Source organism: Sander vitreus, chromosome 5 (genome assembly GCF_031162955.1).
Source record: "Sander vitreus isolate 19-12246 chromosome 5, sanVit1, whole genome shotgun sequence".
NCBI lineage: Eukaryota > Metazoa > Chordata > Actinopteri > Perciformes > Percidae > Sander > Sander vitreus.
Window position 1 is genome coordinate 1,708,883 of NC_135859.1, and position 72,089 is coordinate 1,780,971.

Sequence of the window (72,089 nt, forward strand, 5' to 3'; positions counted from 1 at the left end):
ACTAAATTAATTTACTATTATAGTATAATTGTTCAGGGAAATATGCATGACTGATATTTTTTAAATAAAAATCTCACGTACCCCCTGCAGTGCTCCAAAGTCCCACTAGGGGTACGCGTACCCCCATTTGAGAAACACTGGTTTAGACTGTATGTTACTCTAAAAAGTCAGTGGTTAATAGAGACGCTAGGAGGCAGTAGAGGCTAAATAACAGGTAGGGAACTCGCTCAATTGTTGCAGGAAGTTGGAAGTTGCGCATGAAGACTAGCTGAGCACTATGGCGCCTCTAGATCTGGATAAATACGCAGAGATTGCAAAACAGTGTAAATACCTCCCAGAAAATGACCTCAAGGTAAATGTGACTTCATATACATGTTTTTGATTGACGTTAAGACACGCGAGCCTTTTATGGTATGTTGTAACAGCGTAATTAACTGTTGGCTAACGTTAGCTAGCTCGTAACGTTAGCCTGCTGACTTCATCTGTTGGCCAGGAAGTCAAACCCGTTAAAAGAAATTGTTCAGCTTAGCTAAATACAAGTCCAACTATATCCTATACAATGTTATCAAAGCAGGAATAAGAGTGACCTGCTCGTACGTTTTGCCATGAAATGACCAGATATCCATATAGTGGCCTAATGATGCTGACTGTCATGATGGTGGAATGACAGCGGGTTGTTTATCACCAGTCTGGACTGAAAATGTATCCGTGCATTTAACACTAACTTATCCCAGACAGGCGTTCTGTCATTTATTGAAAGACTGAGACATACTACCTGGTAGACCGCAGGGTCATAGACTTATGACACATTCCATATATTTCAAGGACAGTAACGTTAGTGTCAATTAATAAAGTCGTATTCAATTCCTGATCTCACATTGCACCGTAAAAGAAGTAACTTTAGCTCGGAAAGTTTGGGGAATAATGTACTTCTCCTTTACGCCGATACATCCAATTATTGCTGAAAACTCCTAAATTAAGATGTGAATTCTTGTTAGTCAGCATTGAACCGTTATCTTATTAGGCCAGGATTTAAATACACTTGGGCATTGCGTTTTCTTTGTCCAAGAGACAGCATTTAATAGTAGGCAATATTATAACAAAACAGCCAATATTACAGTAAATATTTACTGTAAGTAGCTGGATTATAATGACATAGTTACACAGGTAGATGCAGGTGGTGCACCCACAGGTCAGCCAGTTTGAAGTTTCTAGGCTGTCAGTGAGAGTCAGTGTAAACCTGCTGACCAGAGTCAGTCAGAGTTATGATGACGTTAAAGAGCTTTTTTTAATCGGTCCAATTGCTGTTGGTTTCCTAAAATTGGAGGGTTATGTATACAAGGGCAATGATTCCTAAACTGAACACCCAATGTGTGTACACCCTCACACTGACTCATTTTTTGAGTAGTCAAATATGAATTCATATGGAGCTCCGTCACTGTTACTAAATGGCTGGTCAGAGTCATTCCGTACCAGTAAACCATCTGAAAAAGCAGTCAATGCCAACAATACTTGTTATTGCATCTTTGAATTTCATTGTCATTGAACAGGTTTACCTGTCATAATAATAATAATAATAATAATAATAATAATAACAGGCTTTTTCCTGCATAGAAGATTTTTTGGCACCTAGTGCGGGCGGTATGACCAAAAATTTGTATCACGGTATTTTTTAAGATTCTGGCAATTTCACGGTATATCACGGTATTTTCTTTCTTTTGCTTGACTGGGCCTTTATATAGGTTTATAATGGCGTATTCTACTGTCAGGAGTACATAGAATGTCACAAACACATTTTAATGTCATCATGTTTACTAAAAGCTTTGATTAGGGTTTGCCTGGCTCCATAACATGATACAATAACGTTATATGAAGGAGAATGCATGAAACATTTACAGAATCTAAACTAGTTTTATTGTGCAAAGTAGTAAAATAAACTTAAATCGAATGAATACACACATTGTTTCCCTTTCAAAACAAAATAGTTGTAAGATAGTTGTATAAACGCTACCTTGGCCACAGGCAAGTTAGGTTGTTGTAGAAAAGTGGGCGACTGAACGTAGCTCAGCTGTCAGCCTGCTTCGGTGTTTAAATAATGTTAGCAGGTTGGCGGACGTATTTCAGTGAGGCAACACATGAAGTGACATGTCTTTAACGTTAGCACGGCAAACAAAATTATTAGTGTTAGAAATTGTTTAAGTCACAAATTGTTGTGTGTTATCCTGTTAAAGATAGTTAGTTGTGGGTTATTAATTGTTGTGTTATAAAGTTCCTGCCATGAGTGAGAAGGGTACGCAGTAACAGGGCTCCTGTTCTCAATTCACCCGCAGTTTACTTTGGCCGTAGCACTCTCTGCGGCAATGCACCAGTATTACGGTATATGAAAAATTCATATCATGCGGGAAATTAATACCGGTATACGGTGTAAACCGGTATACCGCCCAGCACTACGTGCGCCCTCCTGCAAAAGGCCCATTCTGAGCCAGGGAACACTGGATAATAATAATACATTTATTTGATATAGCACCTTTCACTGACAGTCACAAAGTTCTTCACGTGATACAATTGTTAAAATAATACCCAATAATAGAGCTGTTACCTTAAAATAATCGTATTAGTCTTGTGTCACAGGATAACAAAGTAAACAATGTTTCAGAGGCTTTTCCCTGACAAGAAGAAGATTTTGGGGGAAAACGTTACATACATGTCATGAAAGTTGTCACATTTAAAAGCATTGAATACCAGCGCTGAATGATGAATGAACCCTTATGGCTCATTCCTGTTATGTTGTCATCTATACAGAGGTTATGTGACTATGTGTGTGACCTTCTGCTGGAGGAGTCCAACGTTCAGCCTGTTTCCACTCCTGTGACAGTATGTGGTGACATACATGGACAGGTAAAAGCCAGGGATTCAAAGCAGAAACAGCAAACCTTTTGTTTATCAGAATATTGCTGCATAGCCTGCAGTTGATATAGCGTGTCTACATGTCTACAGCTCTACATGTGTTTTTAATATTAATCTGTTGTACACATTAGGGCTGCACAAATACATCGTTTTTATTTTTATTTTTTATGTTCAATTTGTTCAATAAAAGAATGTTGGAATGATTTTCTTTCATTTGCTTTAAATTCCAAAAGCAATGTGTTGTATTTTAGCAGAATACTGAAAGCAGCAGAAATGCAGAACAGAGTAAATAGTATTAGCTGTTTATTTATCCCAAGCAATATTGTTATCGTGATATTAAACAACATTATTGCATATCGCATGTAGCATATTTTCCTCATATCGTGCAGCCCTAGTCTAGATGAAATGTAATGTTGACCCTGTGTTGAACTTCATATGACTAATAAAGTAAAACTGAAAATTAAACTGAACTAATGCCTCCACTAAATTTGTATCTGTTTGTGCCTTAGTTTTATGATCTTTGTGAACTCTTCCGAACTGGCGGCCAGGTTCCGGACACAAATTACATCTTTATGGTTTGTACAGTATTGAAACAGTATACAAACATGTATTTAGTTTAAACTAGAGATGTTCCGATACCAGTATCGGTATCGGCTCCGATACTGCCTAAAATGCTGGTATCGGGAAGTACTGCAGTTTATGCACCGATCAGATACCACGTAATAAAGACCTAAAGAAAATCTACGTTAAAGTAGTTTATTTATGTTCTTTTTCCGTTATAACTGACTGTCAAACTGGAGAATAAAAGAACGTTCTGTGGCGTTCATGTTTCACAAAGAGTTTAACCTGAGCCAGACCGACAACAAAGATAGAAATCATATCTCATCCATACAGGGATAGTAGTATACAGCTGTTAAAACATAATAAAATATATGACACACTGGTATCGGATCAGTACTCGGTATCAGAATCGGTATCGGGAAGCAAAAATGGTATCGGACCATCTCTAGTTTAAACTTGAGAATCATCTGTCTTAATGCATTCTTCTTTGTGTGTGGTGTTAATAAACTCTGTCATCTGCAGGGTGACTTTGTTGACCGAGGATATTACAGTTTGGAGACGTTCACCTACCTGCTGGTGCTGAAAGCCAAATGGCCCGACCGCATCACACTTCTACGTGGAAATCACGAGAGCAGACAGATCACCCAAGTTTATGGCTTTTACGGTGAGGTTTGATTTATGGATGATGTTTTCTGGCCAGCAAACTTCTCACTAATCTCACTTTCTGGACAATAATCCCACCTTTTTTGTTTGAAACAAATGAGGATTTTTATGTTTTACAGATGAGTGCCAGACCAAGTATGGGAATGCAAATGCCTGGCGTTATTGCACCAAAGTGTTCGATATGTTAACAGTTGCGGCTGTAAGTATTGAAGTGGAATTGGGCTTTGTGTTTTTTAGTTGTTATTCCAACAACAAAAAAGATGGATGATAAATGACAGTCCCTCATGCTTTGAAAGCCTTGAATGAGGCTCCTGTTTAGTTATTTCTCAGTAAAGAGCAGCTAAACTACAGACGAGCAGCAGCTTTTGGTTATTGTGATGTTATGATACAGATTATATTTCTTTCCCTGGTCTTAAAAGCTGCATCACATAATGCGATGCCCCTGTCTGAGCTGTGTCAGGTGAAAGAAATGAACAGTCTCTACCTGCTGCTTGGCCATCATTTCCACATTACTGTTTTAACAGAGACTGATATCGTTTTTAGATTAAGTTTTGTATGAAAGCACTCATTTGTGGCACTGTTAGTGTAGATAAATCTGTCATGCATCGCTAAAGGACAGGATGGACATGACTTGGGTTCACTTTTTAAAGGAATAGTTTGTTTACTTTGAAGTGTGGTTGTCTGAGCCACTTCTCCATAGTCAGTGTGTCAGCTACAGTAGACGGCAGTCGGCACACCCCCAGTTTGGAGAAACAGGCAGGAGTACCGACACGGAAGTTAAGCAACGTCCTGCTGTGGATGGGGGCAGCAGCTAAACACATTTTAGACACCTAAAAACATCTATATCAGTTTAAGTTTACTCTATATTTGGAATATTTTGCTGTCAGACAGCCCTTTCCTTTGGCACTACATTTGCTCACCGTAGAACTTCCGTCTTCCCACACAGAAGTGCAACCGTGGCACTCATTGGCCCAATCCCAAAGTCCGGACTCACAGACTCATGGACTTCCGTGCGCGTTCTCGCGAAATTCGTAAGGACTTAGAGTTGTCCCAATGTCGAATTTTAAAGGGCGTGAGGGTTTGAGTACACACTTACCGAGCCCTTTCCGTGAGTCTGCATCGATGCAGACTTCACCAAAGGGAATTACCCACAGTTCAAAGCGAGACCATAGGGAAATCCGGAAATTACAAAGACAACAGCACACCCATGACCACAGACCAGCCTGTTGTCCAGTTTGTAAAACAAGAGTTTGAAAACATTTGGAATCAGGCAGCCGTCTCCTGGGCCTCGGCCGTGTGGAAAGCAACAAACTTAAAATAAAAATTCCCAAACCGGCAAGTGTCAGCAACATCTTTGTTATTAAACGTCGCCAAGGTAACATGTGATCTCATGAAGTGCTGTCCCAATCCCATTTGTACCTATCTGAGCCCATGTGGCCTCACACACTCACTCACTTAGCACCTGAGATCAATTAAGTCTGTGAGTCTCTTTAGTCCTTAGTCCTCAGGGCTCACTTTGGGATTAGGCAAATGTATTACACCACAGATCAGCTGTTTGGATCAGACGTTCAGAGCTTTATGAAAAAGACAAGAAATACAAGAAAATAAAAATGAGTGAATGGCAGCAACGAGGAAATGCTGTTCACTGTAGAGAGAGAGAGAGAGAGAGAGAGAGAGAGAATATTTTATATACACTCAAAATTTTGTGATGATGAATGATTTCATTTCTTTATTTATTAACGCACAATAATCAACATTTCTGGAAATGTGTCAGAGCCAGCTGGCCAATTTTCAACTATATCTACCTGTTATCATCAACCACATATGAAATTGACTTTTTTCACATTATAAGCTAACTTCATTTTCAGCTAAAATATGTAACCACTGATCACAGTTTCTCAAATTATTATTTATTTGTTTGTTGGTAATCTATCAGCTATGGGTTTAACAATAACTCCACAGCGCTGTGGAGGAGGGTCTGGCTAGTCCACACAGCATCCCGGGATGGGAGAAAAAAGTGCTCTGGTTTATTGGCATTTCTTTAAACCAATCACAATCATCTTGGGCGGTGCTAAGCGCCATAAGGAGAAATGCCTTGTTAGCAGAGAACAAGGAAGGAACTTGTTTTGGTGGAACATGTGTACGTTCAAAAGTAGTTTTAGTCGTGCAACAGAAAACTCCGATTGGACAGATAGTCTAGCTAGCTGTCTGGATTTACCCTGCAGAGATCTGAGGAGCAGTTAACCATAGTCCTCACAAATCCACCAGAGGTTAGGAACGCCAACACAAAGAAACACACCAACACACAAAGGTAACGGATATCCGGCCTAAATGAGTGACATCCGTCTGAGTTTCCGTTGGCAATGGAGCAATCCCGGAAGTGGAACGTCGTGGATATAAATTATATATCTGTCCATACCCAACCCATAGTTGCTGTTATGTTACAGCCATTGTCAGGTTACCATGTCTTCTGTCTTACAAACAGTAGCACAACAGTGATCTGAACCGATCTCCTACATTAGGCTTGTGTGGTCTGTAATCACTGGCCAACTGTCAGACTCATTAATATTATATGTATGATGCCCTAACTCTTCTATTTTGTGTTTGGTTTTTGAACAGCTGATGGACGAGCAGATCCTGTGTGTCCACGGAGGCCTCTCCCCAGACATAAAAACTCTAGATCAGATTCGAACCATTGAGCGGAACCAGGAGATCCCCCACAAAGGAGCGTTCTGTGACCTGGTGTGGTCAGACCCTGAAGACGTGGACACTTGGGCCATCAGCCCCAGAGGAGCTGGCTGGCTCTTTGGTGCAAAGGTCACAAATGAGGTAGGTTGCTTTTCCTTTTACAGAGTTACATGAGTACTAGTGATGGCCAAGGGGGTAAGCGAGCATCCGGAAAGCATACCTCCTACAGTATATGCAAATAAACACTTTCACACTTAAATGAAACCGTTTTCCTTCATCATTGTTATTGTGACTTTTAGAGGCTCTTTTATATTTATTTGTTTACCTGTTTTGCACTTTTGCTGAGGTTTTCCGCTGAAAGGACTTCATCCAATTCCATTGGAAAAAGACAATAAAGACTATTGTATTTTATTGTAATTTTAGTGAAATGTAAGAATTTTTTCCTAGACTCCATACATAACAGAAAGTGTCGAGCCTTGGTCTTACAGTCATAGAGGACTTCTCCCATCTGGTAGCAAACATGGCGGCAGATAAAGTGGTGTTGGCAGTCCAGTGTAATAATAGCTACTGCTAAATGAGTAATAATTGCTGTATTTTGTTGTTAATTTTAAATTCATTAATACAATTCCTCTTAATTAATATGACAAATCCAATTAATGTGACATGAACACAGCATTTGTTTACTGGTGTATCTCTGGGTATTAAAGTTCTCAAAATACAGACAATTGTCGCTCACTGCTCTATGGGGTCACCAAAGAAAAGAGGCGATGTGTATTGGGGCTGCACAATATATCGCTTTTATATCGTTATCGCAATCTCACCTGGCGCAATAAACACATCGTGAAAGGCTGCGACATATCGCAAAAGACACTCAGAGTTTTTTTGTGTTAGTTGAAAGAAAATAGCAGAAAACTGCACTTTATAATGTAACTGTCATTCTTTTCTGGTGCTGACTTTGATATTCAACTCAATGTTCAATTTGTTCAATAAAAGAATGTTGGAAATGATTTCCTTTCATTTGTTTTACATTCAGCAGCAGAACTAAGAACACTTTAATATCTGTTTATTTATCGCAAGTAATATAGTTATAGCCATATTCAACAAAATTATCGCATATGTCATATTTTCCTCATATCGTGCAGCCCTAATTTGTATTCACATTGGTTGTGATTTTCAGTTTTTTTTACATATTTTTCTCTTTCTGCCCGTCTTTTGTCTCTCTGTGTCTTCCAAAAAAACTGCAGTTTGTCCACATCAACAACCTGAAGCTGATCTGCAGGGCACATCAACTTGTCCACGAAGGCTACAAGTTCATGTTTGACGAGAAGCTGGTCACAGTGTGGTCGGCTCCTAACTACTGCTATCGCTGCGGCAACATCGCCTCCATTATGGTCTTCAAAGACGCTAACACAAGAGAGCCAAAGCTCTTCCGAGCAGTGCCTGACTCTGAAAGAGTCATTCCACCACGAACAACAACACCCTATTTCCTGTAAGCACATAAAAAAACAAAACAGCACAGCCATTTGTTCAGTGCACACATGCCGGCTGGGACAGTGGCATCAGCACTTGTGAACCCATATACATTTTGTATTGTACATTTTGAGTATTTACAGTGCATTTCTTAGTGCCAACTGTCAATTGTTATTCCCACTCTGGCATTTAATGCCATTATTCTGCAGCTTAAATCACACTGAGATAATGCAGAAGCAGAAGTTGGCCCTAGCAGAATTGATGTGCTGTTGAAATGTTATAGAGGAAGGATTAAAGTGACAAAAGTCAACTGACCCTTGTAAGATGTTCATATTTATAAATCTTGATTTTACTTTACCATAGAAATTCATTCTGCTGAGCAAATTGCAGGTGCAGTGTTATATACAATGCTTGATTTCATTTTGTTATGGTAATGCATTAGAGCTGGATGTTAGATAATAAAGCACTGCACACAAACACATCTATTCTGACACATTTCAATGGAGTTATAGATTTATTGTTATCATGTGATCTTATAAATAAACATGTAAACCTTTGTTGAGTTGATGTGTAAAAAATGTACTATATCCATTTGTTAGAGATTTCTGTATTAAGCCTGTGGTACCTTTTAAAGTGCTCATATTCAGCTTTTTGGCTTGTTCCCTTTCCTTTATTGTGTTATATATATTTTTTGTGCACGTTATAGGTTTACAAAGTGAAAAAGCCCAAAGTCCAGCCCAAAGGGACTTACCATCTCCAACAGAAAACACTGTTCACAAACTGCTCCAAACAGCTCTGTTGTAGTCCAGCCTTTACTTCAGAGACAAACGTGGTCACTTTGGAACACACGTTATAATGCTCGCCTAGCTGCTAGCATGGCACACCCTCATACTCTGCTTCTGACTGGCTAGTAGTCCTTACCTAGGTACTGTCAGGGCACGCCCTCATACTCTGCTTCTGACTGGCTAGTAGTCCTTACCTAGGTACTGTCAGGGCACGCCCTCATACTCTGCTTCTGACTGGCTAGTAGTCCTTACCTAGCTACTGTCAGGGCACGCCCTCATACTCTGCTTCTGACTGGCTAGTAGTCCTTACCTAGGTACTGTCAGGGCACACCCTCATACTCTGCTTCTGACTGGCTAGTAGTCCTTACCTAGCTACTGTCAGGGCCCTCATACTCTGCTTCTGACTGGCTAGTAGTCCTTACCTAGCTACTGTCAGGGCACGCCCTCATACTCTGCTTCTGACTGGCTAGTAGTCCTTACCTAGGTACTGTCAGGGCACGCCCTCATACTCTGCTTCTGACTGGCTAGTAGTCCTTACCTAGCTACTGTCAGGGCACGCCCTCATACTCTGCTTCTGACTGGCTAGTAGTCCTTACCTAGGTACTGTCAGGGCACGCCCTCATACTCTGCTTCTGACTGGCTAGTAGTCCTTACCTAGGTACTGTCCATGTAACCATGTAAACCTATTCTGATATAACCTCTAATACAATTATGAACCTAAAATGAGCATAATATGAGAACTTTAAAGATTATCTGATTGCCACATTTGGAATCAGTTATTGTAATTATCCCTTTGCTGTGTCTTACCATACAGTTTTTAAATAAAGAAATCCAGAAATTGTAAAAAGTTAAACATCATTACCTGGGTTACGGGACACAACACCATGCTTCATCATAATCAATAACTTAAATCATTGGGTAGTAAATAACATAATGTTTAAACAGCAGCCTGTTCATGGCAAATAAACAACTGTATTTTATGGTATTGCAGATGGTATGGTATTCAGATCATGTCACTGTACTCTGAGTAGGTTATATTTCAATTCTGCTAAAGGTGATGATTTGACTGTCAGGATACTTATTGTTTAGAAGGAAATTAATATCAGCATTTAACATGTACAATTAGACACAGACTAAAATAGAGTACAGCTAACTTGTCTCATTTTAAAGTGGTTTTAAATGCCCTAGGAGGCAGAGGTCTCTCTGGGGCTTCTAAGGGTATGTTTGGGTTCATTTTGCTGTTAGGTCACATTAGAGTGGCACTTAGCCACGGGGGTATTTTGGCTGACCAGAAGGTTGTTTATGTGATATATCAATCAATAATAGAGACAATAAGACAATAAACTGTACATATAAAAAAAGCAATTACTCAATTAACACAGTTAACAATACAACACAATTGTACAACATAATGATTTCTGTAGTCCAAAACAGGTGTAGGCTGAAGCTGCAGCTTATTATGCTTTTTACAATACAGTACATCACATATGACATCAAGAGCTAACATCGAGATAAATGGAAACTATTAATACAAAAACGGTTACACCTTTCAGTTCACTGGAAAGAGTTTTGCATAAACTAAATAAAATGGAGTCTGCCATACTGTCCAGAGTTACTTATTATCAGGTTTATAAGGACACTATAAATACAATTACTTTGGGCATGGATAGGCAGCGATTTCATTTGTCCAAGCCATTGCAGCATGGATAATTTCTCAGGGAAATTTATAATTGTTGTTTAACATATACTAATAAACAGAAACCAATATAATCAGCTAAAAAAAAAAGATGTAGCCAATGGTCTATCTGCATGTCTGAAACTGCTATTACTGTCTGTGTCTGTAGGCGGCGCACGTTGCCAGCCACATTCCCATACCTTTTAGTTCTGCTAGCCAATGAACAGAGGCGCTGCCGTGACGTCTCCAGTCATCTGTGTTGGGTGATTACGTGTAGCCAAAGATCCTGGTGTAGCTCACCAACTAGCAGCAGCTAGCTTGTCAGACAGAGGAGACAGTACCAACGAGTACATATCTATTGACACAACAGTAGCTATTCTCTGAGTGTAACGTATACAGGGAAAAGACGAACGTACAGTCATTGAACATTTGAAAACGCCACGGACTGATACGTTATCGAAGTTAATATGGTAAGAGACTTCAATGAACGAGTAAGCTAACGACAGCTAACATCGCCCGGTGATGCTAACGTCAACACTCATTGTTATGGCCAGAAGAGCTAGCTGGCTACCTAGCTTTCTGTCAAAACGTAGTCTGACAGTGTTCTGTACATTTCCTAATGTGATTAACACTGATGAGACACAACAGACTGAGCTTTTACTTTGCAGCAATATGTGACCTAACGTTAACTTATCCACACATTGGCTAGAAGATTGAGTTAACTTTAGTTAGGATACACTATCTCACACGGAAATGGATTTAGTTACAAACTCAAAATCTGGTTTTACTTTCCAATGCAATCATTTTTGATGAACTGCATACTTACTCCAGAATTAGATTTCCTAAGCCCTGTGAAAGGCATATGTAACTCAAGAGGTTTGGTGCAGTTTGTATTATAAATGAAGCACTCAGAAGCTTGTCATCTAGTAACACAAATATCTGCAAAATATTGGACAACTGTTAGAAACTTTTTGATTTCCCAATCCACAGTATATCACACATCAGTTTGACAAACACTGACTGTTTTTACAGTGAAGTGAAATTGATCCTTCAGTAAAATACTAGGTTATTTGCTAGATGTGGCCTTTAGAGTAGACATACAACCACAACCAAAATGTTCTACCATTTGTCTGTCATTAATATGCCAAAAAAGAACAAACAATATTTGATGATAATAATGGAAGCCAAAAAGATCTTGATCTTGTTGTTAGGCTCATTTCAACAATGTGACATGTGACTGTTGCAGACAAGTAGCCACTGTTGTCAGTCTTGGCATTTGGATAACTGTCTTTTTTTTCTTTTTCTAGCTGTAGCAGAATGGAATTACCAGTACAAGCTTGTTTTGAGTGGTACTGCATAAGGACGCGGCACTGTTTCGGCCATCAAAATAAGGAGCCATAAACTCCATGCATCTTGTGAAGTCCCTCTCTAGAAACTGTAAATTGCACTCAAAACGAGACACTTAAAGGGCAAACATGTTTGCCAAGTTGAAAAAGAAGATTGCAGAGGAAGCGGCCACAGCACCTCGGAGTGGTGTTCGTATACCGCGCACCATCAGCAAGGAATCCATCACCTCCGTGGGGGCAGACTCTGGGGATGACTTTGTAAGTACTTTGTGAAATTATCACCAGTCACTAGCCTACTGCTTCAAAATGTGTGCATGTTGTTTTTCAGATGGTTTGCTTTATCTTTGGTGCATAACCAACCATTGTTTAGATGTTTTATTGCATTGGTTTTGTTTTAACCTAACACATGTTACACCTTTGTGGTCCAACCCACAGTTGGAAATAGGGACAGCTTTTAGGGATTAATAAAACAGGAAAACCTTATCACTAAAATCTATATTTGTAGGTCAGTTTATTTGAAAGTAGTTGAGTAATTAACTGTCAAATGTCGAAGGGGAACACCACCTAAATTGAGAATTCCAATTTATATCCATGGCCTAGGAAAGTTCAATCAATATTATATGTGAATATGTGCAATTCCCTCTGAAAGCCAGAAACCAGGGAAGTAAGTCTCAAACTTGTTATGTCAACAGGTATAATGTGTGGAGCTGCTCTAAAGACAATACATGGGAGACTGATTTAGTTTTCTTTATTCTCTTTGAGAATGACGGTTGATTGTAATTGTTGATTTTGTTTAGATGTGCCAAATTGTAATTGGTTGGACTATATATTTTTATTATAATTTCAAGTTGCTGGCACTTGACCCTGTACACGTTCATAACAACAACAAACGACAAGGGGATACAGTTAGAAAATATGTTTTATGATAATAAAGAGGCGTTGTTTACTTCATAGACTGTGTATTTGTGTTATTACATTATCTGGGTCACATAACAGTGATATAACCAAAAGATTTATCCTGAACTTCATTCAAAACTTTAATTTGTTTAAATAAGTAATACATAAATACATATTTTTAAATTTGACTGAAAGAGACAATTATATTGTTAATTGCAATTATTTCTGAGACAATTAATTGTGCACCTAAATTTGGAATTGTTCCAGCTCTAGTTCTGACTGACTAAAGGGGAGTTCCAGATATTTAACACCTGGTGGGTTGTCTCACCTGAGGGTCATTGAGTCACATGGGAGTCGTTGGCACATCCAGTCAAGGTGGTGTCTTCAAGAATTACTAGCAAGTCCAGTTGCCTTTGTTTATCACAGAAAACTACCATGACCTGGATGACTAAGAACCTTCACAGACTTGTTCTTCAGAGAGTTGTTCTTAGACAGTCTCTAGTCTAGTCCACGACGTTCCACTTCCAGAATTGCTCAGGTGCCGCTGGAAATTCAGCCGGATGGCCCTCTTTTAGGCCGCATGTCCCTAACCTTCCTCTTTCTCTGTGTTGGCGTTCTAACCTCTGGTGGATTTGTGAGGACTATGGTTAACTGCTCCTCAGATCTCTGCAGGGTAAATCCAGACAGCTAGCTAGACTATCTGTCCAATCTGAGTTTTCTGTTGCACGACTAAAACTACTTTTGAACGTACACATGTTCCACCAAAACAAGCTCCTTCCTGAGACTATTTAGCAGCGGCCCGGGGCCCCTGTCCAGCGCCTAGCACCACCCAAGACTGTGATTGTGATTGGTTTAAACAAACGCCAATAAACCTGAGCATGTTTTTCTCCCATCCCGGGATGCTGTGTGGACTAGCCAGACCCTCCTCCGCAGTGCCGTGGAGGAAGGTCCAGACATGCGAGACTGTCTTAGACCATTGGAATAGTATGAATTTTGAAAATGGGCCTAATTGCCCTTTAATCTACAAATAAGTAAGTAGTGGTTAGACTTGTTCCTGACTCGAGAAGAATCTAAACGGCTTTGTTTGCTGGAGGAGTTTCTTGGCTATCGTAAAGACAAATCAAACTGTAATTATTAATCTTTCAGCAGAATATCTTTGTGTCGCACCACTTATCGAGTGTAGTGTTAAACTTGTAGAATAATCAGCTGTCTGCTTTTTCCTGCTCCAAACTATTGTTATTACTGTATTTCAGCCTTTAAAAATCTGCTACAGGTCGACCTCTAGTCCAGCTGCATCAGTAATCCCCTCTGTGGCTCGCCAATATGCAACATTACTGCCAAATATATAGATGTCGTCAGTATCACATCTTTCCTCTTGATGATGTTCACAGGACAATATATAGCTGTATGATGAGAGCAATTCTTTTAGTACTTGTGTAAAGTCATAAAAGTCACAGTATTTATTGAACAGGTCAGGGAATGGGGAAAGTAGTCCATTTTATTTGTAAACTTTGTTCACATATTGATTGCATTCCACTTGTTTTTTTTAGCCTTGATAGAAAATAGATTTCAAAACAATACTGATCCATGATGGATTGTTTTGTCATATAATTTTTTCCACATTATATGTTTTACACTCTGAATTAAGTGTGGAAAGCCACAGAATAATCCAGGAATTTAACGTTAGTGCAATGATAGGAACTCTGGCTGGCTTTAGAATAATAGTCACCAGTCAGGCAGTCTAGGTAACAGGTCTTGGGTGTGACTGACATTGTATTGTGTTGCCAGCATGGAGGCAGCATACTGTGTTACTCGCTCTTATGACCAACCAGTCCAACATGAAGCTCTGTTGATTACTTCTCAATTTACAACAGAACACCATCACAGCTGACTCTATCCGTGTTTTATTCCTGAGTTTTTCTTCTTTTTTGTATTTTTCGGTTTTAAGTGGGTTATGCAGTGCACATAGTGATATTATTAGGGGTTTTGTCGATCTTTTCCCATATGGTTTTTAAGTCCTAGCTCGTAAAGGAAATCTATATCTGGGCTAAAACTCCCGACGCTGTAGCGCCGTCTCAGTTGCACTTGGCTGAATTATTTAATGAAGTCGCTGAGTAGCAATACTGCCAGCTAACATGTGACACAGGCCACATTTCTTTGCTTTGGGTACACGTAATAAAGCCCTAAAGAAAATCTACGCTAAAGTAGTTTATTTATGTTCTTTTTCCGTTATAACTGACTGTCAAACTGCAGAATAAAAGAACGTTCTGGGGCGTTCATTGTTTGTGTTTGTTTATGTTTCACAAAGAGTTTAACCTGAACCAGACCGACAACAAAGATAGAAATAATATCACATCCATACAGGGATAGTAGTATACAGCTGTTAAAACATAATAAAATATATGACACACTGGTATTGGATCAGTACTCGGTATCGGGAAGCAAAAAATGGTTTCGGACCATCTCTAGTTGAAATGAATCACTGCATCGTGATGCAGACCTAGACGACAGACCATAATCGATTATAGACTACTGATATTAGGAATAAACCAATTATCGGTCCTGGTTTTTTTTAGGGGTTTCTGGCAGTTTGTAGATGATCTGCATCAGCGTTTTATTTGCCTGATAACTGATAAAGTTAATGAATTGAAGTGTTGTACTTTGGCTCGGCTACAGCTCTGTGTCTGTCCCTCTGCTTCAGTTTACTCACCACTGAGTCTGACTTAATGTCCCCCCCACAACACTATCTGACTCTCTGTTACTGTGTGTTATGTTGAAAGTTTCTCATTTATTAATTATTACTTAAACATTTTCATTTTCACTGTATCAGTTCCAAATATTGTTTTTATTAGATACTAATAATTGGTGTCAGCCTTGAAAAACCATTATTATTAACTGATGATGCTTGGTGATTTTCCGACTGCTGCTTTTTTCGTTTCTGCCTTTAGTCTGTTGTCTGCTGCGTTCAGACTCTCCTACATTCAGAAAGTCTTTTTTTAAAAGCAGATACAATAAAAGGGGACTTCAGATATATCTGACTGCTTAGAATTTGTCGATGGAAAACCACGTGTTGCAATATATCATAATATTGAGGAGGTGATGCATCGTGATATTGACTCGATTGGAATCGCTGACAGGATCAAATTGAATTGAATCGTGAGGCCAGTGAAGATTCACACCCCTAAAATGAACACGTACATGCGTGCGTGCGCTCACACATTTCAGGCGTTAGTCACACATAAATCATACATTAGAAACTTGCGATGACTAATGAAAAAGCGCTGCCTACACTCTTTTTCTGTGTGCCGAAATAAGGATGTCTTCTAACGTGCACCAGGACCTGTGCAGGAGAGAAACACGTTTGAGTTTGTTCAGCTCCCAGTACGTTTGTAGCTGCTAACTGAATCTGACTGTGTTTCTGGTACAATGAATACTCAGTGGTCTGTGTGCTGAGTTTAGTAACACATGACTGGTGGCACTTGCTGCATCAATTTCATGTATTTTCATTATTCTTGCAGCTGACTAGCCAAATACCAATGACATCATACAGAGATATTTGAACGAATGAATGAATGCTTTATTTCGAACATTTTAAAATAATAAAAAAAACTTAAAAATATTCAATTTTAATTTAACATGTCCGAAAAGGAATAGGAAGGACAAAAGCTTATTTAATCCTACCCCCTTCTCCACTACTATATAATAATCACCATGAATAGCCTCATGTACATCGTAAAGTATTTATATCATATGTAACACGTTCTTTAAGTACAGGGTTTCTGTTTCCGGTCTTAAAAGGCTAAAAATTTCTAAATCAAAATTTTAGGCCTTAAAAAGTCTTAAATTCGCTCAAGTATTGTGTTTTAGGTCTTAAATAATTTTTCGATAGTTCAAATATAATTTCGCTGTATTATGACTACAAATGAGACCAACATGTAACTTATATTGCGTGCCTCGATCACAGAGGGCTTGTATCATGTGGCTGTGCCGACAGTGTTGTTGTCATTACTTAGAATTCCTCATGGGGGAGACAGAAACTACGCTGTATATCTTTAAACACATTTCGAGAGGATTTTAATTGCTATTTTTATCCTCAAGTCTTATCAATTTGGGGCTGGCTAAAAATGTCTTTGGGGTGCGCCAAAAATTGAGTGTGATAATAATAGAATGACCTGATGATTTCTGACTGTGAAACAGCAACTTCAGATATATATTTGCTTTAAATACCCCACTACGAACAGGATGACTATGAAGTGCTACCTAATGGTGTGTGTGTGTGTGTGTGTGTGTGTGTGTGTCTTCAGGCATCTGATGGCAGCAGCTCCAGGGACGACTTGCCCGCACAGCTTCTCCGGAGGAATGATCAGATCCGGAAGCTGGAGGCTAAGCTATCAGGTAGGACATGTCAGCCTAAGTTTAAGCAGCTGGAGCGATTCAGCCTGTAGCTCTCAGGAGAGATCAGCACCCAGGATCAGAGACATTTCAATTTAAAAAGTGCAACTTGTACCTGTAAGCGATAGATCCTAACTATAAGAAGATAGAATATCAGAATTATATCAAATGGCCAATTATGTATGAGTGAAGCTGAAGCATTAACTAAAACTGTCATTGCAGTGTTAATAAATATTTGACAGAGTATTATTTTACCTGCAAATTATGTAATAAATGATCACTTAACAGTCTACTGCCTTTTAAGGCAACTTTGACGGCAAATTATGTCCCAATTTAAAATAAACCAGCAATTTTACTTTGTATGCTTCTCTTTTTTTCTCTGCAAACCACAGTTACACCCACAATAAATACAGGCACTAAAGTTTATAATATATACCAGACAGATTGACAAGCACAGGACCAGCCTTCTAAATGAACAGAAGAATCCTCTAGACAAACATTGCACAGTCAAAATGTTGAATAAAACACTGGTCGTTTTCCTCCTTTACTCAGTATATTTTAGCTCATCTTTCCTTTGGGTGGCTTTTGTGACTTGGCACCCTTTAGAAAAGGTTAAAGGTCGCACATTCTCATGCAGCCTTTTAACCACTATGGTTTTCTCAGATAAGAAAATCATTAATAGTTTTACCTTCCATTATTTCTCAATCATGTTTTCCTTTTTGCTTTCTCCCTCTCCTTTTTATTCACTTCCTCTCCTGCCTCTCTTCACCTTCATCTGCTGGTTCCTTCTTGTGTGTGTGTGTGTGTGTGTGTGTGTGTGTGTGTGTGTGTGTGTGTGTGTGTGTGTGTGTGTGTGTGTGTGTGTGTGTGTGTGTGCTTTTGATTCCCATAACCCTACTTCCCAACACTAGACTACGCTGAGCAGCTACGAATTATGCAGAAGACCAAGGACAAGCTTGAAATTGCATTAGAAAAGCATCAGGATTGTACGTACCTCTATTCTCCTCCCAATTAGCTTCCTTTCTCTCATCTGTCTGTCCGCTGTAATAACCATCACCTGGCGTGTCATCACTTCCTCCCATGAAGATGATTTTTTTTTATTTATTGCAGAAGCTAATTTCATTGATAGGGTTGGGCATCGTTTGGATTTGAACAATTCTGATTCCCATTCCGATTCTTCCTTTCGATTCCGGTTCTTGTCGATTCCGATTCTTTGAGGGGTGGAGTTGAAATGGTTGCAACACAACAAGCGCCTGGCCGCTACGGAAACCACAACTTGTGCATGTTTAATTTGGAACCGATGATCAGATTGGAAACCAAATCTTCCAAACGATTCCAATAAAGAAACGATTCCACTGGAATCACAATTCCAGTGGGTTCTCGATGCCCAATCCTCATCATAGGCGTTAGAAGTTAGAGTGCTGAATGCTTTTTCCTTTTAATCTAATCCAAATCCACCCTTGAATCTTTTACACTGGTATTTTTTGAGAACTGTGATTTCAGAGCTATGAATGTCTGCTACTTTGTTGGTGTACTCACTTTCTCTCAATTTGCCCCACACGCCTACTTGAGTTAATGGTTTCCTAGATTTCCTACAATGCGTGGTAACTGCTCCTGAAGACGTGATTTGCCTGTTGCTTTCAGTTGGACGTATGCGTAAAAGAAACACAGACTGTATGATATAAATATAGCTTCACTAGCTACACCTGCTACGGTTATGAACATTAAAACAATGATTGCAGGCTGCAGCCACATCTATTATTTAATTATCAACGTGTCTTATAGGTGTGTTGCACTCTGTTGGGCTCACTGCCAGTGGACAAGCTGGTACATCTGCCTTGTGCCTAATCCATTTTATGATGGATTTGTCCATGTGTTTTTGATTGTTTTTGTGACAGTAGTTGGACTGTCTGTCCAACACTTTTTCGAGATCATGGTGTGGATATTTGTGTTCCTGAGAATGAATTCTAATGTTTTTGGTGACCATTCCCCTTGGCTGAAATTTGGATTTGTGAAATACAAAAGTACAGGAAATATCACAACCCAACCCCCTAATGTCCACTGGGAGCGGCCGTGTCCCGTTCCGACTCTGTTCTGCTTCTCACTCGCAGGTCTTCTGTCCGTGTTACTCACTTTACACCCTAGGTTTATTTTTGCCAGCTCACTCTTAAGAGTCAAATTCACTTGCAAAGGAATGTATATAAACGCCTATATTAGGGCTGAAAAATATATAGTTTTTATATTACATTGCGATATCAACTGGCGCAATAAACGCACCTTGAAAGGCGAGACATATCGCGAAAGACACTCCGAGATTTTTTGTGTTAGTTAAAGGCAAGGCAGCATTATTTGTATAGCACATTTTCAAAGTGCTTTACATAAAAACGATTAAATTCAAGAATAAAAGTTACAGTGCAGTATAAGAAATTAAACATTAAAGAGCAGTTGAAAACAGTTAAAAAATATAAAAGCAGATAAAATACAAGATCTTAGGCTGCTATTATGGGACAATGTATAAGCTGTTGCTCTATACACGTAATCCACCCGCAATCCTTGCCGTTCCCAGAACGGGCCGGTCCCACCGGTCTTACTAGTGAAAAGAAAATATCAGCAGAACACGGCGCTTTAAAATGTAACTGTCATTCTTTTTTAGTGCTGCCTTTGATATTCAATTCAATGTGTAAGTAAGTTGAAGAAGAGAAGCACCGATTACAACTTTCTAGGCCGATTCCGATTTTCTTTGAGTTAGGCCAGCCGATTCCGATTTCATTTTTTCTAACCTCTTTACAGCACACACACATATTTATTTTCTATCTTTTCTTTAATAGAACATTTAACACAGAACATAGAACATTTTTTGAACAGATAATGGATCACTATCAAATAGAACTATATAAATGACTCCTGGTGTGGGAAATTCACACACATCTAAAGAGCAAAGTTAGAACCATTTCCTTCTTTTCACATTAAATATCCAACTAAAAAAAAATGTGATTTTGGTTTTTGGGGTCGTCCCTCCACGCCCTACTCTTTCCTTGCAGGTGTTGCATATTGCAAACTTGTTATCTTCTGCACACACGCTGAAGAATCTCCAAACAGCTGACATGTTGCAGGTTAATTCACGAGGTTCCTACATGTGGGAGAATAGCGCGGACACGCGCTTATCACCGCAAGCGGTTACGCGCGACACACGGCGGAAAAGTTGAGAGAAAGGAAAAAGAGACTGTGCTATCGCGTCCGTGTCCGTGTCCGTGTGCGCGTGCGTCCTTGAGAACTGTAACTCGTATAACTTATGTTGTCAGTTAATTGTAGCATTGACCAGCATGAAATCGGCATATGTCAGACTGACCTGCCGGTCTATCTGTGCATCTCTAATTTTAGCAGAACACTGAAAGCAGCAGAAAGGCAGAACTGAGTGCACTTTAATATCTGTTTATCACAAGTAATATTCAACAACGTTATCGCGTATTGCATATTTTCCTCATATCGTGCAGTCCAGGCTCATATTGATCGCCAATTGACATAAATTTCATGTCAGTTTATCTATCATCACTTTTTTCAATATGCAATGCTGACAAATCAACGCTAAACTTTATTGAGATGCAGATGCTAAAGAACAAACTACTTGAAGAGGCTCTGTTTCTGAGGCTCTTCCAGCACACATTGGAACTACGGCGTGGTAGCACAACAGGAGAGCGACACGGCTGCATCCACTGGACATGTGGGGTTACTGCCATGACATTTCCAGAGCACATTCATGCTCCCCACAGAACCATTTCTATTTTGGGCACTAAACAAGTCTCTAGTGCCACGATCAGGCTAAGATGTTAACGTTTCTCTCAAAATATCTCAGAACTTGTTAGGCATGAACCTTTTGATTTTGATCAACCCACAGCTTTTCCCCTAGCGCCCCTCTCAGAGCTAATTAGAAAGGTTTAGTTCATGGTAAAGAACTACTGAGTATTGAGGTCTATTCTCAAGTATTACATATTACAGCTTTAAGAATAGTAAAACCTTCAGTTTGTTGCTGGTTCTGTCTGGTACTCACGTATTGTGAGTTGTAATGAATAGTGCAGCTTCAACAAAACTTTTTTTAGGGTGGATATTTTTTCTCAGTTCACACACCGATATTGCAGGGTTAGCTTTCATAAACAGTTTTTTAGTTTTTGTCAGTTGCCATGCATCGCTTGTCTTTGCCTGTCTTTGCTTTTGGGATGAAAACACTTCTTAATCTGACTCTAACTTTTCACAGCTACTAATGGTGCCACTGCCTGTGCTATTTAACATTTCTGTTCTCTTTGGTTGCATACAAACCTCTGTGTATGGTTTCCATCTTTCCTTTTCTTTTTCTCACTTTCGCTGTATAGTATCCATAAAGAAACTTCAAGACCAGAACGAGTCTCACCAGGCCGGCAGAGCCAAAATGGCAGAGGGGATGGCTTTAGCACTGGAAAAGAAGGATCAGGTAAATGTTGTCTCACTCTTTGTACAGTCCTGATTTGTGGCTTGTCTACTTATATCTTCCTAATTCTTTCTTCCAAAATGTAAAATGTAATTTACCCTTGCAGGTTCAATAAAGTAAAAGTCTTCTTCTTCTATCCTTTACCTGCAGGAATGGATGGAGAAGATGGCTGATATGGAAAAGGTAAGTCTTTAGATCTATCTTTGGTGACTTTGAAATTAAAGATATTATTGTCGTCGATATTAAAGTATCATATTGGGTGCTTTCACACTTAACCTGTTTGATGTGGTTCAGTTTAACTTGCAGTTGATGCATTTGCCCGTTTGGTTTGCTTGGGCTGGTAGGAAAGTTGTCTATTGAAGTCCTGGTGCAGACTAGTCAATATCAACAACGTTTCACTTCCGGGATTGCTCCGGTGCCGCAGGAAATTCCGCCAGATGTCCCTCTTTTCGGACGGATGTCTGTCACCTTCCGCTTTCTTTTGGAGCTTACCCACTGCTAGTACCAGCTCTACTCGGCTCGACTTGCAGCGGTGCCCCGTCCTCCATTTTCCATGGCAGATTTAGTACCGTCTCATGCGTGAGGCAAGCGTGGCTGGTGGTCATAGTGACGCCGCAGGAAACTGCCGTGACCTAACGCGACACACAGAGCAATAGTGGTAGTGTGCACATCCCCACCGGCGAGGTGCAGGCCAAAAAGGGGCTGGATACAACTGAAAATAATGAGATGCCCGCAGGGTCGAAACGTTGCTGCACAATAAACGTATGGGAGTATTAGCAGAGTGTGGGCATCTCATTCTTTTCAGTTCAACGCGACACACACACAGAACGTGGAAGGTGTGTTGTTTTTGATTCTCATCATGTTGCCACAGCCAGAAGACACATTTAGTTTCTAAAGAAGCTGGAGGCAGCAAAAAAAACACCGCTGGTTAAACTACAGTCAGGTCCATAAATATTGGGACATCGACACAATTCTAATCTTTTTGGCTCTATACGCCACCACAATGGAGTTGAAATGAAACGAACAAGATGTGCTTTAACTGCAGACTTTCAGCTTTAATTTGAGGGTATTTACATCTAAATCAGGTGAACGGTGTAGGAATTACAACAGTTTGTAAATGTGCCTCCCACTTTTTAAGGGACCAAAAGTAATGGGACAGATTAACAATCATAAATCAAACTTTCACTTTTTAATACTTGGTTGCAAATCCTTTGCAATCAATTCCAGCCTGAAGTCTGGAACGCATAGACATCACCAGACGCTGGGTTTCATCCCTGGTGATGCTCTGCCAGGCCTCTACTGCAACTGTCTTCAGTTCCTGCTTGTTCTTGGGGCATTTTCCCTTCCGTTTTGTCTTCAGCAAGTGAAATGCATGCTCAATCTGATTCAGGTCAGGTGATTGACTTGGCCATTGCATAACATTCCACTTCTTTCCCTTAAAAAACTCTTTGGTTGCTTTCGCAGTATGCTTCGGGTCATTGTCCATCTGCACTGTGAAGCGCCGTCCAATGAGTTCTGAAGCATTTGGCTGAATATGAGCAGATAATATTGCCCGAAACACTTCAGAATTCATCCTGCTGCTTTTGTCAGCAGTCACATCATCAATAAATACAAGAGAACCAGTTCCATTGGCAGCCATACATGCCCACGCCATGACACTACCACCACCATACTTCACTGATGAGGTGGTATGCTTTGGATCATGAACAGTTCCTTTCCTTCTCCATACTCTTCTCTTCCCATCACTCTTGTACAAGTTGATCTTTGTCTCATCTGTCCATAGGATGTTGTTCCAGAAATGTGAAGGCTTTTTTAGATGATGTTTGGCAAACTCTAATCTGGCCTTCCTGTTTTTGAGGCTCACCAATGGTTTACATCTTGTAGTGAACCCTCTGTATTCACTCTGGTGAAGTCTTCTCTTGATTGTTGACTTTGACACACATACACCTACCTCCTGGAGAGTGTTCTTGATCTGGCCAACTGTTGTGAAGGGTGTTTTTCTTCACCAGGAAAGTATTCTTCGGTCATCCACCACAGTTGTTTTCCGTGGTCTTCCGGGTCTTTTGTGTTGCTGAGCTCACCGCTGCGTTCTTTCTTTTTAAGAATGTTTTCTTAAATTTGTTTTCTTGATTTGGCCACACCTAATGTTTTTGCTATCTCTCTGATGGGTTTGTTTAGATTTTTCAGCCTAATGATGGCTTGCTTCACTGATAGTGACAACTCTTTGGATCTCATATTGAGAGTTGACAGCAACAGATTCCAAATGCAAATAGCACACTTGAAATGAACTCTGGACCTTTTATCTGCTCCTTGTAAATGGGATAATGAGGGAATAACACACACCTGGCCATGGAACAGCTGAGCAGCCAATTGTCCCATTACTTTTGGTCCCTTAAAAAGTGGGAGGCACATATACAAACTGTTGTAATTCCTACACCGTTCACCTGATTTGGATGTAAATACCCTCAAATTAAAGCTGAAAGTCTGCAGTTAAAGCACATCTTGTTCGTTTCATTTCAACTCCATTGTGGTGGTGTATAGAGCCAAAAAGATTAGAATTGTGTCGATGTCCCAATATTTATGGACCTGACTGTATTTAAAAATGGTGGGTTTGTTCAGGACACCCCCGTCTGTCGCTAGCAACGATGACGCAGTGATTAGTGATGATTATCTCTGACCAATCAGTAGTCTGCAGGTCATGTCACCTTTTGGTATCGCCTCAGCTCGCTTGGAACCTCGACGGAGGTGATACTAAAAGAAGTACCTGTTAGCACGTACCAGGGACTTTTTTCATAATGGAAAACCAAAAAAGGAGAGTAGAGTCGAGTCGAGCAGGTACCATGTAATGGAAAAACGCCATTAGTGTATTAGTGCCACTGGAAATTCTGCCAGATGTCCCTCATTTTGGGCCAGATGTCCGTCATCTTCCTCCTTCTTTGTGTTGGCGTTCTAACCTCTGGTGGATTTGTGAGGACTATGGTTAACTGCTCCTCAGATCTCTGCAGGGTAAATCCAGACAGCTAGCTAGACTATCTGTTCAATCTGAGTTTTCTGTTGCACGACTAAAACTACTTTTGAACGTACACATGTTCCACCAAAACAAGTTCCTTCAGAAGTACCATCATTGTGTCTGGCGCTTAGCACCGCCCAAGACGATTGTGATTGGTTTAACAGCGCTGTGGAGGAAGGTCTAGCAATGCGAGAGTAAGTGCAGACTAAACAACCGGACTGAGACCCCCTGAAGAGGAGTCAAACTTGTGTGGTGCGGTATGGTTTATAAGCAAAGCAGATCAACCACAGGATTTTAGGGTAGTAGATATGCGATTTTAGCATGAATTCAAAAGCTATCTGCTGATTATTAAATGTTTGGAAAGTAATCTCCTGATCTGGGTAAGCTGTATATATTGCCTATATTTCTGCAAGATCCCTTGACAATCATGGTATCATTTATGTGCATCACTATATGATTGTAGGGATGTTCCCTGATATATCAGAAAGTGAAAAGGAGTTAAACCATGAGTGTATTGTGCTTGTGTCCTACTCCGTCTATTTAAAAGTACGCAAAACATTGTATTACTTTATTTTATTTATTTTTTGGTTGGAACCAAACAAACTGAACTTCAGGTGTAAAAGCACACTTAAATTAGACGGCTCATGTCCTGAAAAAGGACAATTCCCGAGTGTGTGTGTGTGTATATGTCCTTGGGTTTCGTAAAGGCGCTATATAAATAAAAGTTGTTATTATTATTATTATTATTATTATTATTATTATTATTATTATAACTGTTGTGTTTGTTTAGGACAAAGCTGTCCTGTCAGCCCGGATAGAGGAGATGATGGAGCAAAGCTTAGCACTCTTCCAGAAAAGGGATGACCTGGATGAACTGGAGGGCTTTCAGCAGCAGGAGCTCGCTAAAGTTAAACACATGGTGCGTACATGTGGAGTTGGATGCTTGGATTTGCAGCATTACTTAAAAACAGGGATGCAGTTTGCTACCATCTATTCGTCATTTTTCCCCCGATTAAAGACACTTAAAGAACTATGCTTTAGAGTAGGTGCAATATGCAAACCTCAGTGCAGGATAGGAGAGTCTGAAGTGCGTGTTTGTTGAGGTGTGATTAGATTTGACCTGGGTTCATAGCAGGGTCTTTCTTTGCATTGTATGCTCTTTGATTGTGTTTTATTTATATGTTTATGTCTATCAGTTGCTGAAGAAGGAGGAGCAGCTGAGCCAGCGGGATCAGGAGCTCCAGCAAAAGGAGGCTGAAGTTCAGTCAGCAAAGCAAGGGCTGTCTGAGGCTCGAAGGAAACTCCAGGCTCTGGAACAGCAGCATGACGAGAGCTGCAGACTCAACTCGGAGTTCGAAATAGAGCGGTAAGAAGGACTGCAACGGGCAGAAGTACAGTATTTTTTTACGAAAGCCCCGAAAAGCAAGGTGACATTTTTTTTTCTTTTTCGGGCATCATTTGTAGCAAATTGCTACGAAAGTTGTCTGATATGTAGTCTAACTGTTAATCTTACTAAGCATTTTTTTGTAAATTCAGCAGCTTGCCCAGGCCACCAGGGATCTTTTTTTCTCTCTTCCAGTCAACACATGGCTACTTAATATTCATGTGAATGACATCATCGGACTACATGCAATATGTGTCTACACTGCGATATATATCTACACTGTTTAACCCAAGTTGGCGCTATACACAGTTCCATTATATTTTACAGTAGACATTTGTTGTTAACTAAGAATGTAAAACCTTTTGTTCATGCTGCATTTGGCCAAACTTTCAATTCCCTTTCTATAGCGCATTAAGGGCTTCAGCACGGCTGTCTCGCCCTCAAAACAGCTTAATAAAGAAGTAAAAGTTTAGTCAGATAGTTTCGCCTACGTAGGAGATACTATTCATGGCCAAAACCTTAACTTTTTATTCACCTTCAGGGCTTCCATAGATTTTTATGCTCTTTTCAAAATGTTTATTTTGGTCTGTTGGTCAAGCTACTGAATCCGCTGTGCAATGAGACTTAGCTGCTTTGCTACAATTAAAAAATCAGTCAAAAATACAAACCGTATCCCCGGCAGTTACATAGGGGATTTGCCTTTTGTTAACTTTAAAGTTAACTAATGTAAATTAACGAAAGTTCAATTCACACCTTACTCTAGAAATTCTCAGTTTACATTTGTGTCCAGAGAGGAACTGCTGCTGCTCAGAGAGGAGGCAGACAAGAAGATCAGTGAGCTGGAGGGAGGATGCCAGGAGCTGCAGTCAGTCATCAAGCAGGTCTCTGAAGACTTCCAGAAGGTCAGTCCTGAACACAAGCGCCACAAGCTACACTCTACTACTTCTTTACTGAAGATATCAACACTATTCATTCATAAATAATTTTTCTCCAGCTGTGAGTTTGTAAAATGTTTGTTTTCCAGTCACAGAGTACGGTGTCGACTTTAGAAAGGTCCCTCCAAGAATTACAGACTGAGCATGATGCCCTGAAGTTGCAACAACAAAAGGTCAGAACTTAATGATATTGGGACTCTCCATTAGGGTTGGCTACCGAAACTAATGGCGACGCAGATTTCGGTTCCTTATTTTGGTTACACTTAAATGCCTGCGCTGCACTCTTGTGCTCCAGAATGGACATTACAGGAAAGAGAAGCATCACTGTGTGTGACTCTAGTTAACACTATACTTGCCAGCAGGTCATTTTAGCCTACCGTTAGGCTAGTCTCACATTGTCAGAGCTTCCTCCACAGCGCTGCGGAGGAAGTCTTGGGCGGTGCTAAGCGCTGGACGGAGCCACGGTGCCTCTGCAAAATAGCCTCGGAAAGGAACTTGTTTTGGTGGAACATGTGTACGTTCAAAAGTAGTTTTAGTCGTGCAACAGAAAACTCCGATTGGACAGATAGTCTAGCTAGCTGTCTGGATTTACCCTGCAGAGATCTGAGGAGCAGTTAACCATAGTCCTCACAAATCCACCAGAGGTTAGAACGCCAACACAAAGAAAGAGGAAGGGGACGGTGATCTGGCCGAAATTGAGGGACAGCCAGCGTACTGGAACAATCCCATAAATGAAATGTCGTCGATATAGACTACCGTTAGGCTAACGTGTGGCAGTATTTCACTCGAAAGGATTCCAACACCAAGACATACAACTGTCAGCATCTATAGACACAGAGTTAACTATCTGCACTTTGAGCCTCCATGGCCACTGCTGCTGTGGGAGAAACAACACCAATGGGTGTGTTCAACTGAAACTCATAAGCTTATTGTTTATTCAATGTTATTGTAAAGTACCCCTCTGCCATGTAGTGGTTCTTCTTTTTGTCGTTTAACAGTAATTGACATAAGTTATTGTTATAAATTATTATTAAATGATTATCTTTTAGAATAACAATATTAACAATGCAGGTTGTACAATTAAGTTGAGATAAAGTTAGCTGGAGTCCTGTTTCATGTCTTCCATCGCCATCGTCAGGCTGCTGTAACGGAGGAGGACAAGGAGCGCTTGTTAGTGGACCTTCAGAAGAAAGTGACGTCTCTGGAGAGACGGCTGCATGGGAACCTGAGCCAGGACGAGCATCTCCAGGAGCTTCTCCAGGAGGTGAGGAACATCCAGAGCAGGGCTTAGTTTAGGCCTCTCTTGGCTGGAACCAGGGTTCAAAATGAACTTATTCGTCCAGCAGCCAAATGGCTAGTGAATGGTCAAATTTCAATTTCTAATTGTGACCAATCATCCATTTATCAACAGTTATCATTTAATGAAATGAAATGGATTAAATGCAGGATATAGTAAAACGCCCTATCTGTCATTTTTGACCATATAAATTACAGGTATGTTTACGTAATGATGTAGAATTAGCATAATGTATGTAATGTTGGGAAAACTGATAGTATAGAAATTATTGGACCATTTTACTGCTGTGTTTACAAACAGTAGTGATCTAATCAAACATTTAACATCATCAGAAAAACATTCATAACTTAAAGATTTAGTTGTCTGTTGTTGGTCTTTTTATTAAAATAATTGTCAATCTCTTTATAGAAGCTTCCAATACATTTTGTTGAAAATGTCATGCATTAACACGCTGAGGTCTAAGGACATGTTTACATTTCTTTTTAAAGTCTTTTGTTTACAAAAGTAGCTTAATATATTAATAAAATAGTAAATAAATGTCTAAAATGACATTTTTTAATCGCTTTTTGAGTGGGAGTGTTGTCAAACATCGCTTGGACTCACTGGTGCGTCTTTTGTCCTCAGAGGGTTAAAACTAATAGATATTGGGGGTGGGAGGAAAAAGGACAAAGCATAGAATTGCGACATTTTCAGTGGCAATACTGTATCAATACACAGACACCAAGTATGGATCTTTTATTATATAAAGTACACATGAGAATTTGACTTTTTTTGACAATCCCATTTGGAGCAACAAAATGGAAGTGAGAGCAGGGTATTTCCTGGCTCAGAATGGGCCTTTGGGGGGGGGGGGACTACACACAGCAGTAAGCATGATCATTCTGCGTACTTTGATAAACAAAAATGTATATAATGCTTCAGTAAATAAAACCCCAATTAACAAAACCGGTTAAAAAAAACCAAACTAATATGAATATTTAAGTAAATCCTCAGGAGAGTCTGACACAGCCTGACTCTGGAGATAAAACGGAGATCAGTGCTCATGTTCAAGTCTACGTTCTGCTTCAGCGGGTGTTTGGTAAATTGCTCTAAAACACATTTAGAAAGGATTTGAATTGCTATTTTTATTCTCAATTCTTATCATTTTGGTGCTGTTGATTTTCCTTTGAGGCTGGTTTGAAGCATCTTTGGGGGGGAGTGCCAAAAATTCCTCTTTTGCAGGAAAAACCCTGGAGATGAACAAACAGGAACATTTATCGTTTTAGATGTTTTCCTTTGGGGACATCATTTGAAGTTGGAAAAAAGGCAATAAATTGCAATATGTTTAAAATCCCAATAATATCCCACGCCTAATAGATGTCGAGCTTACCTTAACTGTATTTCATTATGATTATTAGGAAATGATGTAACCTCCTACTCATCATTCCAGTTGTTGCCTTTTCAGAAGTCCAGCCTGGAGCAAAGTCTGGAAGAGACCAGAGCCGAGCTGCTGCTGGTTCGGACCAACCATGCTGATACTGTCAGCTCTCTGGAGACGCAGGTAAACCACTGCACCTGTTCACTAACCCAGACCTACTGTATGGTACAGCCTCTGAATCTATTAACTAACATTTGGCATCAAATCTGCAAAGCCATTGTTATATATATTTTTTGTTGATTAGGTTGAATTATAACTCCTGTAAAATGTTCTCATTTTGCTAAATTAGCAAACTTAGGTCACCAAATAACAGTTTATACTGTTTCAGCTTCGAAAGAGTGCACCTTTATTTATTCCCGTTTCCACTAAAATTACATGAAATTTGGTCATTTTAATTAGGGCTGCACGATATTAGGAAAATATGCGATATGCGATAAAGTTGAATATTGCTTTAACAATATTACTTGCAATAAATAAGCAGATATTAAAGCGTACTCCATTTAGCTGCTTTCAGTTTTCTGCTAAAATACAACAAACTGCTTGTTGAATATAAAGCAAATAAAAGGAAATCATTTCCAGCATTCTTTTATTGAACAAATTGAACATTGAATTGAATATAAAAGTCACCACTGAAAATATGGCAGTTACATTATAAAGTGCAGTTTTCTGCTGATATTTTCTTTCAACTAACAAACAATCTGTGAGTGTCTTTTGCGATATGTCGCAGCCTTTCGCGATGTGTTTATTGCGCCAGGTGATATGGCGAAGATGATAAAAACACGATACATTGTGCAACCCTAATTTCAATTTCAATCCAAAGGAAATGTTGACTATGGCAATGCTTCTACGGGAAAATAACGTGGCTTTCCCAACTCATACTGAGGACAGTCTTAGCGGAGGTTATAAATCAGTGTGACAGAATGTCCCTTCAGCTGTTTGTGTCCTGTCTGAACTAGGTATCCAGAATGAGCTGCAGCATTACTGAGCTGCAGACCCTTCTCCGACACAAAGACGACTCCTCCAGAGCCTACAGAGAGAGAACAGACACACAAGTAAGCAATCAGACCCATTACTGCAACAAAAGCAAATCATGGAATTATTAAATGACCCTAATCAGCTTCTTCTTCCTCTTAAATCATTGTTCATTAACAAAATCACTTGGCTATGACGACCAAGGGAGCGTACAGTAAAGACTGTCTGAGGACAGCTGACAACAGTGAAACAAATTTGCAATGGCCAGGGCATTCTGGCTGGGCTGACTTATGTGTGTAAGAATTCATACTAATACATCTGGTTCCTCACCTTTTTAATAGGAAAAAGATTTCTGTTGAGTGGCAGATGAGGCTGTGGAAGTCTAGTCACAATCAATCATTGTACTACTTTCTGTCTCAGATAGCTAATTTGGAGCAGAAAGTCCAGGAGAGTAGTGAGAGACTGAAGAGTGCAGAGCATCAGATCACAGAGAAACAGCAGCACATGGATAAACAGGTGAGTGCCACAACAGTCAAGAAAGAGCACAAAATGACTATTTCCCCCCCCCGACAGGAATAGGCCTGGTATTTCCAAAAGTGGCTATTAGAGTCAAATTATTTTTATTTATATATATTAATTTTATTTTATCAGTTTATTTGTCAGGGACGATACACATAGGCGTTGTTACATCTAAAGTGCAACCAATGCAATGTATGAGGGACTTATCTTATCTCAGCTGCAGGCTAGTTTACAGTCCTTGTCCCTGGTTAGGCTTTTAGAAATGACACACGTGGTAAAACACTATAAAATAGACATACAAACTAACAGTTGAAGCAGACAAACAGGCAGCCACAGATGCATGAAAACTAACAGTAAAGCAAACATGGACCAGCAGCCACATACAGTACATGCATAAAGACCAACGATACAGAAAACTGAGCCTGCAACCTAGATGGTTAAAAGCTGACAATTAAAGCAAACAGTCACATAAATACATAACAACTTACAGTAAAACAAACACAGACAGGCAGACTTATGTAACTAAGGATAAGAAGTAAAGACATTTACTGAAATAACAACTAAGAATAAACAAAAGAGGAGCGTAAATGATGCTGTGCTGTATCAAACGTGTGACTTAGTGTTTGCAAATTTGCCTCTGTTTAAGCCATAGTTTTACCTAAGTATAGTTATCACTGAACCTTTACACTTATAGTTGCAGGATGCTCTCTTTAACTCTTTCTCATCTGATTCTCAGCAAACTGGGAAAGTGAACAAGTAAAGCTTGCCTCACCAAATATAGAATATAAGTGGAACTATGGATGCAAAGTTTAAGCACTTTCCTCTGTCAATTATAAGCCAGTAATCAATAAATGGTTAATAAATATTAAATATAAAATGCATATTTGTATTTACAAATTGACAAGTCAATTATTTGTATTAAAAATGTAATTCACGTCATTACTCAACAAATGGCCAAACTAAATATTAAATATTTATTTAAATATCAACTGGCGCAATAAACATGGCATATCGCAAAAGAGATTTTTTGAGTTAGTATAGTATACACAGTATACTTAGTATAGTTAGTATAGAAAATATCAGCAGAAAACTGCACTTTAAATCTCATTCTTTTTTTAGTGGTGCATTTTATATTCAAATCAATGTTCAATTTGTTCAATAAAAAAATGTTAGAAATTATTTCCTTTCATTTGTTTTAAATTCAACAAATAGTTTGTTGTATTTTAGCAGAATACTGAAAGCAGCAGAACTGAGTACACTTTAATATTTATCGGAAGTTATATCGTTATCATTGTCATGATTATCATGATATTCCACATCGTTATCGCACATTGCATATTTTCCTCATATCGTGCAGCCCTAGTTAACATCAAGTTAAAATAGTTTTTAGTATGCATATGTTAAATGTGTGTGTGTGTGTGTGTGTGTGTGTGTGTGTGTGTGTGTGTGTGTGTGTTTTGTTCAGCTAGGAGAGTGGAGTGCAGAGAAGGCCTTTCTGGATCAGCAGGTCTGTTTGTTACAGCAGCAGAGTGAGGAGAAGACCAGCCGCCTGGAGGAAAGCATCACCTCTTTACAAACAGAAAGACAGGTGTTGCATGACAGAATGGTAAGTTCTGCTTCTCAATTTCAACTATTTTCATTTTTCAAAAAATGAATCGATCAATTTATTTGTCACGTAAAATCATATAAAAATGCAATTCCATTGAAATACAATCCTGTCAGTTCCTACAATTTATGCATTTTTATTATTTATTTGTATTGTAATCTGTGCAGTAGTACAGGGTTTCCCCCCCAGTGTATGGTAAGCCTGGTGGCTCACCGGGCCTAAATTGTCCCCCACCAGGCCTAACACTGGGAATAATTTTTGAATGTATTTTTAAGACGTTTTTTTAAACTACAGTTACGTTGGGACAGCTCGGTTGGAAACTTAGACGTAGTCATATTTTCAAATCTCCATTTAGCGTTTAGCACTGACTTAATGTAGAGCCCTATGGAATCTGTGTTTAGCTTTTTTTTTTATTCTCGTTTTCACGATTCCATCCGTGATTCAGTTATTACGGAAGCTATTGGGCTCTACATTAATGCTGCTATCAGTCTGTGACTGGCCCCAGCCGGGCCCTTGTCAAAAAAAAGACACTTGGCACCTAGCTAAACAACTTTCCTGGGGGAACCCCTGAGTCATGCTGTTACTCTAGGAGACGTGGGTTAATGAGTGGTCAGTGGTCAGTTTTCCCTTCGATGTTCCTGTGTGCTAGGCTGATCTGGACAAGCAGAGGGACGAAGCAAACGCCACTCTGAGCCAGCGGACAGAGGAGCTGGAACAGTGCAGAGTAAGATCAACTACAATACACTAGTTTTTTTGAATGCACAAATTCCCATTTGATTGACTTTTAAATGCAGATAATTCATATTCTCTGCTGATATTCAGTGATCTCTGCAGGGTAAATCCAGACAGCTAGCTAGACTATCTGTCAAATCTGAGTTTTCTGTTGCACGACTAAAACTACTTTTGAACGTACACATGTTCCACCAAAACAAGTTCCTTCCGAGCCTATTTAGCAGCGGCACTGCAGCTTTTTTTATATGTAGTACTGAAAATTCACCAAAATTGTCTGATCCACTAGAAATATAGAGATCTAAGGACTCAGAAAAAAAGGTAATTTTCATAAAAGAGTGTATCTGTAGTCTTGGTCCTAAATGGTAACTTTGTTTTTTTTTCCAATCTGGACCCTATTTTCCTATATTTTTGTGTCTAAGTGACTTATGGGAACAACAATCTTTAAATCTAAAAGTGCTGTTTTTGCCACTGACAGGCTCAGATTATTATTCGAAGTGTCTGACAACATTATGGAAAGGATCCCTACAGAGGTCGACGTTTTTGTTAAAGAATAAGATCCTTTTTGTTTGTTTGCCCCGAAATCGCTATCTCCAAACTCACCAGGCTCCATGTAAATAAAGAGTAATTTATCATCGTAAAATGTATTTTATTCAAAGTCGACAGAAACAGAATAAAATCCAAAACTGTCTTGGTTCATCTTTCCACTGTTAACAATCACCACTCTGGTTTGGTTGATTTACATGTGAAAATATCTCTGTATCTCTATGTCTATCTCTGTAGGGATCCTTACCATAAGGTTGTCAGACACTTAGAATAATAATCTGAGCCTGTCAGTGGTAAAAACAGAACTTGTAGTGAACGGAAATTGACAGTGCACATTTGCCCTATACTGTATGATGACATTGCAGCCCGTTCTGCGGCTGCAGGTTACAGCGTCTTCGTTTAATACTTGGCCAATTTCAAAAATGTTTATTCACATTAGTCACTAATGGCACTTACCCACTGCTAGTACCAGCTCTACTCGACTGAACTCGACCGCGGTGCCCCGTCCTCCTTTTTCCATTGCAGATTTAGTACTGCCTCATGCGTGAGGCGAGTATGGCTGGTCGTCATAGTGACGCCGCAGGAAACTGCCGTGACCTAACGCGACACACACACAGACCATGGAAGGTGTATTGTTTTTGACTCTCGGCATGTGGCTGTTTGCCAGAAAACACATTTTGTTTCAAAAGAAGCTGGAGGCAGCAAAAACAACAGCACTGGCTCAACTATTTAAAAATGGTGGGTTTGTTCAGGACACCCCCGTCAGTCGCTAGCAATGATGGCGCAGTGATTAGTGATGATTCTCTCCGACCAATCAGTAGTCTGCAGGTCACGTCACCTTTTGGTATCGCCTCAGCTCGCTTGGAACCTCAACTGAGGTGATACTAAAAGAAGCAGCTACCTGTTAGCAGGTATCAGGGACTTTTTATCATAATGGAAAACAAAAAAGGCGAGTCGAGGCGAGTCGAGCAGGTACCATGTAATGGAAAAACGCCATTAGACCCCACTGCGTGGGAAAATATGGTCCAGGTTGACACAAACCGAAATGACCCTTTTGAATGTGTTACCTCAGGCGGAGCTGAACAGTCAGCAGACAGTGAGCACAGAAATTGCCAAAGCTCTCGAAGAAACCAGACGACAGAAGGAGGAGCTGCAAACACAGGTCTGTAGGCAAACATACTGTACATCATGCAATATTCATAATAATCCATAGGCAATAGCTAACATGTGGTTCCCCTCAATCATGTAGCAGTCTCTCTCTCTGGACAAGTTGAAAGAACAGAAGTGTTGTTATTCAGTGGACTGTACCTTTGGATTTGATCACCCACAGATTATAACACAATGTTAAAGAAATTCAGAGCCGGTTGTCATTCTATGTGTGAGTGTAAAAGCCTGCACCTTGTAATGAAAAGTGTTTGCCTTTGCTTGTTGTCAGGTTGGAGAGCTGACCCCATCTCTACAGACCTCACAGCAGGAACTGTCCGCTGTCACTGAGAAGCTAGCACTGAGAGAGGAAGACATAAGAAGACTCGAGAATGGTACATAAACACAAATACACTTAAAAATATTAACACCTAAAGTTCCTGTGCTTCCATTTTGTAATCACGATTATTTCTTTTTTTGTGTAACAGTAGTTGCTCATTTCTTAAAATGGCAGAACACGATTAGACTAAATACCATCTTACCATTTTATTACAAATCAGATGTGGTCCATCTATGTGGTTCACCATCACAAGGAGGGATTTGATTGTGAATTGAAACAATAAAACAGAAAGTGTGACTTTCCCGGAGAGAGATTTAACATTACATGATGGTCTCAATGTTTTTCCATTCTGAAAATTAAATATTGGTGAAGCTATGAATACTGTACTGCGGGTTGCCTGTGACTTTAAAATAAAACAATTTGGCACAAATACAATCGTACATTTTGGCAGTTAATGCATATAACATAAAATTAGGGTGTGAGTCTTTCTACAAATGTTTTTTGTTGAAGCACAGTTCCTATAATAAGTCTAATAATAATAATAATAAACTGTGTATCCAAAAGACACCCAGAACCTTAGGGACAAAACTGTCCCATTGAAACACATTAAAACCAGCATGAAATCATGAATTCTATTATATCAGACTGTCAGGCTTCAAAACTGAAGTTTAACTAGTTTCCACCAGATGGAGGCAAATACATTCTGTTCTCCTGGTTTCGATTCATTGCTGCTGTATTATGGAACTCTGCAGCAAATGTATGCCACTAAAAGTGTGTGTGTGTGTGTGCGTGTGTGTGCGTGCGTGCTGCAGAGGTGCAGTGTCGGCAGGCATCACTGGTCCAGCTACAGCAGGATGTAGAGCAGCAGCGAGCCCAGCTAGAGCAGATGGAGATGGACAAAGACTCCCAGCTGATCAGCCTGAGGGAGGAGCTGCTCAGCCAGACACAGCAGCTAGATAGCTGCCAGGCGCGGGTTAGCACCTACACAAAAAGTCAGAAATACATATGTACATACATGCATGTATGTATACTGTTGTATGGTATGCAGTATTAATGCAGTAAGCACAGTTCGTAAGTTGTTTGGGATTTTAAGTCCAACCAAAAGTTTCTCCTGTCATTGTTTTGTTCAACACTACCCAGAAGTCAATCTGTCATCTCTGGCTCATTGCCCGTCACACAGTAAAAAACACAGTAAGACCTTATTTGGAGCCTAAGACTTAAGTTTAAGTTTAAAAATAAGTTTCATATCTTATATTGTTTTTTATTTGTCTTGTGTGCTGTACTGACGATGTGTTGCACATATTCAGTGCTCTAATTTATTTGTATACATTAATTTATTCTCTTTGTATGTGCCACCATCACTTTGCTTTTATCTTGTCTATGTTCAAATTTTCTCATATCTTATAACCTATTTTCTGCTACAGCTTCTCCAAAGAGGTAACTGCCACTAATCCCATATGAATTAATGGTCAGTGTGGTTTGGTATGTTTTGTCAGATCTCATACCTGGAGGTTGAGGTAGAAACCTTGACAGAACAGCTTCACAGCCGTGAAGTGTGTGAGGAGGATCATAACGGTAGTGTGACGGTGGATGATCTGGATCACATTCAGAAGGTCAACAGAGAGCTAGAGCAGCAGCTCACCGACAAGAACAGGGTCAGGTCCCTTCATACTCCCACTCTGTTGGTCCTCTAGCTTTTAATAAAATATATCAATATCAGCTCCAAGCAGACACATTCTGCAGAAACATCTATCGCCACACATAAAACACATTGACATTTATTTTGCAGAGCATCAAGCAGCTGCAGCAGAGACTGGCAGAGCTGAAGAGGACGCTGCAGAAGGAACTGGTGAGACACAGTGAATCTCATCATGGGTTTCTGTTTTCCTTTGTTCTCTCAATATGTCTGCAAACTAGGGCTGGGTACAATTCAAAGATATTCGATAGTGGTATCGATACCAATACCCTGACTTTGATACCGGTTCCTAAACAATTCTTTTTTCGATACCAATTTTATAAAACAAATAGAAATTACAACATTAAAATCTTTTTATGTATTTTCCAGCTCCTACTACATGAGCCCCGTCTCTGCGTAACGTAGAGTTTTTCCTGTGTGTCTCTACGACGTGTAACGTTAGACAGCCAATCACAGACACTATTAGATCTTGGTAGAAGCATGCTGCATGCTGATTGGCTCACTGACGCTGATGAGATTTACTCCTTAGGTATTGAAATGGGGTATTGAATGACAAGGCATTTTTCGATACTCAATACTTAAGAGGCAATTCGGTCAGTGCCTAAAAAGTATCGAAATTCGGTACCCAGCCCTACTGCAAACTGAACATTTCTTGATAAGGGAGCTAGTCCAGCCTGTTCTTTATGTAACCCTGTCTTTCTGGCAGCGAGCCCCAGCAAAGTCTCTGCGATGTGTAAAGGCCCGGACACACAGAGCCGATAATCGGCCGTTGGACAGTCTGGCGAGGTCAGTGACTCGAGTCTGTTCGGTGTGTTCCGTTCCGACATCTGATTGGTAGAGTGCTAACCCGGAAACGGGGAGCGGAATGAGCGTGACTAGAGTCTCTCAAACTCTGACGAAAATCTTTTAAACTGACCTTTGTCGATCTGAAATGAAGATGCATGGCCTATTTCTCACTTAAAATGTTTTCAGAAACACTTTCCGGTGAACTATTTTAGTACAATATCAGACTGTATTCTGAACAAGCTGCCATGACAGTCTGTCTTTGAATTTCTGTAGAAACCAGACCCACGTGACACGTTTGTCCAATCAGCTGCCGGTTTTCATTTTTGGGTGACAATACAGATTAGCGCCGTCTGCTGTTATGGAGACGTATTACGTCTCGTCGCTTGGGGACGCTGATCAGTCCAACTGCCTTTTCTGCCGACGTTTGACCGTCGGCTCTGTGTGTCTGGGCCTTTAGGTGAAGTGCACCAGGGCAGGTAGAACAGACAGGGAACAGGATTCCAAGTGGTGGTTGAGGCAGAGCAAACAGTCCTCATTTAAGGGCTTGAGAAACACAAGACAGAATCTCAATCCGTTTCCAAGGCGCTTATTGACTCATTTACAGAAATGGTTCAGATCTTCAAAAATCCCACTTCAAACAGATGTAATGATATAAGGCTATAACACAGACGGTAATCTTAATGATTTAACTTAGTGTTTTTAGGTATACAGTGCTTGGGAACTCTCCTTACCTTGTGGAACAGAAAACAGAATCTAACCTTCAGTGTCGGCCGAGAGTCAAAAAGGCTCCGCACTACGGCAAGCCAAAGGAACAGGAGCACTTAAAATAACACAAGAACGCCATCTGCTGTTACAACTAATGTTTTATTTCACCTTTATTTTTACAGGCAAGTCATTAAGAACAGGTTCTTATTTACAATGGCGGCCTGACAAGTAGCAATGTCCTTGAGTGGTCCTGCCAGAACCCAGACATTATTGGTCTTTGGAAGGTATTGAGTGTAGATCGATGAGGTGAAAAATAAATGTAAATGATTTTAGCATAAGGCTGTAACATAACAAAACATGAACGACCACAAATTTGCAATAGCTGCGACCATATACACACATGCAGCTACGTGTTCATACTCTCGCACGCACACGCGCGCGCACACACACACACACACACACACACACACACACACACACACATCAAATCCTAAAAATATTATCATCTAAAGTTCCCGTGCTTCTATGTTGTAATCGTGAGTTACATCCTTAAAGTATTTCTTCTTTGTGTAACAGTAGTTCATTTCTTAAAATGGCGGACCACGATTAGACTAAATATCAGCATACCATTTTATTACAAATCAGACACACACACACACACACACACACACACACACACACACACAAAACTGTTTGCCCACAGACAGAGCTAGCTATAGAGCTGTTGTTAGAGCAGCGAAGTGATGGAGTCTAAATACTTTTTGAGTGTCTTCTTCTTTCTGCTCTGTAGAAGTTAAAGCCTGAGCCAGAAGCTGAAGGGAAAGAGAAATTTCCAGAAAACCGAGCAGAAAAACAAGAGAGAGTTTGTCCAGACCCGCTGCCAGCATCGACGCAGAGCCCCCCGACCTCCAACACCACAGTGACCAACACCTCAGACCTCAACGACTCGCGAGAAATCAACTTTGAGTATCTCAAACACGTCGTACTCAAATTTATGTCATCCAGAGAGGCTGAGGTAAGTCCTCAGTGCATATTATTTAAGTCCCTTCCATTCAACGCCTAAGTCGGCTAAAATAGGTAAATAAAGCTTTGTGTGCAGCTCTGTAGGTCTGCCTGGTATGTATAACTAAATGACTGACCCTGGTTCCGTTACAAACCCAGTCTGTATCCGTGTGTCTTGCTCTTTCAGGCATTCCAGCTAATACGAGCTGTTTCTGTGCTGCTGAACTTCACTCGTGAGGAAGAAGACATGTTGAAACAAACTCTTGAGTACAAGGTTGGTTTTTAGTCATCCGCTTTAAACACTTTCATTTCAAACAGACCACTTCTCTGGGAAGTGAAAAAAACAAACAAAAAAACAGACCACTTCTCTCAGACATCTGGAATGTGCCAATTAAAAGTCCACTAATGGGTGCCTGGGTAGCTCACCTGGTAGAGCGGGCGCCCATATATAGTGGTTTACTCCTCAATGCAGCGGCCGCGGGTTTGACTCCGACCTGCGGCCCTTTGCTGCATGTCATTTTCCCCTTTTCATGTCTGAATTTGTCCTAAAAAATAAAGGCCTAAAATGCCCAAAAATAATCTTAAACAAAAGAAAAAAGTCCACTAATGCTTTGTTTCTTGAATATTTATGTTGATATAATCTGCACCAAAGTTAATGTGATCAGGGAGGACAAGTCTCAAACATTTACACATTGAGGGGTCAAGTAGAAACCCTAAAAAAAATAGAAGAAAGAATCGATTGGTCAGAACATAATTTCACACTATTGCTCACAATGTCCTGAAGTGGTTTAAGAGAACATTCACCAGTTTGGTTGTATTTAGAATTTTAGAACTCTTTGTTACAAATGGCTCAGGCCTGTTGTACGAGTCATGTACACTTGTCACTTGTTTAACTTGTGACAATATCAGTGTGATGTGTATCATGCTTGCCAATTAACTAAGTTCTGACAACAGATTTTTTTTTTGGACTTTACAGGCATATTTTGACAATGACAATTTATACAATTTGGCTTATTCACTTCAACAGCTACCTCAAGGTATTGCAGGTTGCTGTCCAGGACATCCTCTGTTATAACACCTCACAGTGTAACATCACTTATAATAGAATATTTCTTTTTTTTATTATGGGCCGAGCAGCAAAGCTGCGTGGACCCTATTGTATTTGTCTGAATTCTTCTTCTTCTTCCTAAGAAATCCATGTTCCCATGCACGAAAACTCACCAAACTTTGCACAAAAGTCCAGTTCTATGCTAAACGTAATCAGTGTGATTTGTGTGTTAATTGTCCTGATGGTGGTGCTACAACAGCCATCTAAAATTCTAAACTTTAAAAATTCATAACAAATCAGCTGTACATGCTACAACGTCGCAACTTATGCCAAACTGTAGCCCCAATAGAGCAGAAACTGCTCTGCTGTCACCTTGTCGCAATTTTGAAGTCCATCACTCTACTTTTTGGAAAAACTGTAAAACGTCTTAAACCTATCTCCTCCCACTAACTTCATCTTTAGACTGTCCTCCACAAATGTACGAATCCAATTTTTGATTTATAAAAGATTGAGCCCACAGTGCATTAAAACGTTTAATTGCATTAACGTTTTAATTCAGAAGTGTAAACAAACAATTTCTTGCAAACTAAATCGTTGATGTTCATGGAAAAAAATGCATAACATTCAAAGATCATTGTAGATTTGGAGTGCAAAATGTCAGTATTTTATCTCAAAAAGTAAAGTTTTTTTTAAATGTTTGAATTGTGTCCCCATCTACGCATTGCAGTCAATGCAAAATAGAGCATCTTAAACATCAGTTTGGCATTCATTGATCTTTTTGAAAATAAATTACAGGCATCTCTATGTTGTCTTAACCAAGTACACAAATTCTCAGAATTTCTAATAAGAAAATGACAGCAGCTTTAAATTCTGCATTTGCTGTTGTTTTGTGTTCTAGATGTCCTGGTTTGGATCCAAGCCTTCTCCAAAGGGTGCCATCCGGCCTTCAGTCTCAGGCAATCCGACTCACTGGAGCTGATGAGCTGCAGAAAGAGCTATAGCGATGGAGAGAAAGGAACCAAAGGACCGCCTCCAGGAGGAAAAAGTCCGTACGCTGTGGCTTCCATCACTGAGCAGGACTCAGCTTTAAACTTTGAACAGCCTCCCACAGTTGTTCTCTGCTCTGTGGGGACGGACAGGGCTGCACAGTATGTTCATAATCAGTTGTTGATTTTTTTAAATGACATTATTTCCTTGTCAGTGGTTGAAGCAGAGGGACTTTTGACCATTATAGAGGGTAAACTATCACACATAATTAATACTGTTTTAAGTGTCTCAAGTCTCCTTTTCTTAACTGACAAATGACACAGATCTGATGTTTTCTATTCAGTGGAAACAGCAAAAAGTGACTAAGCATGTCAGAAAATGAGACCCAGCATCAGAAAGAAATACCAGACTGACTTAACTGTTATCTTAGGGGCTGCCTTAATTCTGCCCAGATTCAAACAACACACACACACATCTACATGTGACTTCACTGAACAAATGGTGCAGCATTGATTGCTGAAGGAGTCTGTCACTTGGTTAATCTTTAGCTTTCAATCACAGGGAGGGCTTCTTCATTAAAATGTCATTAAATGGTCAGTACAGAGAGTTTATTTAATAGTACCTATAATAGTTATTATGGAACCCACGCAACTTCTAGGCAAGACCCGCCCTTCTGTAGCATTCACACACTACTATTGGCCAGGCATCCGTGCTTACGCAAGGTAACGTAACCCGATTTGTTCAGGTCCACTTGAATGCCTAACCCCAACCAATCAAGCTGCTTCATAGGGCGGGACTTACCTAGAAGTTACGTGGGATCCTTAATAACATGCCAAATGGACATAAATAGTTCACATTTGTGTCAAAGGATCTAAATTTGTCTAAATGTGGAGTTTGAGGCCCCTATCTAAATTGTCATAAAAATGTCATCAACCATTTTCTTTACTGGAATTGTTTTCTTTATTATCTGTAGAATATTCATGATAGCATTAAAATGAATGTGTGTCTACTAGGGCTGCATGATATGAGGAAATTATGCAATATGCGCTAATGTTGAATATTGCCATAACGATATTACTTGTGATAAATTAACAGATATTTAAGTGTACTGCTTTCAGTCTTCTGCTAAAATACAAACAAATTGCTTTTGGAATTTAAAACTCATTCATACTCCCTCACATAAAAATCATTTCCAACATTCTTTTATTGAACAAAGTGAACCTTGAATTGAATATGAAAGGCACAACTAAAAAAAGAATGACTGTTACATTTTAAAGTGCAGTTTTCTACTGAAAGTGTCTTTCGCGACACGTCGCAGCCTTTTGCGATGTGTTCATTGCGCCAGTTGAAATCGCGATGGCGATAAAAAAATAAAAAAAACCTATATATTGTGCAGCCCTAGTGTCTTCTAAGTTCTGATGGCCAAGGATTGCAGTTAGTATAAGACCACTTCACAAAGCTCCTCGCACAATCAAGGGAATCCAGGCTAGGATTTCTGTCCAGTAGCAACCCTTTAAGAAAAGACAACGCTGACATTTTACTATTTGTGATTGATGATTGATCATGATTTACTGTGTTGAATTTTTAAATGATCAAAATTAGGTTGACCATGCATCTTTAAATGAAACTTCCTTGCACTCATTTCTCTTTAAAATGACACTTTCTTCATATTTCTATACATTATGTCACTGAAATCACCTTTACAAGATATGGTCTAACTGGTACTGATTTTAGAGGCTGATATCAGTAATACAGTATAGTATATACAGAGTTTTAAAAATCAGCTAATATGTTGGCCAATATATATATATTTTACATATGTAAGGACAATATGGTTTATAAAGAATTGGGCTCAATGAACATTTTACAGTAAAAATAAACATGTCATTGCTCTCTGATAGAAAAAGTGCAGTTTGTAATGGTGGCCTGCTAGCCAACATGCATGGTGAATTCAGCCGCACTGTAGTTCAACAGCTCATTTAAATGGGTATCAAACCTAACTGCTTGGCGATTGGACTGTTATTACTATGACGTGAGGCTCCCAGCAGACCTTGCTCTCAGATCCTCTCAGTTCACCTGGATTGGCAGACCCTAATCTAACCCTGGCCCTAACCTAAACCACCAATAAGCTAAAACATTTGACTAAAGAGTTTGTTGTGGGATCATACTGTATTTACGTAGCTTGGAAGGTATGGCTTAGAGGCTCAAGTCAGGGTAAAATAAAGTCTCTTTTTCTCAAATGCTGCTACTGGGGAAACAAAAAATGGCTGATGCAAGCTGTAGGCACAGACTGTCCTTTAACACCAATATGAATGATTTACACAATAGTCCATTTGGATAATATACCGATGTGATAAAATAAGTGAATGCTCTGTAAATGATGACTGGAGGACATGCTCTACCTTTACCTGCCTTTGGTAATGTAAATGAAAGTACATTCCACATATTTATATATAGAAATATGTACATACTGTATGCATTGAGAACTTTATAAATCAGTGGATGTAAGTGGTTTGATGTGACCAGTTTGCAGTATTTATCAGCATCATCATATACCACAACCCATATGTGTTTCTGCCTCCTTCCCATCACTATCCTTCCGCAGTGTGATGTCAGTCACAACATGATGATTTGTGGGAAGCCCAGGGAATCGTGCATCAATGCATTGTTGACTCCCCAAAAGCTGCCTGGTCGCTCTTTTACAATTCTCTTCATTTCTAAAAGCCACAGGACTCTGCATTTGTATTTATTCCAGTAATATGCATACAGTATGAATCAGAAATCCATTGGGGTGCTGTCTGCATAAGATTATCAGCCACAGGAAATAAAACTGTATTTTAGGTTGGATTGTTGTTTTTCTGGCATTTCAAGTTGCATCTGCTATCTATATTTTGGGATGCAGAAGAACATCTTTGAATGCAGAACTGTCATCATCTTGTTATTAATGACAGGTAGCAGACTGATGCAGTCCCCCAGACACTGCTGGGTGAGGTAATGGACGGTCTCCATGAGAATCAAAAGAAACAAAGAAAGCACTTTTGGACCTGATTCTGCTGTAACATTAAACCATGAAACACGACTGTACAATCACTACAGCTTTTCTGTCTTTTGCTTTTTATGATATAACAATTGCTGACATTACAAAGGTTTTCTTTTCCCACATGTATTAATAATAAATCTGATATGATAAAAAAATCACACCTTCTGGCTCCAAATCTTGCATATTTGGTGGGACTGTTTCTCTGTTGACATTGGGTGAGAGGCGGCGTACACCCATGACAGGTGGTGCCAGTAAATCACAGGGCTGACACACAACCATTCACACCTATGGGAAATGTGTAGTTTTAAAAAAATAAATATTTTATTGTTAAAGTTTATTTTGAACATGTTCAAAATAAACAAATAAGAACGTACATTTCAGTGCATGCAACAAAAACAAAAATGCTCAGCAAACATACAGTATCTTTCAAAACTATTGTAAATGATTCAATTAAGGATTCCCATGTTCAAAAAGGAGTAGGAAGAAGTTAGTCCTACTCCCTTTTCTACATTTCTACTTTAGTTATATACAAACAATTGAATTAACATTTTTCACACACACACACAATTAGAAAATCATGAAAAAGTTGATTTATGTCAGTAATTCCATTCAAAAAGTGAAATTTGTATATTATATTCATTCATCACACACAGAGTGATATATTTCAAATGTTAATTTCTTTTAATTGTGATGATTATAACTGACTACTAATGAAAATCCCAAATTCAGTATCTCCGAAAATTAGAATATTACTTAAGACCAATACAAAAAAGGATTTTTAGAAATGTTGGCCAACTAAATAAATGTTCTTCCTTAAAATACAGGGGGCATAAGTCAGTACACCCCTATGTTCAATACCCTTCACCATACCTAGAGATTGGCATGGGGTACTTTCCATAAAATCATCTCTTAATGCAAATCAAACCAGCTATTAGGCTAACTGAAATAAAACCATGCCAATCTCTAGGTATGGTGAAGGGTATGTGGTGATGTGGGGGGGGCTATTTTAATTCCAAAGGCCAAGGGAACTTTATCAGGATCATAGTATCCTGGATCCATGAAATAACTGGCCTTTCAAAATAAAAGTCTGCCTGCCTCTATGGGAATTTAACATAGGGGTGTACTGACTTATGCCCCCTGTATTTTAAGGAAGAACATTTATTTATTTACGATACATTATTCATTCACAAACAAAATCTGTGTCCTTAAAGATTGGATTTTTCCTAATTTTTTTAATTAAGGCATTAAGATCAATTTCCTAAAGATAATTTTTTTATTCCTCTTTTTAGTCAACTTTAGCATGGGTGTCCTAATGTTTTCACATGACTGTATATATATATATATATATATATATATATAAAAAACACCAATGTAACTGAACTGCATGTTCTCAGACTGTGGGAGCAATCCGGATCACCCAGAGAAAACCCCCACAGCCACAGGGAGAACATGCACAATCCACACAGAGGGCCCCAGACCGCAGACAAGTTTGACCCCAGAACCTTCTTGCTGTGAAGCGACAGTGCTAACCACTGCACCACCATGCAAATGCTGATATTAAAAAAATTGTTTAAAAAAATGTTTTCCTCAAAAAGTCAGTAGTTAACTTTTATTTTTAAAAAAAATAAATAAAGATGCCTCTGTACCCTGATTAAAAGCCAACAGTGCTGAATCCAAAAAGTAGATGGTATCTGTTTCACAAAGACTCACAACACTGTAGAATGCTCCCTTTTTTTTAGTTTAGTGGTTTACACATTTACAAATACAGATTAATATACACATAATCAATAAAAGATGTGATGGAGAGATGCCAAAAACTCAGCGGGGCTTAATCTGGCACTCTCCAATGCATCCTCCTTTAATCCATTTAGCATGAGTACAAGTGTGCCTGTGTTTTACAAACTGTTTATTTACCACATGCAGGTGGACTAATCCAAAAATAAAGGAGTGTGAGTACTTTCTGAATGCACTGTAGGCTATATCCTGTTTTCTTTTCATTTACTATAAGGAAGGACTTCCATTCCTCAGGACCAGGACCAGGACCAGGTCCAGGTCCAGGTTCAGGTTTTCTCTCTGGTGATCGTGGCGTTGTTTGTGCTGTGCCACCCTCCACCCGTCACCGGCGCTGTTGGGATCATTGCAAAGTGAACTTTAAAGTGACGAAGAAGAAGAAATTCTCCGGAAGCTACTTTTTCTGAGCACGCGGTACGTCCGGCCTTTCCAACAGGGCAGCGAGAAGGAAGATGGTGAGCAGCGCGTTACTCGTCAAATAACTGTGATTTTAATGTATTTATCGGGACTAAACCTCATTAAATGTGTAATATGCGTTTACATAAGCGTATCAGGTATTTGTTCGTGCAAGTGTTGACAAGTAGGCTGCTACTGGAAGGAAATAAAATGTTATATTACGGAACGCTGGTATTGACCGACGATGCTAAGCTGACTTGCTAGCTTTAAGCTAACGATAATGGCAACATGTCTGCCTATTGATAGCCTGCTAGCTAAAACTGCTGCTAATGTTAACGAATCACGGGCAGCAATGTGTGTACATGTGGGTACATGGTTTGAATTGGCTATATTGGAGAAAACGGACGAGTAATGTAGAGTGACGGTACAATTAGCAGTAAGTTGTCATGTTGTTGGTTGCGTTCACGTTAGCTCGGCTGACTCGTGTCGGGAAGAGGAGATCTCAGGTGGCGTGAGACCAATGTGGTGCGGTCTCTTAACGTTATACATGTTTTCTTCTGTCATGGTCCAGGCCAAGATCAAGGCACGAGATCTTCGGGGCAAAAAGAAGGAAGAGCTGCTTAAACAGCTGGACGACCTAAAAAATGAGCTGTCCCAGCTCCGTGTGGCTAAAGTTACCGGCGGCGCCGCTTCCAAACTCTCCAAGATGTAAGTAACGGAACGTTAGTGTATGAAATGGTTTAACACTCAGGCACATATCCCTACTAGAACCGGGTTGGCCCAGACTTCACAGGAGCGTCTCTGGCTACACGGTCGTGGTACACATAGGTGCCGTCTTTGATGTCTATACAGAGCACTGTAGTCTGGTGATAATAATAATGTACTTTATTAATTCCGCAAGGGAAATTACAATGTTTTCACTGTTATATTACACGCACACACACACACACACACCCTGCACATTGACTGTGGCTTCCCTCGGTTTGTGCCAGACTTGGATTCACGTATTTGGTGGGGCGGTTTAGGCGGCCTCCCTCAAGAATATGTTATGGTTTTTAATTAATCAAAATGTGCAATTTTACATCGTTTTGGACCATTACTACCATATCTGTGCCAAACATGTTGAAAAAGCTAACGTTAGAGCATATAAATGACACTAAAAGCTTAAAGACAAAACTTGCTAAAGAAGTCCACTAGGGACAAACTATCATATCTGAGAAGTCATTTATTTTTTATGCTCACATTGATTTTAGAGCTGCAAAGATCAACAGATCAGTTGTCAACTATTGAATTAATTGCCAACTATTGAGATGGATTAATGGGTTTGAGGTATTTCTACAAGTAAAAATTCTGACCTTTTGCGCCAGTGGGGAGTTAGACATGTGCAGACTAACCACTCAATATACAACCGTTGTCTTGGGCACTATTTTCTTTCATGGTAATTTTAACATAATTTGGTGTACATATCTGCTTAGACAAAGTTTCCATCAAATCCAAATGTGCGCTTTGGTTCTCTGGTCTAGGATGATACTTGTTGAGCTGATGTTTTGCTGATGCATTTACAACTGCTTACCAAAAGACTGAGACTTGAGATGACCTGAGTGTTCTTCATAAAATAATACTGATGAGACATTATTTTGATTTGGCTGTTCACTGGGGTTGCTAATGAAACGTGAAGCACTGTTCTGTAGAACCGCTGTCTTGAGTTCTATTTTCTCTTTTGTGGCGATTTAACATGAATTGTGTAAGCTGTATTTGCTAAGACTAATTGACCGTTGAATCAAATCCTGCTGTGCTAAAACAGTGCCTGACTTTGGTGTTTGTTCGTTGCAGTCGTGTTGTCCGCAAATCGATCGCCAGAGTCCTGACTGTCATCAACCAGACGCAGAAGGAGAACCTGAGGAAGTTCTACAAGGTGAGACCAACCAGCTAACTTGGACTGTAGTAACGCAGTGCCTCACTGACCACACATGAAGACATGTCTGAATGGGATTTAACCTCTTCCACGTTGGTTCTCTGGTCTAGGATGATACTTGTTGAGCTGATGTTTTGCTGATGCATTTACAACTGCTTACCAAAAGACTGAGACTTGAGATGACCTGTTCCTCATAATCAATACTGTTTACATCATGGGTGTACATCTCATCCATCAGTTGGGTGGTATAATAAACAAAATTTACCGTGAGCAAATTTTGAAGGGGACACAAATAATACAGCCAAAATTGTACTTGTATATGATGTGTATAGGCTGGCCGGGCTATTTTATTCACTTTAAACATCGGATGAATTATTCTTTTCTCTATTACAGAGGATGCTGAACTGAGCCCTCTAGCAAGCCAGCTAACTAGCTGGCCGGCCGGCCACTAAATTAGTAAAATGTAACCACTTAATGTTTCATTCACACACTTGTCACAGCATAGAAAAGCAGAGTGCTCTCGTCAGACAAGTGACAACTTTGTCACATTTTCTGTAACCAGTATAGCATGGTGGGTGGAGCTAGCTAACTACCCAAGCTATTAAATGAACTAAATAACATTACAGTCGCTTACATAACGGAAATGATTATACCCTCAGATGGGGTAGGTCCTGACACCCGGCTTTTTCTGCCTATGGTGTACATGGACATTTTTGATTTGGCTCTTCACTGGTTGCTAAATAAACTGTTGCACAATCTTGTCACTGCAGGAAAAAAGGTCCAATTTATGGTTAGGATTTTTAGATCTTGACCAACATTTTTCCTGTCCTTCAAGTTTGAAATGAAATGTTCCGCTCCACTGTAAGTGTATTTCATCTCTTTCAGGGTAAGAAGTACAAGCCCCTGGATCTGAGACCCAAGAAGACCAGAGCTCTGCGCCGCCGGCTCAACAAGCATGAGGAGAGTCTGCGCACCAAGAAACAGCAGAGGAAAGACCTCCTCTACTCGATCCGCAAATTTGCAGTCAAAGCTTAGAGGCTTTTTCTATTGACAAAATAAAATCTGTGTAAAAGACAATTTATTTTGTATTTTTCCACAAACATCACACTTAAACCAATCATTCCAATACATTGACTCAAATATAATCAATAACAATGCATAATGGTTTCTCCAGATGTCGACAATGACCTCACGGGTACAGTACAATATTTAGCCTCTTTACTGTTGAAGTGTAATATTTTTCTTCAACCTGGACCCTATTTCCTGATGCATCTAATACTGATGTGAACAAAAATGAGATTGGAGGTAGTAGAAACAAAGTAGCTGCTGAGGTGTTAGGATTGTATATTTTTCCTGCTGATACTGGCAGCAGAAGGCTCATGAACCAATGAGAGCATGTGATGTATACCTTCAGGTAGTATCTGTGTGTTGTGGTTGAAGCTCGGAGGCATTCTCTCCACTGAAAAAGATTCAACTCTTGAGACGCAGTGACCTCTGGTGGCCTGCAACACATAAAGCAGCCCTTGGATGGGCCAAAGCACTAAAACCTGTTCAATGGTTGTAGTCTGCAATTAAAGATCAAGCCCAGGCGTTATTAAATGTCATTTTGTTCTGAGGTGCTACATTACATGTACATATTGTGCAATATGTTGCAGTTAGAGAGTTGATGCATTGTCCAAAAATACATGTACAATATTTTCACTGACACAAAACCTTAATGTCCACTGTAGGCTTATGTTTAAAGGTCCCATGGCATGAAAGTTTCACTATATGAGGTTTTTTTTAACATTAATATGAGTTCCCCCAGCCTGCCTATGGCCCCCCAGTGGCTAGAAATGGTGATAGGTGTAAACCGAGCCCTGGGTATCCTGCTCTGCCTTTGAGAAAATGAAAGCTCAGATGGGCCAAGGCCACACCCCCACCCTCCACTTTGCCCCCCCTCTCTCCTCCACAATAGCATTTAAAGCTACAGACACAGAAATGGCACATCCTAAGGAAAGCTCATTGTGGGACTGGCTCTAGTGGCTGTAATTCTGCACCAAGGCTGAATTTCGGGAAAGAGACTTCAGATACAGTATTAGGGGACCACTAAGGTCTATATAAAAGAGACTTCAGATACAGTATTAGGGGACCACTAAGGTCTATATAAAAGAGACTTCAGATACAGTATTAGGGGACCACTAAGGCCTATATAAAAGAGACTTCAGATACAGTATTAGGGGACCACTAAGGTCTATATAAAGAGACTTCAGATACAGTATTAGGGGACCACTAAGACCTATATAAAAGAGACTTAAGATACAGTATTAGGGGACCACTAAGGCCTATATAAAAGAGACTTCAGATACAGTATTAGGGGGCCACTAAGGCCTATATAAAAGAGACTTCAGATACAGTATTAGGGTACCACTAAGGCCTATATAAAGAGACTTCAGATACAGTATTAGGGGACCACTAAGGTCTATATAAAAGAGACTTCAGATACAGTATTAGGGGACCACTAAGGCCTATATAAAAGAAACTTCAGATACAGTATTAGGGGACCACTAAGGTCTATATAAAAGAGACTTCAGATACAGTATTAGAGGGACCACTAAGGTCTATATAAAAGAGACTTCAGATACAGTATTAGGGGACCACTAAGGCCTATATAAAAGAGACTTCAGATACAGTATTAGAGACCACTAAGGTCTATATAAAAGAGACTTCAGATACAGTATTAGGGGACCACTAAGGTCTATATAAAAGAGACTTCAGATACAGTATTAGGGGACCACTAAGGTCTATATAAAAGAGACTTCAGATACAGTATTAGGGACCACTAAGGCCTATATAAAAGAGACTTCAGATACAGTATTAGGGGACCACTAAGGTCTATATAAAATCATCCAAAGAGCACCATGTCATGGGACCTTTAAACTTCATGTAATAGTTTCACAATGTATTGAAATCGTGAACTTCACAGAAAACATCTGTATGCATAAACGGACTGTTTAATATTGAGTACTCTTCGTAACCAGTAACTGACCAGTTTGTGTGGCTGTCACTAGTTATTTAAAACTAATTTAGTCTGTTTAACCAGGCAGTACACTTCCAAAATATGCAGTACAACCATATACTGCCTCAGCATCATTTTCTGCAACACAGATTGAGTACAGCACAGTTTGAAGCAGCTCACAGAATATTATACAATATAAACAGTGCACCTTTACATTTGCATTTACACAAACTCACTTCTGCGTTGTAGCGGTGTCGCTCTTCCTCTGAGAAAGAGGACGGTCTCATTCTTCGGACCAGAATGAAGTGGGTTTCCATTTTGAAGAGAAGTCAAGTTTGGAATGAGAGAAAAACAGTAAACGGGTTTGTTGAACGTAGTGAAGGAATAAGTCTTATTAGAGGGGTTGTATAGCTGAGCAGTCAGATACCAAATGAGAGAGATTCTGCAGCTGAACCTGAAGCTCACAGAGAACAGAATGATGTCACAGAACTATGACATCAACATCATCATAATAGTGAAGGTTCTGTCACAGAATCCAATATGCAAATTAGAGAACCAAAAACCTAAATGAGTGTAGAATTATATTTTATTAAACACCATGTTTTTTTTAAAATAAGCATCTAATTTAGGAGTTTAAAGCTGTCACATCTTTATTGCCACACATATGTCCACTGATTGCAGACAAATCTTTAAAATTCTCCTTAGAAATTAATGTTGGAATATATTACATTATATATATATATATATGATTACAGCTTAATGTTAATGCATGAATAATAATAATCCAATAATTAAATAATATAACCACGGCAGGGATCATTCTGCATAATATGTACTTTTACTTTTGATACTTTAAATACATTTGTTGCTGAACTCTGAACTTTAACTTAACTAAAAAAGGTTGAGTTCTCACACACTGTCAACTAGCTACAATAAATGTGTAGGTATCATTATAACATAAGACTAGATTTGCATTAAAGAGAATTCTCATAGTAAAGGATCAGTTCAACCAAATACATTGTCACACTTTCAATACCTTGTCATGCAGATACGTTTGGTTTTATTTGTCCAGGTTTTAAGATAACTGAATACTTGGAATTGTTTTGTTTGTTTCTAAAAATCACCATGTGCCTTCAAATTGTCTTCCTCATGCTCTTGGTTTGTTTAAAAATGTTTTCCTCATCTCTTTCCCCTCATCCAAACTCCACTAAGAAGTCGGGCTGCTTTAAAGTCAACAACTGCAACTGCATCATGTAGGATGGGAGCGGGGAGATAAACCTGAACGCTATGGGAGATGCCGAGGGTCTCCTGGGACCTTTTAAGCCTGTGTCAGCAGAGAACATGTCAGTCAGCCGCCGGACTATAGATCTTCTACCTGTCAGGAATTTAATGCGGCACCTCTTCAATGAGGCTTTAATTTGGTCCTTAAACCGTTTTTTTCTGTCAGCCAGCAGCACGCTGGCCTCGCTGTAATTGACTATATATATATATATATATATATATATATGCAACGATCACGGTAACTCACAGTTCGGATCAGATCACCGCTTTGAGTCACAGATCGGATCAATTCTCGGATCAGTACAAAAAAGTGGGGAATTTAAATGATTTTTGAAACTTTTAACAATAATACCTTCTTTAACTAGTAAGTTGCTTTTAAATGACAAAAACAGATGAGAAAAGGGTATTTTACAGTAACTTACACAATGCTTAACAGTTTAAAGTAAACACAACAGCAGTGACCACAGTGATCTTTGGTGTTTTTTGCCCCCAACGTCTCCTCCCAGGCAGCGCGGCAATGGTTATGTTTAGGGTTAAAGGCCTTTTTATAGTTGTGTGTCGAATCGAAGGCGGAGGGTCAGGCGTAGACGCAGAGGGGTCTGCGTCTACGCCTGACCCTACGCCGTAGCCTGACCTGCACCTCTCAAAAAATGTAACTACACGTCGCGGCGACGCACATTGCTCGGCCGTGGCTTGGTAGCGTTGCATTTCTCCCGACTCATTTCCTGGTTCTCCTTCTCCAGAAACAACATGAAATTAAGGAGAGGGTTAACTTTTCCTGCTCCAGATTTCCCACCTTGGTCAGAAAACACACTTTGACTCTAGAGTCGGTACTCGCTCCGGAGCTAATCGTCGTCACTCTCTCATTTCTCCCTCTACCACACACACACACACACACACACACACACACACACACACACACACACACACACACACACTTGCCGGCTTGACGCACCTAGCAGCGCACAAGTATAAACATCAGGCCACGTACGTAGGCTACGGAGAAAGCTCTGCGTGGAGCCTCCGCACAACCATAAAACAAGCTTTAAGGTTAGGGTTAGCTGCCTGGAAGGCGCCGTTGGAGGCAAAAAACACCATTGAGCGACCACAGTGCTAGTTTGAGTCTTTTAGCTCACAGCTTTAGCTGCAGACTGTTGTACGTCCCGCTGTTGGAATCCTCTACAGTGAAATACAGTCACACTTTTAAACCGTTTAGCTAGATGTCAGCTTTTTAACCGTGTTTAATCGGACAATGGCGTTTGGCCGGCATCTGTTGGCAGAACGCGGTGTTGCCTGCCCTAAAGTCCAAGTCACCGCCACGGGAAACATAGAAGGGTGCGTTTCGAACTGTTGGATGTGGGTGAGCCCTTGTGGGACCATTGTGTGTTTGGATGTGGATTTTAAAACGCCCACCTTTGAAGGCAGGTTTCAACATCACACAGACTTGAAATGACATAAAATGGCCGTCCCTTGTAGCCGTGATAAATTAGCCTGAAGCTAATGCTTAACGTTACCTGTTCAGGAGGAAATTAGCCACCTCGGCATCCTTTTGGGCTCTAAGCTGTCTCCATCTTTGAAATACATCTCCAATATTTACCCGGCATCTCTGGTCACGCAACTGTTAGAAACATGCCAGTGTTCAGCCCTAGTGTAGGCTACAGGGCACTTTAAAATATTTTTTGTAAAATGTAATCACACACAGGTGCATCTGTAAACAGAATGGAATTGAGAGGAATACATTTGGACTAAATGTCCTCTCATCACCTCTTTTTTCCAAGTAGGCTACTACAGATCACGGAAAAATCTGCAACGGACAGAAAAGTCCAGAGTGGATTTAACATGAAAGCCTTACCCAAAAGAAAGTGAATGCCCTTGCGGAGTAGAAATAACATGCATTAATATGTCAGCATGAGATTAGCCTGGAAGGAGATACCAATGTAGGAGCAACTTCAATGTTATTAGGCAAATAGCCAAACATGTCGACAGTGAGAAGCAGGGGCAGTTCAGCTGGGGGGCCGGTCTTTGACTTCTATAGATGACAGTCACATAGATAGTAACCCATGTATACACTGTACTTATAATGACACGTTGGCTTTCACTCTTTTCTGCTTGAGGGAATTATGTCAAAGTGAAATTAGCCAACATCCACAGCCAGTGTTGCTAAGCCATTGAATAAGATGTATGCCCATGTACACCACAGAAATAGCACAGAACAGCACTCTGCATCACACCATGTGCCTTTGACAGGATTTTACGCAAGTGACATAAACATCCATCCCAATAATCCTCAACACCAACATGGGACTGTTTCTCAATAACTACTGACTCTCACTGTGCTTCTCCTCCTTCATCAGTGTGCAGCGCACAGCAAATATTCTGCACTCCACAAGAATATATCACACAGTGTGCAACTTATAACAGCTTGTCTACACCACAAACAGCACTTCAACTGTCATTATGGAACCTCAGTATTTCATCAATGTTTATTGACAGACTGATCATAATGCAGTGAGCCATTTCTGCAAGGAAATAGTGTTAATATGTAGATTAGCCTATGTATTGTAAGAAACCAGAGCAGAAAACACACTGTGAGAGATCTCTGGTGGGATGAAGCTGCAGAAAAAGTTGGGGAACCTTGCTGTGGCAAATAACCTCAAATGTTGCTATGGGTAATGCATTCCCCCTCAAGCCATTGTGCTGTTTTGGGAAATGGTGCCATTAAAGTCATCACTGTCTACGATGTGGAAAGAACACAGGGATGTGGGAGATATAGAAAGACTGGCTGACCTTGATGGAGCTTATTAGCATAAAGCAGCCCTTTGGGCCCCACATACTGGGTGGTGGTGTGTGGGTGGGAATGTAGCCAGCTCTGCAAGCTGCTTCCTATAACCTTGTATTATACCAACCTATAGAAGATTATACCTCTCTTGTATTCACTGCTTACTACCGTATATCTAGAATTCTGAAATGGAGAGTAGCAGATTATATGTAACAGGATTGCTGTAATATAATAACAAAACAAATGGCGATACAGTAAATGTAAACATTTTGCGGTGAACACAATTCATTGTAATTGGATTAGATGCTTTTATCAGAAATTAGACAACACAACACTGACTCATACCCATTTACACATCCAGCAGGAAAAGCCACATTCAGATTTATTTAGAGTGGTGATTTTGTCCACCCAACGATTTTAAATTCAATATTTACTCCCTTTTTAGCTATTTTTTGGTCTCCACCAACTCCTGAAAAAAAATGAGTGGCTCTTTAGCTGATAAATGCTGCACATGTCCACTAGCTTGTTTCTAACTTTGTTTGCCTGGTTTGGTGATAGACATATCATGGATTTATTTATAGTGGTCTCAGGTGAGGGGCCAGACAAAGAATGGTTCAAAAATCCTATGAAAAATCGAGGAAGGGATGAAGTGACCCTGCCCGGAGGAAGCCCGGGGCCCCAGTCTTTAGCCAGGCCCAGATGGAGGGCTCGTCAGCGAGCGTCTGGTGGCCGGGTTTGCCACCAGAGATCTTCAACTTTTTGTGCATCCCTGTGGAGGCTGGGGGCATTGAACCCGAGTGGACAATGTTCAAAGTTTCCATTGCTGAAGCTGCGGTGAGGAGCTGTGGTCTTAGGGTCTTAGGTGCCTCAAGGGGCGGTAACCCACGAACACCGTGGTGGACACCGGTGGTCAGGGAAGCCGTCCGACTGAAGAAGGAGTCTTTCCGGGATATGTTATCACAGACGACTCCGGAGGCAGTTGCAAGGTACCGAAGGGCCCGAAGGGCTGCAGCCTCTGCCGTGAAAGAGGCAAAGCAGCGTGTGTGGGAGAAGTTCGGAGAAGACATGGAGAAGGACTTTCGGTCGGCACCAAGGTACTTCTGGAAAACCGTTCGCCACCTCAGGAGGGGGAAGCGGGGAACCATCCAAGCTGTGTACAGTAAGGATGGGACGCTGTTGACCTCAACTGAGGAGGTAATAGGGCGGTGGAAGGAGCACTTTGAGGAACTCCTAAATCCGACTAATACGCCCTCTATGGTAGAGGCAGAGCTGGAGGATGAGGGGGGATTGGCATCAATTTCCCTGGTGGAGGTTGCTGAGGTAGTTAAACAACTCCACAGTGGCAAAGCCCCAGGAATTGATGAGATCCGTCCAGAAATGCTTAAAGCTCTGGGTGTGGAGGGGTTGTCTTGGTTGACACGCCTCTTCAACATTGCGTGGAAGTCTGGGACGGTGCCTAAGGAGTGGCAGACCGGGGTGGTGGTTCCCCTTTTTAAACAGGGGGACCAGAGGGTGTGTGCCAATTACAGGGGTATCACACTTCTCAGCCTCCCCGGTAAAGTCTACTCCAAGGTCAGTTTTTGTTCCTACCCTCACCTATGGTCATGAAGGCTGGGTCATGACCGAAAGAACAAGATCCAGGGTACAAGCGGCCGAAATGGGTTTCCTCAGGAGGGTAGCTGGCGTCTCCCTTAGAGAGAGGGTGAGAAGCTCAGTTATCCGTGAGGAGCTCGGAGTAGAGCCGCTGCTCCTTTGCGTCGAAAGGAGCCAGTTGAGGTGGTTCGGGCATCTGGTAAGGATGCCCCCTGGGCGCCTCCCTAGGGAGGTGTTCCAGGCACGTCCAGCTGGGAGGAGGCCTCGGGGGAGACCCAGGACTAGGTGGAGGGATTATATCTCTAACCTGGCCTGGGAACGCCTCGGGATCCCCCAGTCGGAGCTGGTTAATGTGGCCCTGGGAAAGGGAAGTTTGGGGTCCCCTGCTGGAGCTGCTACCCCCGTGACCCGACCCCGGATAAGCGGATGAAGATGGATGGATGGATCACAATTTACATGCACAGTTGCTTGTTTCCATTGGAAATTCAGCTTTCCCAAGATTTGTGTTGCTGCTGCTTTACACGACCCAGTGGAGGAAGGAGGTTTAACACACTCTGAGTCTAACCCTGAACTCTGGGTTGATTTACCCTGAGATGGGAAAGTTTTCAGTTCCAGAACAGCTCATTTGAGTTAGTTCACTCAGAGTTAAGCACGTGCACCAACACTATAAAAAGGCAGCATGAATGGAGCCATGATACTACGATTCACCATGGTAACAACCACAAAGAGTCAGTGGGCGTACTTTACCCCTCTGGAACTGGAAACACTCATGGCACATACGTACAGCAAGTTTGAACATATATTTCGTAAAAAAAGAAACATGGCTGCTGCTGCAAAAGAGCGAGAATTGGCGTGGGAGAAAATTGCTCCTCTAGTTAATGCGTAAATTCCAATATAGTGTATCAATTTCATATTTTATCACAAGAGTAATATTTCTGGTGGAAACTGGTGGAATGGTATTGAACCTACTAATTCTGAGGTTGCAGCATCATGTCATCAACAGAATTATAATGTATAATCATTTATTTCAAAGTGTTTTACATCATTCACCTGCAATCCTGGGGAACTCCTTTTTAATGGCTCTCACTGGTTTGTGTCCAGGGAACACTAGAAAAACGTTTAAAAAATGTTTCAGAGCGAGGCACATTCTTCTGACGGCCCTGCATACAGTGGCTTTACCAATATGATCATCACCAATGTTGTAAAGAAAACTGCCACGTTGTTGAGCAGCATGACACGGGAACTTTACTTGTGGTTTTGAGGAGCTGCAGCATTTATTCAGAGACAAACTGAAACCTGTACATTTACTACCACTTAACAAGTAAACTGCTGATGTATTCTCAGCTCTGATAGCCGACAGCTGTCTGCTCTGAGCGCTGACACCGTCTCTTTCACGTACACACTAAGCACTGAGCTATTCCTTAAGGAGCTTCCCCGGTCTTATAAAACGATGAGAGCCTGCCAGAACTTCCGTAATTGGTCCGAAAGTCCGAACCATCCAAAAAGTGTTTTCATACTGCAAATGAACCGAACCATGTTTCAGTTTGGTCCGGACCGAGACCACCTCTTTGGATCGGACCACAATGTAGTCTTTTGATCCGGACCGTGGTCCGAGGCACCTTTCTCACCTGCAATTTTGGTTCGGACCAAACTGAAAAGTCCAAAAGTCCGGACCAAATGAGGTAGGTGTGAAAACGCCATAAGTTACCTCTCCTTCTGAAACGGGCTGGAGTTACCCCTCTCTCTCAGGTTTAATTAACCTCCCTCTCTGAAACAGAAAACCCAGAGTTTCCCTCAACTCAGGGTTAACGAACTCAGAGTTTTCACTAAACCTGCTTTCTGAAACAGGCCTCTGGATTATGTTAGGGTTGTAAACGTGTGAAGCTGTTTGTATGTTTGTGTCAAGGGAGAGTTGCTGATCAATACCAAAGACTTATTTATTGTTATTTATTTGGACAGATGCTTTGCAGCTCGAACCCGTGGTGAAATAAATACTCCTCACACTGACATGCATGCCAAGGACGTGTGCAGGAGAAGACAGGTTGGAGCAATGTTGATGGAACTTCTCCTGTTCTTGTAAACGTCATGGATTATTTAGCGTGTTGTGTTGCCTCTGAATGTAGGCTAACATATGCTCTCTTTATGATCCAATTAAATGCTGGAACAATCTAATATTATAATAACTAATTTTACATGCTAGATTCCTCCAGTTTGTTCGATACCTGTCCCTGTTTTATGAACACGTGGGAACCAAACGCAGGTCACGGTCCTAACACCCTGCAGGTCTCTATCAGATTAAATGTAAGCCCACTGAACAGATAAAACCTGTTTCTCTATTAATTTGCCAAATCAGGGCCTAAAGGCATCTTCAGACTTTATTGGTTTACAGCAGTTATTTTGAACCCTGGAGCACTTTCTTCCTTAGTTGGATTTATTTGATCATTAGCGACTGCTGCAGTCCAAACCAATTGGCCAGAGATCTTGTTGAGGGGCTGGTTCCTCATTAGGTTTTAAAACCAGCCTGGAGCTTTGTCTGCAGAGAGAATGTGATCTGACTAGCTACAGAAAGGAGAATCATCAATATATAAATTCATAGCATCATACACTATGACTGGCTTGTGAAACCTAACCAAACCAATACCAAATACATTTTTTAATTAAACATTACATATGGAAATCACGGGCCATATAGTCCATTTAAGAGGAAACAGGTCATTTTGTGTGGATGCTATAGTTAGCCCTTGAAGAATGGTCTATTATTTGTTGCGTTGCTTGAGTCTTACCTAAATACCAGGACATACACTCCCACACAAACGCATAACCCCACATGCACACATACCACCTCGGTGCTGCCTATCCAGTTCTATCTTGGAGGCAGAGCAACGCTGGGCCTAATTGTGTCTTGGAGCTACTGTGCTGCTCATCTCTGGAGATCTCATTATAAGATCCACAAGCTGTTCAGGCACGTACCCGCTCTCTTCACTCTCTCATCCCATCAGCTTGTACATCAAAACTGTCTGAAATCTCCATCGCCCCTTTGCAGTATTGACAGAATAAAACAATTATTGTTGATAAGGTGCACCTAAAGAGAGCCACATAGAGACAAAGAGATAAACTGCTCTACGAGATGTTTGATCTTGCTGTTAGCTGTCAATAGTGAGTGTCTAGTTAGTAGCTCTGATCCAAGCCGTGGGTTTCAAAGTCTTCATAATGTTTTGTCCATTTGACAGCAGACCTTTTTACGATTCTGCTTGAGTGCTATGCTCTCAGACTGTTTTCACTCCTTCATCCCTCTCTATTTTCTCTTCCACGAGTACATCCGTTCAACATTTTCGAGGAATAATTCATTATATGCAAGTATTATCAAGAGTGTGTATATAAGACACTGTAAATGCACACTACAAAAACACATGACAGCTTTTGTCTGATCTGTTGCTTTGTCTGGAATCTGAGAATTGAAATCTGTCGCCCTAAAAAGTAAATGACAATAAATATATACTAACTTAATTTTGGACTGAACGTGCTGATTTCACAAGAAGATGCAGGTTACAACTACAGTTCTACTTATGGAGATGTTTATCTAGGACAAGCTGTTAAATAATACGTTTTGGGAAATATGCATATTTGCTCTCTTTCTGAGAGTAAAATTAAAAAGATACCTCTCTCTAGTGCGGACCTAGAGTTGGGAGGCAATTACCTACCCTTAGCATGAAAAACTTAAAAGCAGGGGAAACAGCTAGACTGCCTCTCTCTAAAGTTCAAAAATACAGCAACCAGCATCTCTAAAGTTTACTAATGAACAAATTGTATCTGATTACCCAAACAAGATACAACGTGTTAGTTCTGTGTTCTTCAACTTTAGAGCTGCTGAAAGGCATATTTTTGAACCTTGAAGAGAGCCAGGCTAGCTGCTTCTTCCTGTCTTTATGCTAACATAAGCCAACTGTCTCCCAGCTCCAGCCCTAGCACTTAACACACAGACAAGAGAGTGGTATCACTCTCCTCGTCTAAGTCTCGGAAAGAAAGCACATAGTACATTTCCCCAAAAATAATAATAGACAATTAGGGCTGCTCGATTATGGGAAAAATTATAATCACAATTATTTTGGTCAATATTGGAATCAGGATTATTTAACATGATTACTCATTGACTTTTGGAAAGATGTTGCTTTTTATTTTTTTATTTAAAAAAACAGTGAAAACACACTGTGAAACTTCCCTTAATACTTTTCCCGTTGAACTTTTTTTTCTTTTCATTCAGAACACAAGAGTTTCAAATAAGAGTTTACTTGCAAAACGTAATGTGCAAAATAATCGTTTTTCTCGATTACATTATTATTGTGATCGTTAGAAGCCAAAATCAAAATCGCAATTAAAATTTTAATTAATTGCAAAGTCCTCACATATATATATATAAATATATATGTGCTCTAGCAGGAACATTCAACAAATGGTGAGTGAGTATGTTGCTCAAGGACACAGCAGGGATGTGGATAACACCTGAGACCAAATGTGAACACCAAACAATTCTCTCTTGAAAGTTGGCATTCTGCCCAGGCAAAGCCACACAGGATGGTGTTTTTATATTTGATACCTTATAGGCTATATTATGTTTATTTGAGTATTCTTTTTTATTCCCATTCTGTATCAGTGCAAATATCACACTATTAACAGAAAAAAATATGACAAGGAGTGGGCGCGCAGGTAGCTCAGTTGGTAGAACGCGTGCCCATATATAGTGGTTTACTCCTCGACGCAGCGGCCGCTGGTTTGACTCTGACCTGCGGCCCTTTGCTGCGTGTCATTCCCCCTCTCTCTCCCCTTTCATGTCTACAGTTGTCCTGTCAGAATAAAGGCCTAAAATGCCCAAAAAACTATCTTTAAAAAAAAGAAATATGACAAGGAGAAATGTTTCCTCTTATGTTAGCCCAGAATGAAAGTCTTGGATGGGTACTATTAAACTATTACTATATCTCTAGAAGGGCTTATAAACTGTATGACATTAATCTTTGCAGTCAGAGTCCCCATAAAGCCTGGCTTTATATATATATATATAAAATCCCCAGTAATGGATTTAAGTAGACAGAGCCAAAAGGTCACTTTCATTTCTGTAAAGAATAACGGGATATTTTAGTTTTATTTCTTACAAATTGAAAGAACTTTTAATGAATATGGTTGTATTTGTACAGTATCTCCAAACATATATAGTCTGCATTGCATACCATTTTCTATGAAATAAATCTACAGTAAATTTATATCTTACATCATCTAAAGGAACTTTACTTTATTGTAACATACGCATACATGTAGCAGAATTCATTCTCTGCATTTAACCCATCCCTCAAGGGAGCAGTTTACAGCACCTAGGGACTCCAGATCTGAGCCAGTGCCTTGATCAAGGGTGCTGACTGGAGAACCTAGGACATGTTTTTGATGGTGGGGGAAATAGGAGCATCCAGAGAAAACCCACACAAACTACACACAGAAGTGGACATGGTTTAAATGAACGACCTGGATTCAAACCCAGAACCTTCTTACTGTGAGGCCACAGTGGTGACCATTGGGCCACCATGCTGCAGCGCCAATTAAAGGTTTGCATATTTGCCCCTTAAACTTTGCTCAATTAAACATTTGCACTTTTTTTTTCCCGCTTATTGAGCTGACTATCTGTCAAGGTCTCTGTGCTTTCCAAACACAGCAGTTTCTCTGCAGATAAACAAACCTCCAATTGTTCTCTTGGCTCTCTAATAGTTATGAATATATGTGCAAACAGTATCCATTCCTGGCGGTCCAGGGAATTAGCATTGGTTTGGTGTCACAATGGAAGTGCTGCATTTTTCAACACTTCTATCTGACGCAGATGAAAGCAAACCCAGCAAACCCAGTCCCCCCCCCCCTCCCCACTCTGCCCCCCACCCTCAGCCCGCAGCTGTCTGAATAATGAAGTCACCTCTCCCTCTTGGCTCCAGCCCAGGCGTAAAAAGAGTACTGTCAGTATCACAATGAGAAGGAACGAGGGCCCCCTGCTCATGAGACAGATGTGGTGTCCTTGTCCTTGTCCATCCAACCCCCCCAACACCAGCCCGCCTCCAGCTCCCTGTCTTTCTCTCTCTCACACACACACACACACACACACACACACACACACACACACACACACACACACACACACACACACACACACACACACACACACACACACACCTCACCCTCCACCGGCCCATCACTCACTGTCACTCTGTCATCCAATCTAAGGGAAAATTAAATCTTTAATGCAGACTAACCTTTCTCTTCCACCTGCTGTGCCGCACTCAGTGGCTATTGTCTGATGCTCAAGCATGCAGCATAAATACTGTACACACACACACACACACACACACACACACACACACACACACACACACACACACACACACACACACACACACACACTTTGTGCACATGCAATTGTGACTTCTGTTGGTTACACACACAAGCCTTAATTCCTCATTTTAATTCATAACCCTAACTTCTAATCTATCCACCCTCAATGTATTCTTTGTGTATGAAACTGTCAGTTACACTTTGCTTCTTCACATGCTCTGTGAGGCATGGATTCAAAGACTCGTTGTGACCGTTGTGTATCCAAGATGATGACAGCCTTTAGGCTCTGTAAACATTCAACATGAGGGTGAGTGTTTGATACATAAAGGTTTGATTGTAGGTGCAGCAGTACCACTACCCTCCGACAGTAATTTCAACCATAAATTCAAATAATTTGTCATCTTTCAACGTGACATCATGACTTTACGTAAACATACACGCCACTTGTGTGTTATCTGTACGCATTTTGAGCTATCCGTGTGTATATCTACGCCGTATACAGCGGACAGCTTGGGTTTAGGAAAAGAAGAAAGCAACGGTTGGATTTAGGAAACTTGACACGTGGGACATGATCCCTGGTCTCCTGGGTGAAAGTCCTGTGTTGTTTGACCCATCCACCACCCTGGCCAACCTCCCTATGTGGAATTTCGGGCTTTCATACTACTCGCTACGGCGTAAATTGACACGCAATCGCAAGATAACGTAAGTCAATGGAGGCCAAACAGCATTGATAACCACACTAAAAAGCAATTATACGTCTTGATAAAAAAAAAAAAAAAGAGTAATGTAATGATAACACGCCAAAATGGCATACGAATTGGCTTGTCATACATACGCCACTTATTGAGATCAGTCTGCATCTTTGGTCATACAAACTGCACACAAACCGCTTTATGTAAATACAGCTAAGCCACATACAGTGCTGTGGCTCTCAGTCTCTGCTGTCTGCCATCTGCATCACACTTCCTCGGAGCCCACTGTAAATCGAAGGGCACATAGCTGTAACCCACTGAATCCATCCATTCTATCAGGTGTGGAACATTATTCTGCAGGTGTTAGGTCCGGGAAAACCCATTTTGCTAGAATAATAATTTTAACGGTTCAGGCTATTTCCTGACATGGGGGCTGTGAGACATTGCACTAGCAGTGTGTTTGTAAACCTTGTCTGAGACCAGAAAAAGATGTTACCTTGCAGGGGCTGAAGCTGTCTCCGTTTAGAGGACACACAGATAATGCATCGCTTACATGAAATTATTAGCGATCAAGAAGCATGACATGGTGGCAAGTGCAGGCAATCTCTCAGAGTAAACCAGCTGGAAACCAAATTAAAATAGGCCTTTGGAACATGTAGGTTGGATAGCATGGCTAACCCCAGTAAAAAGGACTTTTCACTTTCCTTTCCATCCTAAAATGCTCAGTATATCTGGGCTTGAGGAGAGTGGAGAAATAGATTGGACACACGCGTCAGCCTCTTGTGAACGCAACAAATGTGTTCAGTGCTTTCAGGAGAGACAGCACTTTTCTAGCTTACATGCTGCTGTATATGATGTCTGTGTCAAAGGGAAAGTAAGAGACAAGTTTTCATGCCTTGTTCTTACTCCAAAAAATCAGGCATCTGATTCAGCTGCATGCTGTTGGAAAATGCACAGAGCCCCCTGTAAAACAAAAAACAGCATTACTGTTAAAACATTCACTTATTGGGAAATGAAAGCTCCACTTGCCAACTGGAAAATCTAGGTCCATCTGTAGCAGTGAACATTTCCATTGCATGAGAACCTTATGGGATGGGATTGATTGTTCCAGGTATTAGTCAAACCCTCAGGTATTACCAGGAAAAGAGTTTTTGTGTGAAAAAACGTAATTCTTTGATTGCAAAACACATGAAAATATAAATTAATTATCTTAAAAAATGTTTTTTGGCAAGTAATCATGGTATAAGTTGGTTGATGCCCTTTGAGGTGTCCCTTCAGGTAATGAATCACTCTGGCGGAGGCTCTGGCTTCCCTTTCGAGGTGTCCATTATCAGGAAATAATGGACACCTCGTCGGGCATTAAAGGTCCAGTGTGTAACGTGTTTAGTTGTTCATTACCAAAATCTGTGTTGCCCGCTCACAAACTTGTCCTTTTCCATGAATATTTACCACCACCATCAATTCCAAGTATTCCTATTGGCTTGAAATTTTACATTTGCGTTTGCATGAACTGGGGTAGACGCTCCATATTCATGCTCCATCTTGAAATACGTTAGCCGGTAAGAGACATACAGGACATACTGCTCCGCCATTCGTGTTTTCTCTGTCACATGATAAACTCACAGCTGCTGCTAATGCTGCTAACGGGTATCGTAGCTTCCCGGCCCCCGGCAAGTTTGAAGAAGGAAACATGGAGGACCACACGTATTCAAAATCCAAATTTCAGGAACAGGAGTCTTCTTCTTCTTCACCCAGAAAAATAAAAAAGAGATTGAAAAGAGCAAGAGACCGTCTTTTTGAAGCGTGAAGGCTACCGTAGCTGTAATACGTACTTTGAACTGCGTGGCGCGAGAGAGTTGATTGTGATATACGATCTCAATGTTAGATGGGAGAAATTCCTACACATTGGACCTTTAACCCTTAACTAAACTGTGTGCCCAGCAATAATAGGACAGTCGCTGTTCAGGGGAGGAAAACCAGAACCTACCAATAGTTTGTGTGCTATAATGTATGTCAAAAGTGGTGAATTACATACTATAACTAAAAAAAGATTATGGGCGTTTTGATATTGAAGTTAAAAGCATGTCAGAAGACACTTTCAAAACATTCTTTCTAAACTGCCACATTTTGGCTGGACATAAAAATAAAAATTAAGCAAATACAGAAGATTCTTTTGGAGTTGAATAATTGGAAAGCTTTCATAGCTTTCTGAAGACCTGATAATCTTTGGGCGTGTTGGAACAATTACGGTACACAGGGCCAGAAACCTGATGGAGATACAAGAGGGCTGTGACTGCATGCACAACAAAAGACAAGCAATTGAGCAATTAAAATAGAACAAAAGAAAATGCCTAGTTTTTATGTAACATGCAGCCAGCCAAGTTCAGTCAGGGAGCAAAAGTTGACACTGACTTTTTGAATTGACAACAGAAGTTATACAAACGCTTGGAAAGAGAACGGCGGAGAGGTTGCTCATCATAAAAATGATTTTATTATCCTAACTGTTATCAGAGGACGGATATCAATGTTTCACTTTTTACAATATATTACTATCATTAGACTGTTTTATACATTGTTTTATATATTAATAATTTCCAAATAATTTTGTACATGCTTTTGGGACTGACATTCCCTGGTCAGAATAGACAGAAAAATGAGAAAAAGGCACATGATTGCTCCTGTCCTCAGAGAGCAATACAGTCCAAAGAAAGAAAGAACTGGAGTCTGTGTGAGTAGCACAGTAGCAGGTGAAATGCCTCCCGGTCAGATGATGGGCAGCCCCTTTGAAGCCTATTACACGTCTTGCCAGTGCAGCACAATATGTCCAAAGCAATTTTCCAAATCACAGCCCAAAATAATCACTTTGATTTGGCAACTGACCCAATCATATATTTTGATTTGCTCAGATGCACTCAGAAAAAAAACTAAACACTCACACACTCTTTCTCTTCTCCACAAATCTGATAGTTTTACAGTAGAAACAAAAGAATTACTAGATCTTGAACCAACATCAGGGGCTACACTCAGATGTCTTGTTACGCTGTTCTATACATGTAGCTGAATGTCAGAAATGTGGGCCATTTCTGACTGCCATAAGGTCTCTGTGAACGTGCAGCTCAGTGGAACACATGAATTGATCAGATTCTTCTTTAATACTTGGTGTTAGCTCTGTGGCCAACAGATAGGTAGTAGCTCTGTGGCCTGAGGGAAGCTAAGTGTGCTGTGCAGTCTGTAGTGTGAAATAGCACACACTAGCACCACCAGTTTCTGCTCCTTTCTGAAATGTTCACAGTTTGTGATCCAACTGCGACTTGAAACACTGCCCAAACTGTCTCAGAGATGTTTTTCTCTAGCTTTAATGCCTTGGATGCTTAATCCAGTTTCGTATCATCCATTTCTGACCAGAGCATCTCTGGACCACCAGGCGAAGGCCAAAGTTAGCATCTTTGGACATTTCTACCTCCAAGCATCGACCAGTGTCCCTGCTGATGATTGGGCCATTCTGCAAGAAAGAAAACGTGAAAATATGACCAAATCTGTACAAAAAACATAATAATAGAATAACTCCCATATTCTAATGCATGTTCTTATGGTTTCAGTTATTAGGTATTCAGTAGCATATGTCTTGTTTTACCCTTCATTGCATTGTCTAAAATGATACACTGGCAAAGATCCGTGTCAAAACGTGTTTTCTTTTTACCTGTGTAAAGTCCCAAAGCCTCTGGGACTTCCTTGAAACAGCGTCACATTTTTTAAGTCTAGGAGTGCGTCCTCTGCCGTCATCAACAAGGCATTTTGTGTCAGGTAGGAAGGTGGTCGACCCCAGGGGTCCTAGCTGGAGAAGCCCCTCGTTAGCGTAGCGGGCAAGCTGCAACACAGAGAAAACCATATGTCAATGGAGAAAACCAATGTGTTACACTGTAGCAGCAATCACAGCTTCAAAAAACAGACTTTTTTGGAGAGCGCCTCAGTCAGCAGCAGCAGGGTTTAAAGTTGTCAGACTGGTTGGCAGTCTGCACAATGGATAGAAAAGTTATTATTCTTTAATTTTCTGCCTTTTGAAGTAGCTTATTTTACACAAAGGATAGTTGGCATAGAACCTATGGAAAATGTTGATACTGTACTCTGCCTTTGGATAATCCTGGCAGAATGTAAAATGGCAGTTCAAACTGGTCTTTCAGCTTCCTTGGCCATTTCAACAGTTTGTTCAAGAAAATAAACTTTATTTAGATTATTTACAGCCCATATCTTAGGAATTAAATGTATCTCTGTTTTGCTAGGTGTCTGTCCGTACAGTGTGTCTACTATAAGTATTTTTATTGAAATCAATGTAGCCTTACTTTCTATTTATATGTATAACGTTTACATGTTAGTTAAAGACAGCTCAACTGCAGAATGTCACATGAGTTCCACTAGCATCCAAAGCTAAGATAGCAGCAGCTACTGAGATCGGCTAAGCTAGTCATCCTTAGCAGGTTTAGCTGTTTGTGTTTTCCATTGTGACAGGATTTAGCTACTACCTCATTTAGTGTGGAATAACAAAATAAATTAAGATGGAAGTCAGAATCAGGTCTTTTTAACCAACAAGTAGTTATTGTATTTTGCCTTAACATTTTATCTTTAGACTGGTAAACTTCCTAGATTAGAAAATGCTAGACTGTTTCTTTATAACGTGGTTTTGTAGAATATTTCAGTGTACAGCACTGCACAGAACCCACAGTGTACAGCTATTAATGCCACATTATTTCCCCAAAACCAAAACTTAATCCCTGACTGATTAATCCTTCACATGAAAGGCTCTGTGATGATACGTATCTATTACGTAAGGATACAGTAGAGATAGCATTTATTATTTATGGGAGTGATCCTCTCTGAAAAATGAGATGCCAAAGATAGGGAGGTCTTCAGTGCGAGGGGAACACACATACGTGACTGAATCACAAACACACTGTCTTTTACTAAAGCACAGGGTAGGGAGCTATGCTATGTTACCCACAGTCCTGGAAGAATCAATGTAACACAATGCCTCTGAATTCAGACTGCTGAAAAGCTGACTTAAGAACAATGTGTCTTCCAATGCTTTATTGATGCAAAAACATGCTATATACATTTCTGTCACAATTTGATTTTTTTTCCGAAAACATCTTTAAAAGGATAGTTTGGATCTTTTGAAGTGGGGTTGTATGAGGTAGTCTTCTTATTGAGTGTGCTTTATATTTAGAATATTTCACCGCTTTACCTAGCTGTCAGACAGCCCTCTCCGACAGGAAACAGAAGCTGTTGTATACACCTACACTCTCTTTAAAGCCACTCGTTTGACAAAAACATTTATTTTACCTTGAAGAAAACGGAAGTTTCTGGACTGCTGCTGCCTCTATCAGATTAGTAGTAGTAGTAGTACTAGTAGTAGTAGTAGTAGTAGGTAGTTGGTTTGTGTTATTATGTGACTCTGGTGTTTTAAAAGGGTTAGGAACTAACAAAAGTAACAAATGAACCGATCGAGGCAGCGGTAGACCAGCAACTCCTGTCAAATTACTTTTTGTGAAAGGAGTCGGGAGGCATTGAAGAAAACAATATAACAGTTTCAGTTCCTCGTCTTAAAGGCACTGTTTGACAGCAAGGTAAAGCATTGCCAATATTCTGAATTCATATCAAGGTCTGGGTTTGTAATTAGTAATTCTGAATGGCTGCAGGGTGTCTATTACAAAGTGATATAGGACACCTCATAAGGAGTTCTGGTGAAACTGACCGTTCTAAATGAATGCGCTACTGTACATTAAATGAAAAAGAAAATGTGAAAATGTTATTTCCAACACTGAGTGTGATCCTTCAGGGCCTTGTCCTCTGAACACCACAGGATGGCGCTAACACACAAGCTGTAGGAAGTAAGTTACACTACCCCTCTGATCTCGTGGTACTTTGTTTCACAGCGATCAACTCTCATCCCATTCACTGTTCAACTCGCTACTGACTTCAGGCTGTGGCCGACAGTACACACGGCCTATCATTTGTTTGTGAAAGTCTTTATTGATTTGGGAACACTACCATGGCTGGATAGCTACAGTAACTTGGCTTGTTGGTAAACATACTATCAAATTATATTTTAATTTAATTTAATTATATTAACACTATGTTATTGACTTTGAATCTTGCTAGCATAACGTTAGCTTTCTGGCTCGTAGCTGTCTGAGCCAAAGGGTTCTATGAGTTGAGTCGACTCAAAACAAAAAAAGCAAAAAACAACTTATGGGATGGGAATGATTGTTCCAGGTATTAGTCAAACCCTCAGTTTTTGGAGGCTTTTCCGCCTTTTACCAGGGAAACAGAGTTATTGTTTAAAAACACTTTAGATTTTGATTTTAAAATGCATTAAAATATAAATGAATGGTCTTAAGAAAATTGAATTTGGCAAGTGACCATGGTATAAGTGGGTTAATGCCCTTTGAGGTGTTCCTAATCACATAATTAATGGTAATTCTGGCATCACCGTCGTCCATTAGTTCCTGATAATGGACAACTCGTCAGGCATTAACTCTTACGCACACTTAAACAGATTTTTTTTTAGATGGTCCTTCTTGCTGCAGCCCATGCTGCCCCCGTCCACAGCAGTACATTTCTTAGCTTCCTTGTTAGGACTCCTGTCTGCTTCTCCAAACTGGAGGCGCGCTGACTGCCATCTACTCTAGGTAATACACAGACTATAGATAAGTAACTCATAAAACCCCACTTCAAAAGATCATAACCAGCCCTTTAAGAACAAAAAAGGGTTTGACTAAAAAATGAGATTAAATATAAGCACATTTTTGACCCCATTGCAAACGCAGACCTGGTCACATCCTGTTCAAGTACTTTTGTCAGTCAATTTCAGCATGCAAAATCTCTCCAAACTGATAAAACTTTGTCTGAGTGGATTTTTTTTGGAGCATGAATAGATAAACTAGAGCTGCAGTAAGTGGCCTGTGTGGGTGTTGCTCCTTGTGAGAAGAGAGAATGCAGGTGGTATTTGATCCAATGTTCTGCCCTAAAGAGCCACTAGGAACAAATAGGAAAACAATGAAGCACCACTTTGTGTGTCACTCAAAGCTCACTGGAGCTGGTTGGGTTGTTTATAAGGATGCTGATAAGAATAATTATTTGGATTAAGGTATGTCAGACAATTACATAAACATATTTCAAACTCAGTCTAATACGAGACCAAACGCTGTGAACTTGTGCTATTTTTCTCCAGGTGGCAGCCTAAAGTTCATTATTACAGGCAGTCTGATTGAGAATT

General features: G+C 40.2%; 4 protein-coding genes across 6 annotated transcripts in view; 3 read left to right on the forward strand and 1 right to left on the reverse strand.

Annotated features, from left to right (window-relative positions):
• Positions 1–227: 227 nt before the first annotated feature.
• LOC144517828 (serine/threonine-protein phosphatase 6 catalytic subunit) lies at positions 228–8,846 on the forward strand. Its single transcript, XM_078250003.1, has 7 exons — positions 228–352; positions 2,803–2,898; positions 3,417–3,482; positions 3,991–4,132; positions 4,251–4,330; positions 6,751–6,960; positions 8,064–8,846. Exons 1-7 carry the CDS (start codon positions 278–280, stop codon positions 8,310–8,312), a joined length of 918 nt encoding a protein of 305 aa, XP_078106129.1. The 5' UTR covers positions 228–277; the 3' UTR covers positions 8,313–8,846.
• A 2,169-nt stretch (positions 8,847–11,015) lies between these two features.
• On the forward strand, positions 11,016–45,168 carry golga1 (golgin A1). Of its 3 annotated transcripts, XM_078250004.1 has the most exons (24): positions 11,016–11,219; positions 12,057–12,353; positions 17,297–17,387; positions 18,296–18,370; positions 21,752–21,849; positions 21,997–22,029; positions 25,647–25,775; positions 26,053–26,222; positions 27,031–27,142; positions 27,265–27,348; positions 28,314–28,439; positions 29,917–30,012; positions 30,846–30,941; positions 31,282–31,377; positions 32,846–32,986; positions 33,636–33,710; positions 35,334–35,423; positions 35,697–35,799; positions 36,557–36,717; positions 37,241–37,399; positions 37,534–37,593; positions 39,722–39,946; positions 40,121–40,207; positions 41,880–45,168. In XM_078250004.1, exons 2-24 carry the CDS (start codon positions 12,225–12,227, stop codon positions 41,958–41,960), a joined length of 2,517 nt encoding a protein of 838 aa, XP_078106130.1. In that variant the 5' UTR covers positions 11,016–11,219; positions 12,057–12,224; the 3' UTR covers positions 41,961–45,168. The 3 variants fall into 3 exon arrangements, with proteins under 3 accessions (XP_078106130.1, XP_078106132.1, XP_078106131.1); XM_078250006.1 differs by lacking the exon at positions 25,647–25,775; XM_078250005.1 differs by lacking the exon at positions 18,296–18,370.
• A 1,980-nt stretch (positions 45,169–47,148) lies between these two features.
• rpl35 (ribosomal protein L35) lies at positions 47,149–50,187 on the forward strand. The gene is made up of 4 exons (XM_078250007.1): positions 47,149–47,254; positions 47,767–47,903; positions 49,029–49,110; positions 49,996–50,187. Exons 1-4 carry the CDS (start codon positions 47,252–47,254, stop codon positions 50,143–50,145), a joined length of 372 nt encoding a protein of 123 aa, XP_078106133.1. The 5' UTR covers positions 47,149–47,251; the 3' UTR covers positions 50,146–50,187.
• A 17,148-nt stretch (positions 50,188–67,335) lies between these two features.
• galnt9 (polypeptide N-acetylgalactosaminyltransferase 9) overlaps positions 67,336–72,089 on the reverse strand; it is a 112,042-nt gene continuing 107,288 nt past the window's right edge. The window contains exons 10-11 of the mRNA XM_078249647.1: positions 68,517–68,684; positions 67,336–68,318 (exon numbers count right to left, since the gene is read on the reverse strand). Of these exons, the coding sequence (XP_078105773.1) occupies positions 68,172–68,318; positions 68,517–68,684 (315 nt within the window). The 3' untranslated portion in view covers positions 67,336–68,171. The remainder of the gene's footprint in view (positions 68,319–68,516; positions 68,685–72,089) is intronic.

Coding starts and splice junctions, on each gene's coding strand:
- LOC144517828 (XM_078250003.1), top strand. CDS start 278: ATGGCGCCTCTAGATCTGGATAAATACGCAGAGATTGCAAAACAGTGT. Junction 2,899..3,416: donor GTGGTGACATACATGGACAG/GTAAAAGCCAGG, acceptor TTTGTGCCTTAG/TTTTATGATCTTTGTGAACT. Junction 4,331..6,750: donor ATATGTTAACAGTTGCGGCT/GTAAGTATTGAA, acceptor GTTTTTGAACAG/CTGATGGACGAGCAGATCCT.
- golga1 (XM_078250004.1), top strand. CDS start 12,225: ATGTTTGCCAAGTTGAAAAAGAAGATTGCAGAGGAAGCGGCCACAGCA. Junction 31,378..32,845: donor AGCAGCACATGGATAAACAG/GTGAGTGCCACA, acceptor TGTTTTGTTCAG/CTAGGAGAGTGGAGTGCAGA. Junction 32,987..33,635: donor AGGTGTTGCATGACAGAATG/GTAAGTTCTGCT, acceptor CCTGTGTGCTAG/GCTGATCTGGACAAGCAGAG.
- rpl35 (XM_078250007.1), top strand. Junction 47,904..49,028: donor GCTTCCAAACTCTCCAAGAT/GTAAGTAACGGA, acceptor TGTTCGTTGCAG/TCGTGTTGTCCGCAAATCGA. Junction 49,111..49,995: donor ACCTGAGGAAGTTCTACAAG/GTGAGACCAACC, acceptor CATCTCTTTCAG/GGTAAGAAGTACAAGCCCCT.